At 37.7% G+C, this 72089-nt stretch overlaps 2 protein-coding genes and 1 pseudogene across 4 annotated transcripts; 2 read left to right on the forward strand and 1 right to left on the reverse strand.

The window, feature by feature from the left end:
- Window positions 1-1795: 1795 nt before the first annotated feature.
- LOC117402836 (heat shock protein HSP 90-beta) lies at window positions 1796-22929 on the forward strand. Its single transcript, XM_059024310.1, has 12 exons — window positions 1796-1949; window positions 3377-3520; window positions 3679-3885; window positions 4071-4230; window positions 17821-17954; window positions 18055-18366; window positions 18524-18689; window positions 19003-19193; window positions 20508-20655; window positions 20872-21140; window positions 21750-22083; window positions 22300-22929. The coding sequence occupies exons 2-12, from the start codon at window positions 3377-3379 to the stop codon at window positions 22410-22412; spliced, it is 2178 nt and encodes a 725-aa protein (XP_058880293.1). The 5' UTR covers window positions 1796-1949; the 3' UTR covers window positions 22413-22929.
- A 7473-nt stretch (window positions 22930-30402) lies between these two features.
- LOC117403148 (piggyBac transposable element-derived protein 4-like) lies at window positions 30403-33810 on the forward strand (annotated as a pseudogene).
- A 17667-nt stretch (window positions 33811-51477) lies between these two features.
- Window positions 51478-68573, reverse strand: LOC117402273 (adenosine 3'-phospho 5'-phosphosulfate transporter 1-like). 3 transcript variants are annotated; one of them, XM_059024312.1, is made up of 4 exons: window positions 68314-68573; window positions 56927-57117; window positions 56148-56314; window positions 51478-55492 (listed from the first exon to the last, which is right to left on the reverse strand). In XM_059024312.1, the coding sequence occupies exons 1-4, from the start codon at window positions 68565-68567 to the stop codon at window positions 54554-54556; spliced, it is 1551 nt and encodes a 516-aa protein (XP_058880295.1). In that variant the 5' UTR covers window positions 68568-68573; the 3' UTR covers window positions 51478-54553. The 3 variants fall into 3 exon arrangements, with proteins under 3 accessions (XP_058880295.1, XP_058880296.1, XP_033859140.3); XM_059024313.1 differs by lacking the exon at window positions 68314-68573 and adding an exon at window positions 62923-63145; XM_034003249.3 differs by lacking the exon at window positions 68314-68573 and adding an exon at window positions 62752-63143.
- Window positions 68574-72089: the final 3516 nt, after the last annotated feature.

A 72089-nucleotide genomic window follows, 5' to 3' on the forward strand; every position in this document is an offset into this window, starting at 1 on the left:
TCAGCGCAATAATTTATATTTAAAATACATCAAGAACTGTAAATGTATGTGTGTGCGATTTTATTGTATTGTTTTTAAACCTGACACCTCCTTATGTCGGACAAACATGTCCGGTTTAGCGAGGAGCTCCTGAGTGATTATGAAAAGCTTTTTGAGGGTGAAGGTTGGGGCCCCACTATAGAATCTGATTAGACTAAACTGCCTTTCATTTATATATATATATTATAAAACAGTATTAAAATAGGTAAAATGAAGACGGAACAGAATGCATTGTACAGATGACGTTTACGTTTAACAAAAAACAATGTTATTTTGATTCTTGCACCCTTGCATGTATAGACGTTATGCTTTGGACACACTCTCCTGCAGCAAACCACAACACAACTGCCGCTATTTTATTTGAAAAACATGTCACACAACTCTCGCTACAGATCTCGCTAAGATGACGCAAATAATATTGAAATTAGTAGGCCTATATTGCGGTTCTTCATTAACATATTTTTCCTTACTACATACGACAAATTGTGCACTTTGCGAATTGTCGTAACGAAAATACAAACTGCGGTATGTTTGCACTGCCACTGGCCCATCTTAGTACATCCCCCCCTAAATATCACAAAATTACGATGGATACTTATCATAAACTGCTTATCCGAAATAATTTACCTTCTACCATAATAAATAAATAAATAAATAATAAGAAATTGCTATCTTATATAATAATGCATATCAGATACACATTTTTTTTGTAGGATGCAAGTGGATCCTGCCTAGATCATGTAAAATGAAACGTAATGAAAACTGATTACAATAGAATAATTAAGCACAGAAAAAAAATGCTTCTGGTATTACATCTACAGAGGTCAAAACAATATTTACAATATTTACAAATGCACGGCATACATTTTAAAATGGTATTCAGTTTGTTAGTATCGCCGTTGCTTTACCATGCTGTTGCCATGGTATTTTGGCAGCTCTTCTAACTAATGTTGACAGCTTGGTAACTGTAGGGCTACATTGACAGGCAGGTGATGTCACAAAATAGGCGGGGTTTCCATGGAAGGTGCTGGAAAAGCCTTAGCACACCCACGTATGCAGTCATCGTATCCATCCGATGCAGTAAATAGTCCCAATCTAATATATATATATATATATATATATATATATATATATATATATATATTTTATATATACACATATATATATATACATATATAGTCGTCTTATTCATTGGGGGGTGGGGGTGTTTACAAAGTATTTAAATGCATTATTCAGTGGCTCACTAAGGATGGGAAATGTATATGACTATGGCTTTGACAGGGTAACAGCATCAACTTGGGTAAACACCGTTATTAAATTAAAGATAAACATTGTACAAATATTTGTGAAAAAATGCAAACAATGCTTTTTCTAACATACAAAAAAAACTGTTAATATATTGCTATTTTGTATGATATACAACTTGTCAATAGTTACATTTTGATTCTACCCTTACAAAAAATATATCCCTATTGAGTTTATTATATGCAGTATTTATTCGTAACATCAAACGCCCGATCACAGGTAACAAGTGTAACTATTACTACATTGCAGTGGAAACTATTTTGTAAGTGTTTTATCACCATTATTATTATTACTATTGCAATATCCCCTGCTATCTTTCTGCAATGCTTTTGTTAATTTGGTTATATTGCGGAACCAATGTTTAAGACAGCGCTTTATAACAATGACTATGAATGAAAGCAGTATAGGTGGTACTACTAACTTGAACAAACTGAAATGCGTGCTGGTTCCTTTAAGCGAAGGGATACAACCGCTCGTGAAGCGACTATAAAGACTACCTCGATTTAAAAGGAAATCCCTTTCAATTTTCTAGCGTTAGAGGGCTAAGGGATAGCAGAGAAAGCTGTCAACGATTGTTCTAAGAAACCATCAAGAAATCAGACAAGGTATGTTTATTTTTCAATGTAATCGTATTTAAGAATATAGGTAGATGTATATTGGCGTAGAATCAAATTAAGAATCAAAGCGCTTAGAATTGAAAAAACGAGCGTGAAAAAAGCCGGTATCTGAGTATCACGCGGTAGAAATACCGACTTATTTATCAAACAAAGAAATTATATATATATATATATATATATATATATATATATATATATATATATATATATATATATATATAAATAAAAATACATTTTCAATATATCTGTTAAGTCTCAATGTAATATTTTTCTACATTGTAATCTAAAAGGCTTTAGTCCTAAAAGCATCGTGATTTTTAAGTCTATGTTAGAATTTCAGAAGGCCCCCCTTTTGTTAAATGTTGCTGCGGTTAGTGACAAGATATATTTTTATAGCCGATTGTTACCTTTTATCCGTATTGCGATTCTCCCCATTGTCTTGCGACAGTTCTGTGCTTTAGTATTATGTAATACTGTCCCTCCTCCTCATCACCACATCTCTTGGGCCTTGGTTTTGGTCATGGATATTCCATTCAAAACGGTGCTTGAATATCAAGATTTGTTTGGGGAACATATCTGCGCTTGCAGTTGAGATTTTTTTTTGTTTGTTTTTGTTAAAGGTGACATTGATTTCGGTTTTAATATGCTCATGCCTATGTTTCTATTTTTGGAAACTGCGTAACCTTGGCAAAGTCAGATTTGTGATCGATTGTGTTTGTTTTTTATTTTGATTTTTTTGTTTAGTTTTAAAATACTGCGTTACTTCTTTTCGTATTTCTTTAATCACGATTTTGTTGCGGCCCGACTAATCTTACCCACGTGTTGACCGTTAAAGTGCTTTGTGTGCGTCGCCATATTCCGCACTGACGTAACTTCCTGCAGTAGAAAAGTCAAGATGGCCAGAATGATTCTGCAGAAAGGGAACAAAATGGAGTTTTTGCTTGTGTACTTAAATGTGTTAGTTTTATATTGAGATACTTTTTATAACAATTATAATACGATTTTTAGTTTGAAAGCTGAGGTTTAGATTTTTTAGGACCCTGGAAGTGGGTAAAACAATGCGACATTCAGTTTGTCATCGTTTTGATAGTCAACATATCAGTCGTCGATATCTAGCACACCTGTGCATATTTGAAGCCAAACCAAAACGTAGCTTGTTTTGTAATCCGTATTACAGGCCGCCCCCCCCCCCCCCCCCACCTTTTTGAGGATAAGTTTCATTATCTGTAAGGCATGTGGTATTTGTTACGGTAAAATTAACTACAAGTTTTATATTTAGTTTAAAAATGTTACATTGATTATTTAAAGTTTACGCATGCCTAACGTAACTAAATCACCCCCCCCCCAACTTGAAGGGAGTAAGCTGTTGCGCTGAAACCAAGTACTGTTAATTGTAGCATTTCTTTTCCTTTTAGATGCCAGAAGACGTGCGTCAAGATGAGGAGGTGGAGACTTTCGCCTTCCAGGCTGAAATTGCTCAGCTTATGTCTCTAATCATCAATACCTTTTATTCCAACAAGGAAATTTTCCTCAGGGAGATTATTTCTAATGCCTCTGACGTGAGTACCTTTTGTGTCTAATTAGTTGTTGTAGATGTTTAAATGTATGAAGAGAATTGGGAAATGCAACTTGTGCCCAATGAAGAGAAATTTTATATAATTCTTTTTGCAGGATTAATTTAATTCTCACCCCCCCCCCCCCCCCCCCATGTCTTTAGGCTCTGGACAAAATCAGATATGAAAGCTTGACAGACCCTACCAAGATGGACAGCGGAAAGGAGCTGAAGATTGACATAATTCCCAACAAGCATGAGCGTACCCTCACTCTTATGGACACTGGAATTGGTATGACCAAGGCTGACCTCATCAACAACTTGGGAACCATCGCCAAGTCTGGCACCAAGGCTTTTATGGAGGCCCTGCAGGTATCCTATTACTCAAAGTATTCCAGTACATCATTGCAACTCTTAATTCGGTACTTCTTTTTTTATTATTGTTTTTGTTCACTTGGCTGACCGCTACTTCCAGATCCTTATGAGAGAATGCAGTCATTATGTAACATCAGTTATATTGGATTCGTGTTTTAATCTGTAATGACTTGTTTTTTCAGGCTGGTGCTGACATATCTATGATTGGTCAGTTTGGTGTTGGTTTCTACTCTGCCTACTTGGTTGCAGAGAAGGTTGTGGTTGTCACCAAGCATAACGATGATGAACAATACATCTGGGAGTCCTCTGCTGGAGGTTCTTTCACTGTTAAAGTTGACACTGGTAAGTAATATAGAAGAGAAGTTTTATAACAGAAGCTGCTAAATAGCATGTCAGGTCTTTGATGGAAGGATTTCTGACTGGATAGCTTTCTTGTATGCTGCATAGTGATCCCAATACCTTTTTTATATATATATATATATATATATATATATATATATATATATATATATATATATATATATATATATATATATATATATATATATATATATATATATATATATAAAAAATAAATGTGCGTATGTAAGGTGGTTAAGATTAGAAGGGCATCTGGATTTAATGTTAAGATGGCATGCCATTTCTATTTTAAAGCTATTTTTACCAAAGTAAGAACTTGTATGTTTATAGATATTTAGATCTGGTGTAGTTCCTTTACAGTATTGCAGGACCCGAGTGGCTAATGGATGTAAAAATCCACTGACCCCGACATACATCCTGCTCGCCTAGTATGAACTTTGTTGATTGTTCACCTAAAATGCAGTTTGTGATGTGTGCTTAATATTAAAGGGAAACGGCAACAAGCAACTGTCATAACATGTGAATTGCATTAATTGTGACCATTGAACAGGCCATAGTTAGAAGAAAAAACAAACAAACTGTAAAACCAATAGATATTGCAAAGACTTTTAAGAACAATAGTGGGTTGTCATAGTTGTGTCATCACAGCACATTTGCAGTTCCATCTGTGTACATAAGGATACTTATATGAATTAGTGTACAAATCAACAAACACATTTAAAATTGTGCTTGTCGCTACATAAAGCTGTCAGACACTTGCTAAAGAGTGTTACTACTGGATTATGTGATGGTTACATATTAACATTGATTGCTTCAGTTCATGTGTTGATTTAAAACCTGTTTAAATTAGCAACAGTTGCAGTACAAGTATGTGCTTAAGTGAATCCCACTAGTGTTAAAATATGGCATGTATATTGATGGACTGTATTGACAGAAGTTACAATATTCTTTACTTGGGTTGTTTCAAATGTGGTGCTGGATGCTACAGACCGTTCATGTTTTGTAATCTGACTATTGAGCACAGTTCTCACAATGAAACCAGATGTTGAGATGTTTGGTAAGTAAACTGTCTTGCTGAGTAGTGCTTGGTGCTGATAGGTTGAAACAATAAACACCTGCCCTCGCATGGCAATGCTTAGTGCTTAATTGGTAGGGGTGAGACGATTCATTGTGTATCGATGCATCGCGATACTTCAATGCGGTACAATACACCTTCATGTATCGTGATACAAGCGTGAATGAAATGAGTAGCTAATGCCACATTTATTAAACTGTAAATCATGAAAGAAAGCCTTGGTTGTTTGAATGTAAATTCCACTTGATCCCAGACATATCCCATTGTGCAATGAGCCAGCCAGACGCTTCTGGAATTAAGTGGGAGTAGAGGAAACAATGTTTCTTTTTCTGTATTCCATTGCTAGCAACTAAAGGCTTCGAACAGGCTGCTGAAGTGCTGCCTGGCCAAAGGGAGTTGAGACCGCTATGATTCTGGCCAGTGGGAGTGTAGAGGAGGCGGAGATGGCCTGTCTTGTTTGTGGACAGAGGAACGAGGAAGCGCAGTGTCTGTAAAAGCTTGCTGCTATGGCTAATTTTACTAAAGTTACTAGTGTCACGTTTTCACTTTTCACGTTCTCTTTTATTATATTATTTGCTCTGCACACACTCTTAACTCAGGGGAGACGTTAAGGAGGACAGAGATGTTTAAAACTCCTAGTGGTTTATGTTCGAGCACTGGACGAGCGGTGTGTCCTTAAAACCTTTTTATTTAATCAAGAAAATCACTCAGACTCATTTATTCAAAGTTTTACGAATCAGAGCAACATCAGCGCTCCTTCGTTTTATTAAAATGCCTTTAATATTGGTTTAGTAGTTTGCGCATACTACCAAAACCCGAAAACATGTAACAATAATTAGCAATCCTAAGTTTATTACAAGCTTCAGCATTTAATACTTCAATAACATAATACAATTATATGTATTCAGTGCAGCCCTCAGGCTGGTTAAGCACAAAGCCTACAAGCACCCACTGCTATTTTTTAGCACATTCAATATAACACTCTTAATACTAAAACATTGTTTCAAAACCTCATAGCAATATAACCAATAAATGCGAGATAACAATATTACCATTAATATGCTTACCTCCCATTATAAGGAAGAGTAGCGTGAACAAAAGAGAAGGACTGTTCTGTAGAGATCTGCAAAGGATGGACCACACATAGCTCTGCCAAGCTTGATTGTGGTGCCCTAGTGTGATCAGCCCAGGGTTTTTATACAATTTTCGTCCCATTGAAAGCAATGGGAGGCCCCAATTAGCTCCAATCATCAATCTATATTGACAGTCCTTATCTCTTGGCAAACAGTAATCTCTAAAGAAGTTAACCAACTCTTCAGACTCAATTGGAGTCATATGCCAACAAATCAACACTAGCCCATGTTCTCATCCACTCATTCTTGGCCCCCCTCCTTTCATCTGAAAAGTTAGGTGAAGCAGAGTTCACAAAATCCCTGCTACCTTGATTCACTACTTAATATGGGTGCATTGTAAAAAGGAGTGGTGTTTTAAATATATGCAACACCAATATAAGAAAAGTGGTGTTTTTTGAATATATGCAACACCAATAGTTATATCATAATATAGCAGTTATAGTTATAATGATTATAATTGATTACATGAACTTGGCTTTCAAAAATATATTCCCTCATGTCATCTCACTCTCAAATTAATTTCATTCTTTCCTTACAGGTGTGTGTTTAGCAGGTATTATAGGGAACTTCTATCTTATATCTTTTTAATGTAGAGTTTTCTCCTTATGGAAAACCTAACTATTTTACTGAGCTGTAAAGCTGTAATGTTTTTCTCCTATGGGCCCCTGGTAGCTTGAACTTAATTGACATCCAGATGACCCTGTATTTTTCAGCTATACACATACTGGCTAAAACCAGCTTGCTGAAGACACCTCTTTTCTTGCCAAGTTTAATAGTGATTAATGTTCCCTAGAACTTTCCTTACACCTGTATCTTACATGCTTGTTCCGCCCGGCAACTAACTATCTTAGGTGCTAAGACCATCCGTCCTAACTCCCTATTTTTGCAGTCCGGCCCGATACTATAAGCCTTCTGATAAAAAAATTCCGGCTTCTTCCCACCAAAGAGGCCTTCCAGCAGCTAATATTAATTTCTCCAAGGGCAGGCTGATAGAGAGTTCAAGAAGACAGGTCACATAGAGTTTACTCTCCTAAAACCGATCTCCTGCTTTTATTCTTCATTATTTATTCAATCCTTTTATTTTGTATTTTAAACACAACATCTTTTTATGCTGCGTCTTTTAACTTCAGAGTCAAACTAGTACATTACTTCTTATAGCGTATGGCTGCTAACCTTATTACTTTCTGCTAGCAGCAGTATATCCGCAATATTACAATAGGATTTTATTCAATTTTTCTGCTCTCTAGTTGTGGTGTATCTTCTGACAATGCTTATTTTTCTTAAGTTATAGTCTGCTTTTACTCTAGGTTGTTCTTACTCACCTACTTATTTTAAAACTGAATTACAAGCAGAAACCTACTCAAAGCGAGGTCTTTTAATCCTTTTCTGTTTTTCTCTTTCCCTTAAGAATACTCCTAACTCCTTTTCCCTTTATATTCAGAAGTTATAATTCTTGAATGTAAGCACACAGTAATTCTTTTCATTGAATTAGGACTCAGTTTTTAACTATGCTCATCTTGATAGAAAACAGCTTCAGGTATGCTATCATATTAAGCAAAGTGAATCATATGATCTTATACATAAAAATTGTTCATAGTATTTCATACTAACAATAATTATCACTACCTATGATTATATGTTACCACAACAATCTATACCTTTTAAAACAAGCATATTAACATACATTTATTAGTACAGCATTACTCTGTAGTCAAGCTGAAAAGTCTTAACAGAGATTTCAGCACTAAATTCTGGGAATCGTGCCAATTTTAATAAGAGACTGCTCAAGGCCGGCCAGTGTATCAAGTTGTACCAGATTCTGTTATACGGTCTTACAGAGAGAGCACTTTACAGTATTTGTTACAGACTAAAGATTATTCAAACATTACAAATGGTTACAGCACATATCATCTCATTAATACATTTCATTTTTAAATCATCCAGTCCGTGTCCAATGTTTCAGCTCGTTCCCAGCAGGACTCCACTTCTGTCTTGGGTTCAGCTCGGGTCGGCTCTGCAAACACCACAATACCTATTTTGCTCTACATTATTAGTGGGCAGACTTAATACAACTGAATCTGAATCAATCGAGGAGCCCTGAACTCTAGCCACTGAAATTCTCCATGCAAAGGAATCCAATTTCTTACTACACATAATAACTGGTTCGGGGTCAGCCGTGACAGATCCCCCTTCAGGTTCCTCGAGAGACTCAGATTCAAACACCGGCTCCTGCTCCTCATAAAGAACACGAACAGAGGAAAGCCAAGGTGCAGTATAACAACATTGTTCACATGTTTTTTTTTTATTCTCATTATTCTTGTTATATTAAATATTTCAAACAGTTTCCAGAATCCCTGCTGCTTTATGAAATGGATGTTTGTCATTCCCTGCTCATAAATATATGTCTGTCTATACAGTAGGGTCTGCTGGAAAAGTATTTAAATATCATCCTATGTAAATGAATCCCTATAAATCACCGGGTCATAAGGAACCTGTTCAGCAATTTCCAATGCTTATGCTATGGGTTCTTGCTTATTTATTTTATTTTATATTATAATTTTTAAATGTATTTTTATTATTATTATTATTCTCTTGGAAATCAGCTCGTAACAGAGAAAAAAGTGCTTGCTTCTCCTTCAATGACCTGTTTCATCGTTTGATTATTTATTCACAAGGTCTCTATTGAAATATGAGTGCAAGTTTTTCTTTGTCTTATTACAAGCAGATATATCTGTTAAAATGAATATATCGCCGAGACTTAAAGAATAAACTTCCACATTTCTTGATGTTATTTTATCAATTGATGTTACAAAAACCCATAGTTGTTAATCAATTATATATAATCACTAAAACCAAGACAGGCTAAAAGTTATTTTTTCAAACGTATAACATTTCATTGCTTGCAATAGCATACCTATTAACTTCTTCCACTATACCTGCACCTAAAGAGTTAAAGTGGCTCTCAGCTGACTTGTTTATCAGTGTTGTCATGGTTTCCAAGCAAGGTTCACTCCTTTCAGTTCTGGTTACAGACTTACAAAAGTTAGTATATATTTAAGACACAAAGACCAAGCTTCTTATCTTTTCCATTTGTCAAAAACACCCAGAGTACATCAAAACTGAATTTAAGAAAGTGTTAAAAGAAAAAAATATTCATTGTACTTTTTTTTTCAATAGTTCTGCAATACAAAAGCTGCGTTCTGTGTTTCAAAAGCAAAGTGTATATTAACACACTTTCTCAATAAACAGTCATAAGCATTTTGTACTTTCCAAACTGCTCTCTTAAATCCCTATCATTCTCATTGCATGGTTTTGCTTTACCTGTCAAGTCAAGACAACAATTCTGTTACATTCCTTTTGCAAAAACAAAACACAAAAGCTTTAGTTTTATTTTAACGATGTAACCAGTAAAATAATCACATTTATAATATAAAAGTTTTTACTTTCATTACTGTTCAAATGTATTATTACTAATTATTTTTAAGTTTTATTCTTATTTTTGTTTTTCCAATTCATGTAATAAAATAAGATGAAACCATGCTAGGCTTTACTTATAACCATTACAGAATTACTAGTAAACTGCAATAACATTTTTCTTTTTAAATTGTTATAAACAGAATTACATTTATTTAATGTATACTCTAGAGTTAAATAGTATACTGTATATTTTCTTTTCCTTAATCATTGTCAAATGAATAAAGTCTTTGATTTTTCATGCAGTCTGTAATTCAAATATGTATTTGATTCTTAAAAACTCATTCATGAAAATATTTAATGAAATATTTCCAGGTGCAATTCTTACTTTGTTCCTTTTGGTTTCTGAATGTGTTGTAGGCAGGGCAAACATCTTCTGCAGATCTCCACAGTTTCAGCATGCAGTTCAGTCCACCATTAATCTCGCAACTGATGCAAAGTTCCCTTAAGTGCACTATGCAAGGCACCTGCTCCTTGATGAGCTGCCAGTACTATGGCTTGTCAGCTTGCTTTAGGGGGTACTATCCTTTTGCTTGTTTTAAACAGTCGGTATAGAATTCCCTGTTCCAGCTGGTATCTGTCCTCGTCCGGGGGGGAACTCAGACAACAGCTGGCTATCAGCTAGCAAATTGATCAGTTTTGCTGCTGATGCTCAAAAGGTCAAACTTTAATGACCCTGTACTGCTCCTTGCGCCAATTCATCAGAGCGATTATTTCCCACTATAGTTACTTCTTTCCCCTTCTGGTGACCTGCTATATGCTGAACACTGATCCTATTGCTCCTCAATGTTTCAATCTCTTTCCATATATTGGCATGCGCTATGGGCTTACCCTTATGGTCAGAGTAACCATTCTCTTTCCATGTTAGAGAGTGAATATTGAATGCTTGGGTGCAGTAACTTGAGTCTGTAATCAATAATATGGTCTCACTGGGCGTCCCCAAACTTTGAGCCATTTGTAATCCCTTCAATAGGGCTTTAGCTTCTGCTACTTAAGCGGATCGACCTGATACCACTTCAGAGTGGTGTTACGTTTCCTCATGAATTCCATTCCGATTTCTTCCGACGGATATCCCTATTCCACAAACTGGAATGGATCCATCTGAGAAGATTAACCAGTCAGGCACAAACGGCTGTCCTGCTGGGGCAGTTCATTCCTCCCATTTTTCAAACGGGGGAAGGTGAAGGAATTTACTTCTGAGGTTAGAGGCTAGCTCGGAGACGGTAGTGAAGATTATTCTAGGGTCTGCTAGCAAAGTGACCCATCTATCCCACCGTAATTTAAGCGCTTTCGTGTTTATCAGTGATCCCTTTGTTAGGGTAGCTAGACCTGGGGTATCACTGAAAACTTCAATAAGATCATCCTGAGCTAGGTTGAATAAGGACGGTGCTACTCTAGCAAGAGCGGTTAGCATCCTTTTTTCATAACAAAACTGCTGTTCTGTGAGGTGAAATTGAAACCCCAATTCTTTATTGGCATTTCATCCCCTTTATTTTTCACCCCTACTGCAGCTTGTTCACCAATATGGAAGTAGGCTTCCAAGGACTTACCACTGACTCGAGTGGTAATATCCTGCGCTTCTTGTATTAACGTCTTAAGCTGCGTTAGCCTAAGTTCGTCTTCTTCTATCCACGAGACCCCTTTCCCTCAGCGTTACCGTGGGAAATCTTTCGATACAACGGGGCTGCCAGGACTGAGTATCCTGTTACAGTGTTTCTCGCATAATTAAACAACCCCATCACGGCTTGGAGTTGCTTTATTGTTTTTGGGGAAGAAATACTGCTAACTTTTTCTTTAAAGGCTGTACTCAGCTTCATACCCTGATGCTTAATCTAATTTAATTTAATTCTAATTTATTTATTTATTTATTTATTTTATTTAAATGTATTAAATTATTTAATGTAATATAATTATTTGTTTCTGTATCATTATCTTTATTTATTCCAATATTTCAAATAATCTTCCACCTTCTCTATCATAATCTCAACTGCTTCTGCTGCTAATGGGTTAAAAATCAAACGTCTGCTATGTCTTTCACTCTATGTTATTTTAGGTCTGCTCTCTGTGCATTCCCGATCTCTGGGCTCTCCAAGACCCCCTCCTTATACTCACAAGCTGGTGCAGTCTGTGAGCTCTCTCTCTCTCTCCCTGCAGGTTACCGCACCTCTGGGTGAACTAAACATTCCTCACTTGCATTACAAGCAGAGGCTGTATCAAGGCTGCTAACACTGCTTCACTTAATTTTTTAACTGAATTCAGCATTCCTTCTCTAGGACTACATGAATCATAACAAATGCGGGTAACATATCAATTGCAGTTACATCACTTCTAAATTTACCTTTTTTTTTTTTTTTTTAAATCCAATCGTAACTTTCTTCCTGAATTATTAAACCGCTTGCATCAGACAGGGCTCTAACCACACCTCCTCCATGTAAGAGGTTTTCATTATTATTTATTTCTTGGCAGACATTAGCTGTAACAGCCAATAAATTATACATTGGTTGTCTAACGTATTCAGCGCTCTAAGTTTTTCAGAGTTTGTTACTTTCTGTGCTCGTATCCCTTTAGGACCTGATGATCGCAAGTCACATGAATTAGTGGGTGGAGCCGGTGCTCTCTCCTCTCTGCTAGTTGCAGCTTCCCAAGGCAGATTTACTGAGTTTTCTCTTGCAGTTTTTTTTTTCATCAGATTTATTCCTTTGCTTGCTTAACTTATTTTTCTTTCTTTCTTTGGACACATTAAGGCAAGTAACAGCTTACTTTCACATACTCGTTTTTTGTTAGCAGTTTCTTCCCCCATTTCTGACTCAGAGGAGGAAAGTTGAGACTCCATCTCATCCTGTTCCCCCCTATCCGAAGCGCTTTCCAGATTTCCATCAATATTCATTTCTCTGTCTATAGTCTGAGACAATCTGTTTATAACTGCATAAACCCTTTCTTCCACAAAATTATTTCAAGGAGTTTTTCTATGAATCTCCCTGCAGATGCCATTTAGAGTAGCCCGTTTTTCTATTTATAATAGCCCGTTCAACGCCCTCTTTTGCTAGACTTTATTTTACCGGAAGATTTGTGCACGAGTGAGGTTGCCGCATCTGGGGTTGCGTCACAACGTCGGGTTTCCGGAGTTTAAATGCCCATACGCAATTTACCTTACAAAATTACGTGATGGAATTAAAATGTTTAAACTATTTTAGTAACGCGTTTCAAAATGTTAAACAATTTTAATTTTTATTGGTCGATCGTATTTATTAGTGTTTTCTAGATTAGGTTTATTTTGTGGACCGTTTATTTCGCTCGCCCCACGTTTAGGGCGCCAACTGTCACGTTTTCACTTTTCACGTTCTCTTTTATTATATTTGCTCTGCACACACTCTTAACTCAGGGGAGACGTTAAGGAGGACAGAGATGTTTAAAACTCCTAGTGGTTTATGTTCGAGCACTGGACGAGCGGTGTGTCCTTAAAACCTTTTTATTTAATCAAGAAAATCACTCAGACTCATTTATTCAAAGTTTTACGAATCAGAGCAACATCAGCGCTCCTTCGTTTTATTAAAATGCCTTTAATATTGGTTTAGTAGTTTGCGCATACTACCAAAACCCGAAAACATGTAACAATAATTAGCAATCCTAAGTTTATTACAAGCTTCAGCATTTAATACTTCAATAACATAATACAATTATATGTATTCAGTGCAGCCCTCAGGCTGGTTAAGCACAAAGCCTACAAGCACCCACTGCTATTTTTTAGCACATTCAATATAACACTCTTAATACTAAAACATTGTTTCAAAACCTCATAGCAATATAACCAATAAATGCGAGATAACAATATTACCATTAATATGCTTACCTCCCATTATAAGGAAGAGTAGCGTGAACAAAAGAGAAGGACTGTTCTGTAGAGATCTGCAAAGGATGGACCACACATAGCTCTGCCAAGCTTGATTGTGGTGCCCTAGTGTGATCAGCCCAGGGTTTTTATACAATTTTCGTCCCATTGAAAGCAATGGGAGGCCCCAATTAGCTCCAATCATCAATCTATATTGACAGTCCTTATCTCTTGGCAAACAGTAATCTCTAAAGAAGTTAACCAACTCTTCAGACTCAATTGGAGTCATATGCCAACAAATCAACACTAGCCCATGTTCTCATCCACTCATTCTTGGCCCCCCTCCTTTCATCTGAAAAGTTAGGTGAAGCAGAGTTCACAAAATCCCTGCTACCTTGATTCACTACTTAATATGGGTGCATTGTAAAAAGGAGTGGTGTTTTAAATATATGCAACACCAATATAAGAAAAGTGGTGTTTTTTGAATATATGCAACACCAATAGTTATATCATAATATAGCAGTTATAGTTATAATGATTATAATTGATTACATGAACTTGGCTTTCAAAAATATATTCCCTCATGTCATCTCACTCTCAAATTAATTTCATTCTTTCCTTACAGGTGTGTGTTTAGCAGGTATTATAGGGAACTTCTATCTTATATCTTTTTAATGTAGAGTTTTCTCCTTATGGAAAACCTAACTATTTTACTGAGCTGTAAAGCTGTAATGTTTTTCTCCTATGGGCCCCTGGTAGCTTGAACTTAATTGACATCCAGATGACCCTGTATTTTTCAGCTATACACATACTGGCTAAAACCAGCTTGCTGAAGACACCTCTTTTCTTGCCAAGTTTAATAGTGATTAATGTTCCCTAGAACTTTCCTTACACCTGTATCTTACATGCTTGTTCCGCCCGGCAACTAACTATCTTAGGTGCTAAGACCATCCGTCCTAACTCCCTATTTTTGCAGTCCGGCCCGATACTATAAGCCTTCTGATAAAAAAATTCCGGCTTCTTCCCACCAAAGAGGCCTTCCAGCAGCTAATATTAATTTCTCCAAGGGCAGGCTGATAGAGAGTTCAAGAAGACAGGTCACATAGAGTTTACTCTCCTAAAACCGATCTCCTGCTTTTATTCTTCATTATTTATTCAATCCTTTTATTTTGTATTTTAAACACAACATCTTTTTATGCTGCGTCTTTTAACTTCAGAGTCAAACTAGTACATTACTTCTTATAGCGTATGGCTGCTAACCTTATTACTTTCTGCTAGCAGCAGTATATCCGCAATATTACAATAGGATTTTATTCAATTTTTCTGCTCTCTAGTTGTGGTGTATCTTCTGACAATGCTTATTTTTCTTAAGTTATAGTCTGCTTTTACTCTAGGTTGTTCTTACTCACCTACTTATTTTAAAACTGAATTACAAGCAGAAACCTACTCAAAGCGAGGTCTTTTAATCCTTTTCTGTTTTTCTCTTTCCCTTAAGAATACTCCTAACTCCTTTTCCCTTTATATTCAGAAGTTATAATTCTTGAATGTAAGCACACAGTAATTCTTTTCATTGAATTAGGACTCAGTTTTTAACTATGCTCATCTTGATAGAAAACAGCTTCAGGTATGCTATCATATTAAGCAAAGTGAATCATATGATCTTATACATAAAAATTGTTCATAGTATTTCATACTAACAATAATTATCACTACCTATGATTATATGTTACCACAACAATCTATACCTTTTAAAACAAGCATATTAACATACATTTATTAGTACAGCATTACTCTGTAGTCAAGCTGAAAAGTCTTAACAGAGATTTCAGCACTAAATTCTGGGAATCGTGCCAATTTTAATAAGAGACTGCTCAAGGCCGGCCAGTGTATCAAGTTGTACCAGATTCTGTTATACGGTCTTACAGAGAGAGCACTTTACAGTATTTGTTACAGACTAAAGATTATTCAAACATTACAAATGGTTACAGCACATATCATCTCATTAATACATTTCATTTTTAAATCATCCAGTCCGTGTCCAATGTTTCAGCTCGTTCCCAGCAGGACTCCACTTCTGTCTTGGGTTCAGCTCGGGTCGGCTCTGCAAACACCACAATACCTATTTTGCTCTACATTATTAGTGGGCAGACTTAATACAACTGAATCTGAATCAATCGAGGAGCCCTGAACTCTAGCCACTGAAATTCTCCATGCAAAGGAATCCAATTTCTTACTACACATAATAACTGGTTCGGGGTCAGCCGTGACACTAGTTTTTGTATTCAAGCGCTATATATTTGTCTTGAGCATTTTATTTTGTATAAACAGATAACTGTTCTTTTTTTGTTTTATAAGTTAATGTATTGCTCTCCTTTTGAATGTTTCTGTATTATAATCCGGTGTAAATGATTCTCTCTCTCTCTCTCTCTCGATTTTTAGATATAGATGAGATGTCATTTGTGAGGGAGGATAGGCTATAAGAATTCAGGGTTCGACATTAACCATGGCCTGGCGGCCCAGGGCCGGTAGAGATCGCAGTTTGGCCTGTAGTTATAAAGCACCACAGACCCGACTGGGCCGGTTACATTTAACTAGTATAATAGAGATAGATAGATAGATATAGTGCACATGGCTTCTGTTTCATGAATCCAGGAAAATGAGCCAGTGTGCCAAAAAGCTGAAAACTAATTTACAAACCATTTTTAAACATAACTACAAACTAATCCTAACTTTTCCGCTGCACGTCATATTTGTTGTACAGTCAGAATCCGACTACATACCGAAGTGCTGTGTTGGCGGTACTTCGTTCCCGCGACATGGCAAATCCTTTTAATCTGCTTTTCTACAAAGCAACCAATAAGCCAAAAGGAAAGTGCTGAAATCAATAAATCATGAAGAAAGTAATTATGAAAAAAAATGAGACTAACATTTAGAGTGGACGCTTCATCTGGCTTCATTATGAAAGTGAAAGTGTCACGGTCTGCCTTGCTTGGCGTCAGTTTCCCAGACTTGCAGATAAAACAGCTTTATTTTCATTTACATCCTATCCAGTCTCGCAGTAAGATGTCCCGATCGACACACAGATATGTGATCGAATTGTCTAACTTTTTGATTTGGGATCCAATGTGTTCAGGTCAAAAATGCCATTCACGATCTTTCCAGGACTCCTTGGTATCACTCGGCAAGACTGGCTTTGACTTGGGAGAGGCTACACAATCATTAATTTAAATTTATTTCTAACCACATTTAAAAAATGCATAGAATAGTATATAAAATGTATATACTCAACCCTAACTTGAAAAATATAAATACTTGGTGATTTAAAATGTATGGTATAATAATCATTTATTGAGTTAGTTAAGTGATGCAATCAAAGACTTTATCTTTAGATATTTCTAAAACACGTGAACAAAGTTTGTACTTTAATAGTTATCAAACACCTTGCTTAATATTTCCTTTTTCAAATGTGGTAAGGAGATTTGGTTAAGTTAAATCTGATATGCCAGGAACTCTAGCTGACATACTGCTTTGTCTTTAAACTCAAACAAGTGCTATACTACTTAGTGGTAAATGTGTATAATTGATTTTCAATTGAATATGTTTATAGATCTGAAATAAGTCCATCAAGCAGAGATGAGTTTTTCATAAGTATCGTGATGCAGATCGTATCGTGATACATATTGTATCGTGACCTTGGTGTATCGTCTCACCCCTACTAATTGGTTAAAACATTAAGTGCCAGACCCCACATGGCAATGCTAATTGGTTGAAACCATTGATTCATGACATTGCAGGCAGAATAGATCTATTCTGCTCATACATACAGGTTAACAAGAAGAATTGAGAGGGAGTGCTGGAGGTGCAATCCCAGATGCTGAGTGGGGTGGTGCTGCAACTCCAGCGCCCCCTTTTCCTGTGTCCTTGAGCACCAATAAAACTGAAATTAAAATGGCTGCGCCACTGTATGTGGAATGTACCTGCTCCAGACCAAATTAACCTGCATTTGGTGGGTGCTAATTTTGAACCTTGGTATTGGTATAGTAATGTTATTTTGCCTGCAGGTGAGCCCATTGGTCGAGGTACTAAGGTCATCTTGCACTTGAAGGAAGACCAGACAGAATACATTGAGGACAAGCGGGTCAAGGAGGTTGTCAAGAAACACTCTCAGTTTATTGGATACCCCATCACCTTATATGTAAGTATTTAACAAACTCTAGATGCATGTTCTGGGATGTACCCATATTGCAGCTGTGTATTTCTAGATCACCAACAAGTAATTTTACTTGAATCCATAGGTGGAAAAAGAGCGTGAAAAGGAAATCAGCGATGATGAAGCAGAAGAGGAAAAGACCGAGAAGGAAGAAAAGAAAGAGGATGAAGAGGGAGATGAAGAGAAGCCAAAAATTGAGGATGTTGGCTCTGATGATGAGGAGGACTCTAAGGACAAGAAGAAGAAGAAGAAAATCAAGGAGAAGTACATTGACCAAGAGGAGCTGAACAAGACCAAGCCCATCTGGACCAGAAATCCTGATGACATCACAACAGAGGAATACGGAGAGTTCTACAAGAGCCTCACCAATGACTGGGAGGACCATCTTGCGGTTAAGGTTAGTTCTTTGGCTGGCTGGTGAAATTATTAAACGCCAGTATTTATTTTGAAATCCAAGCATGGTGCATTTGAAAAGGAATTTAAACCAACTCTTGAAGCTTTGTATATTTCATCAAAAATCTAAACTCGGATTAATTGGTCTCTTGCTTTCCCAGCATTTTTCTGTTGAGGGTCAGCTGGAGTTCCGTGCCCTGCTTTTCATTCCACGACGTGCTCCCTTTGACCTTTTCGAGAACAAGAAAAAGAAGAATAACATCAAGCTATACGTAAGGAGGGTTTTCATAATGGACAGCTGTGAAGAGCTCATCCCAGAATACCTGAGTAAGAATAATTGTATAGATGGTCTTGATCTGTTTGTCAGTCACATTCACCTACTCTTATAGTTGGCTTAACTAGCCATTTATCGATGTAACACTTGCTTCATCCACAATTTCTTAAATTAAATGCATTTTAATGACTACTAGAATTGTCACTTTTATACTAAAATCCACAAGTTATTGTGATTTGCACACTATTTCAGATAGTACTGTCAATTGCTCAGTGCACAACAACAAATTAAACGTTATTCCTAGTCAACATCTGGTGTGCCACAAGTGCAGAAACTGACTTCTTCATTTTAAATGTTTTCTCCTAGACTTTGTTCGTGGTGTTGTCGATTCTGAAGACTTGCCCTTGAACATCTCCAGAGAAATGCTGCAACAGAGCAAAATCCTGAAGGTTATTCGCAAGAATATAGTTAAGAAATGCATGGAACTCTTTGTTGAGCTGGCTGAGGACAAAGAAAACTACAAGAAGTTATATGATGGCTTCTCCAAGAACCTGAAGGTATTTGATCTTAACTTGGATAACAAGTGTACTAGTGTGGTTGTAGATGGTTTAGTTTCATAATGTGTTAAATATAGTAATTAGTTGTATGAACTTTTGTAGCTATGACATTTGTGTTCCGCATTTTCCATTTTTTTTGTATACAGTCAAACCCATTTACAGCGTACCTGGGATATAACGTACACACTGATATAAAGAACCAGTATAATGGAACTGAATAAATCGTATTAAATCCTGTTTAAATTCTCCTTTTAGTACATACTCTGATGGTGCATACTTCCTGTTACGCACGCACCGCGATGGCACGCAGTGGTCTGTGCTGTGCATATTGTGTACTTGTAGGCCTGCTTGCTGTTTTGAACTTGACCTTGCTCTCTAACTTATGCAGTATTATCAGGGCCAGCGCTAAACGATCGTCTTAAGGAGAAACTACATTATTGGAGAAATCATAAAGGGACGAAAGTCGTCAATGTTGTCAAAGAGCTCAAGTTTAAAAAGCAGTTGTTGTCCTGAGGCTTTGTCCACAACATAAGCAAAAAAATCAACAACCAAGTTCAAAACCGATTTACCTGAACTCTAGCCCAACAGTTGGAGCGTCCAGATTGCCGTAATGAAACCGAGGTTTGTTGGATGACTGTCCCAGAAACCACTGTCATGTATACACATTCTTTCTTTTTTTCCCCTCGTAAATGTTGTTCATTTTCATTGAACACGGGAGCAGAACGGAGGAGTTACGAGAAAGTGCTTAAGTAATCGCAAGGGGAATAATTCATACGGAGGAAAATATGCTCACGCCATAGTAAATAAATTAGATGGTCATTTGCACAAAGGGAAAATCTGGGGCGGATGGGGATAAATTCAGTATTAATTGAAACATCTGGAAATCCGGTAAAGTATACACACTTTACATGTGGACTACAATGCGTAGCGGTTCTGGTTTCTGGTTAAGTTTAATGACCCAGGCATGTGTGATGAAGCAGATTCTGCAAGTCAAGGCCGCATTTTCCCCAAGTTTACTGGTACTTTGCTAACATTTGGACAATCACTGTGCTGATGGAATACATGACACAAAACAAGCCTGGTTTAGTTGCCTTTAGTCGTAAAAAGAATTGACAGAACTGGACGGTCCAAGCCAGGAAACGCGTCAAATCACACTGGACATTTTCATCAGTGCGTTCCATAAGTTTTCACCAACTAAAGCATTGCTATTTTCTGTCTTTTTTATTTTTTTTATAAATCCTGTTTGGTAAAATTTGGAATAAACCAGAATGCAGAACGTTACTGATTGCACTTTTTTTTTCTTCCTTCTCCTAGCTTGGTATCCATGAAGATTCCCAGAACCGCAGGAAGCTGTCGGAGCTGTTGAGGTACCACAGCTCTCAGTCTGGGGATGAGATGACCTCTCTGACGGAGTACATCTCCCGCATGAAGGAGAACCAGAAATGCATCTACTACATCACTGGTAAGGGAGTGTTTTGAATAGAACAGTCAACATTCTTTTGGTGACCTGAGTGGTGCATGTTCAAATTCACTTGCAATAGGCTTACTGAGTGTATACCATGCTCTAAATTTAAACGAAGATGTAGATAGTTTAGGTGTACATATCAAGCAGCTACTCTCCTGAACAAGTTGCATTTCTGACCCGAGCTCGCTTGCGCTCTCTCTCTCTCTCTCTCAGGTGAGAGCAAGGACCAAGTTGCGAACTCTGCATTTGTTGAGCGTGTGCGCAAGCGTGGCTTTGAGGTGATCTACATGACGGAACCCATTGATGAGTATTGTGTACAGCAGCTGAAGGAGTTTGATGGGAAGACTTTAGTCTCTGTCACCAAGGAGGGACTGGAACTTCCAGAGGATGAAGAGGAGAAGAAAAAAATGGAGGAAGACAAGACTAGATTTGAGAACCTCTGCAAACTCATGAAGGAGATCCTGGACAAAAAAGTTGAAAAAGTAAGGGTTTTGTGGTTTCCTAAATAACTTTTGTATATATATATATATATATATATATATATATATATTTTTATATATATATATATATATTTTTATTCTTATATATGGTTCTAAAGAGAGAATTGTGTATCCTTCTGTCTCGCATCATAGTGACACAACTGAAGATTCTTTGCAAAGGTACTGAAGTATCGGTGTGATACTGGTTCAGTTTTTCGTTTTTTTTTTTCGTTTTTTTTTTTTTTTTCTTTGAAGGTATTTTTGTTTTCACCAGAGTGCCAGCTTGTGATCCTTGCAAAAATAGGATCTTGAGGTTGCTGTGTTAAATGGCTGTATACAGTAGAACAGATGGGTGTTTTTTTTTGGATGGGTTAAGTCTCTGCTATAACTAATGGAATGAGTGTTCCTGGTTGTACTGTCCATGGGTGTGGCGCATCCTGTGTTTATGCTATGCCAACAGATTTGATCAGAGCTATATGAATGTATTGCTGATCTAATTTCTGAGCATCTTGTTTTAACGTAAAATACTGTGCATGTTGTGGATGGTTTAACTTGAAAGCCTTTTTAATGGCAGGAAATTACCAAGTTAACCTAAACTTGTTTCCTTTCCAGGTCACAGTGTCCAACCGCTTGGTCTCCTCTCCCTGCTGCATTGTCACCAGCACTTATGGCTGGACAGCAAACATGGAGAGAATCATGAAGGCTCAAGCACTTAGGGATAACTCTACCATGGGCTACATGATGGCCAAGAAGCACTTGGAGATCAATCCTGACCACCCAATTGTTGAAACCCTGAGGCAGAAGGCTGAAGCAGACAAAAATGACAAGGCTGTGAAGGACCTGGTCATCCTCCTGTTTGAGACTGCTCTGCTGTCCTCTGGCTTCTCGCTTGAAGATCCTCAGACTCACTCAAATCGTATCTACAGGATGATCAAACTCGGTCTTGGTAAGTTAACAAGATGGTAATTCCAGGGCCTAATTTTCATCTGTTGCTTATCTTTTTATGATTGCTTGACTAACTGGTATAACAAATTAATGAGTGGTTCTTGTAAATTTTAAAAGCCCAGTAATTTTGTTCAAACTGCGTTCTAAATATAGGGCACTTAAATGACACCTGCATTGTAGCTGTTGAACATGGTTTTTATATGCCTTGCTTTTTCAGGCATTGATGATGATGAAGTGACGACAGAAGAACCAACCACTGCACCCATTCCTGATGAGATTCCACCTCTTGAAGGGGAGGACGATGCTTCCCGCATGGAGGAAGTAGACTAAAGACTTCAAAGCTAGCCTTTACCTCAATGTTGACTTTTTTATTTTATTTTAATTTTTGAAGAAATGCTGTTCTTGCAAATGTTTTTAAAGGGGCAGTAATCTGGCTAACACCTGGGAGTCCTGAAAAAATGCTGTACATTTTTTTAAACAGTGATGCTGTAAAGATTACAACCCAGTGTTGCCGTCCTGTATGCATTGTCTTTAAACTCCAAGTTAAATGCCATTGAGGTGCAGATTTAGCAGTTGGCATGCTGTGTTAAATTTTATCCTCTTGCGTTATTGAATGTTTAAAGGGACTGTTTGTAAAATTGGTGTGGCTCTCTTTCTGGATTCCTGGTGTTGCTTGATAGGGGAATTTAAATATTCAGTGCATCATGTACTGCTTGCATGGGGGAATAACCCCTTGGAATATCAGTGCTGTCTCTTAAATCATGCCCCAGAAGTAAGAAATGCCTGTGCTCAATCTGTTTTGTCCTTTCTGTTTTTTCAAAGAAATAAAGAAACCCTTTTAAACTCATCTTGTGTGACTGGATTACTGTTGCCTATATATTTTCTTTAGCCATTTCTTACATTTTAGTAGATAACACTGCAATGAAAACAGGTTTTTGATAGAATTGCAGGTCTGTAGCAACGAGGGATTTGAGTTTGATACTAAACCCTCAGATGTGCATTTTACTTGCCTTGCACATCTATATTGCAAGTCCACCTCCATTAAATTGTTGCCTTTTGTCAAAATAGAACCCAACTGGCTAATTTTGATTTTTAAAACTGCCAAAACCTTCAGCCATTTAAAATGCCATTTCATAAGTTCTGTAAGTTGTTTAAAATGAGAGGAGATAAATGTAGTTTCTTGCTTATCTGACACTGCTTATACACTGCAATACTATCATGTTTATACACTTTGTTTTAAAGCTCCTGGAATTCTGCATCAGTACTACATTCTTTAACAGTTTTGCCTTTACACTTCAGACCTTGGTTCCAGTTTATATTCCCCCAAAAGCAGTTATAGCTGCATGTTTCTTGAAACCAAATAGTTTATATACATCGGTGGTATTTTGACGCAATGGGTTAGGCTGAGAAGTTTACAGGAAGTACTTAAAACTTTCCTAATAATACATGATTAGGATTCTATAAGCTCATTTGATTCGTTCATGTTTTGTGATTTAATATGGAAACTTGCTGATGTAAAAGAGAACATAGCAACATATATATAGCAAGGATTATGACTAAGCATAATTCTTGTGGTATTTGAAGAAAATATTGGACTGCAGTACATAATACATGGGGGGGGGGGGGGTAATGGATAACAAAGCCAAGGGAGCAGGTTACCTACCTATGTCACTTAATGGGTGAAATGTCAAAATGGCTTCTACCCAACTCTGTTTCTATGAACTGTGTAGAAATGCCAAAACAAATCTGGGGTGGGGATATATTTTTTATAGTGGGGAAAAATAAAATGTTTTCACACGCGCTTGATTTTTGTGAATCGTTTGAGTTATCTTTTGTGGAAGAAACTTCGGTATGCTCAACTAGCCGCTGAAGCGGAACAGCGAGAATGGAGAGTCTGGGTTTACCCAATGGAGGTGGGTTGTCGAGGATTTGTGGCACACTCTACAACCCGGTTTCTCAGAGACGTCAGATTCGGTAGCCAAGAGTTGATTCGCACAGTGAAGAACTTATCTGAAGCAGCAACTGGCTGTGGTTGAGACGAAAAGATTCTGGTTGGGGATCTCAAGCACAATAGAAAGAAAGAAACGCTGATGTACAGGTAAGTAAGCTGGGTTGAGTTGAGTGGGGGATGGAGAATGCTGATTCTGGGATGCCAGAATCACCATCGAGCCCTCTTGAGGTGTCGTGGGTTGGTCGACGAAACACAGAGGATGGAACATGCCCACTTGAAGACCCCAGAGATGTACACTACTTAGCTCAATCCAGACAGTTGTCATGCTAATGCGCTGGGGAGACTGCGCTGTGGTTGATCACCGGAGCCAGCATTGCAGCCGTTGTGTGTGCTTATGTGCTGGGGAGGCAAAATAAGCTGATCCCTGGAACCAGCATTAAACTTCAGCCATCAACACCAGGCAGAAGGCTATCTACATCATCAGATGGAAGGAAATGCAAATGGATGGAGATGCAGATGGATCACATCAGTTTACTGTAAAGCTACGTTTTAGTTGGTGGTTATCTTGGCGAGAGCCGAGTTCAAATCAGCATGAAGTTTTAACATCTACTCTCATGTACTGGAAATCATATAAATATATATATGAATCATCCTTACCAATCTTCCTTTTTTGTTGGATTATTCTACATTTTAATTTATGTTCATTATTTAACTTTTCTCCAAGTGCAGCTCTCATAAATTTTTGCGGAACACCTGGGAATTTTCTCTGCACTGTTTCTACAAGGGGCACCAAATAAGGAAGAAAATTATTTTGACTAAGTAGTATATGTGCATGATACAAATGTAGGGTCACCGGTTATTAATTCTTATTTGCAAAGTTATCATTGTGTTAAAATAAATTTATTACATATATATTTTTTAAAACAAACAACAAAAAAGTCACATCACAAAAAGTAAAGTATCAACATAGAAAACCATCAATTGACAATGGCTGGGTTTACATGCACGTGAAAATCGACTCTACAGTCATGACTGTGTGACGTTGTCACGTGAATACATCGTGAAACAGCAAAAGAACATCCTTTGGTCAGCGCGACTTTAGGGGCAGGGTCAATCGCTTTCTCACAATAAAAATAGCTGTAAAAACCCATGTAAACCTGAGCAGGAATCGTGCTTGTGGCTCACGAGATTTCAGCAGTCAAGAGCCAGTTCTTCTGACTTAATCTCACGTAATCTTCAGTAGAAAGGCCGTACAAAACACACACACACACGCACACACACACACACACACAATGTACATTTACAGTATGGACTACTTTAACACTAGAACCACCGCGGTTATACCTACAACCGCTGATGTTTAAAACTGTACATTTTAAACATCATCAATATTAAAATGAAAGACAAACTATCGGATACAACTGAAAAGTTTGTGAGGAAAACTGTCATGACTTGTGCATGTAAATGCCGCCAGTGATTGCACCTGAAATGTTTATTTCAATATTCTCACCTAGAATCAACTTTATTTTCTCAGTATAAAGTATCAGTGTCAAAGCATTTGACAATACATTCTCCTGATTGAATTAACATAACTTGAGAAATAAGAATGTTTTTAGTTTCTTCCTGAAAGGGAGAATTTCAGCGTTAAGGCAGAGTTCAACAGGCAGGGCATTCCAAATCTGTGGACCCAGGACCAAAAAAGCACGAGCTCCGAAACATTTGTGTTTAAAACGTGGCTGACACAGGGACATGGTGTGCGAGGACCTCAGACTCCTAATAGGATTATAAACCTGCAGTTTTTCAGTCAGATAGTGAGGAAGTTGCTGATAAAGTGCTTTGTGAATTAAGCACCATAATTTGAATTGTGCACAAAGCTCAATTGGGAGCCAATGTAAATCCAGTAGAATTTGGGAAGTTGGGTCCCAAGCTGAGGCATTCCGAATGCCCTGGAGCAGTCTGGTTCGACACCGAGGCAGACCCACATACACAGCGCTGCCACAGTCGAGATGATGTTACGAGGGCATTCAGAACAGTAGCACAGTCTCTGTCAGAGAGAAATGGTTTGATCTTTTGATTGTCCTTAGATGGAACATGCAAGTTTTTCTACTTGTTTTATCTGAGGCAGAAATGAAACAGAATTGTCCAGCACAAGACCTAGACTCTTAGTCCTATTCACTAATAGGGGAAAAGTTCCATTGACAGTTAATGACGATGCCATATGCCTCTGACCCAACCACCAAGTATTCTGTTTTGTCGGGTTAAGTTTCAACCAATTGCCAGACATCCAGCTATTAATGTCAGACAGATAAACAGACAAAGTATTAAAGTCCTGCTCATCCTGAATTTCAAGATACAGCTGAGTATCATCGGCATACTGGTGGAAAGAAAGGCCATGTGCCCTGATCAGTTCACCCAGTGGCTTAACAGATATTAAACAGTATGGGAGATAATCCGGACCCCTGTGGGACTCCACACGTGACTGGCCTTGCTGAAGAGGAATAGGGACCCATCGTTATTTTTTGGGAGCGGTCAGTCAGAAACTACCTGATCCAGTCGAGTGCGGTCCTGCAGATGCTCATATCCTGCTCCACCCTCTACAATAAAAGACCGTGGCCTATTGTGTCAAAGGCCGCTGAGAGGTCTAACAGGATTAAGATGGCCAAACCCCCTTTATCTAGCACGCTAAGTAACTCATCAACAACACACAAGGTAGCTGTCTCAGTATAATGGAAGGGTCGGACTCCAGACTGATTACACCGTGTAACAAATTATTATTATTTTTTTTTGGTTCCTGGGTAGTAAGTGTTATTTCCTAATTGCTTATGCCTCAAAAGTATAGAAAATGGCTATTATTCCCCACAAACTTTGCTTTTGTGACCAGGACAGTGATATTTTGAAATTTACCTATTTTCCAGAACATTCCAGATAGATTCAGTGCTGAGTAAACTTGGAGTAACTTCTAGAACTTCCAGTAATATAAATAGTAGTATAAATACAGGGGCCTTAAGCCCACCAGTTCAGTTTAGTTCCAGCTGCCTAAGTGGATACATATCTGCATTTTTCTGAGATGGCATCAAGGTCATAGGAGACTTCAAAATGGTGGCATTCCTGATGGGTCTCCAAGGCAGTATTACCAAGTTTCCCTGCTATCTTTGCCTTTGGGACAGCAGGGACACCAAGGCGCACTACCACAGGTGGGACTGGCCACAGCGGACCGAGTTCTCTGTGGGGAGGAACAACGTCAAGTGGGAGCCACTGGTGGACCCCCGGAAGGTGCTGATGCCACCACTGCACATCAAATTGGGCCTTATGAAACAATTTGTCAGAGCTCTAGATAAGGAGTCGGCAGCCTTCAAGTACCTTCAAGACTTCTGCCCTAAGCTGTCTGAGGCAATGGTCAAAGCCGGTGTCTTCGTCGGACCACAGATAAAGAAGATCCTGGAGTGCAATGAATTCTCCAAGAAGCTCACTAGTAAGGAGAAAGCGGCTTGGAACAGCTTTGTTGCAGTGGTTCGGGGCTTCCTGGGCAATCACAAGGCCAAAAACTATGTGGAGCTGGTTGAGACTCTGGTGAAGAACTACGGCACACTGGGCTGTAGGATGTCCCTCAAAGTCCATATCCTTGATGCTCATCTTGATAAATTCAAGGAGAACATGGGAGCGTACTCGGAGGAGCAAGGCGAGCGCTTCCACCAGGATATACTGGACTTTGAACGCCGCTACCAAGGACAGTATAACGAGAACATGATGGGAGACTACATTTGGGAGCTGATTCGTGAAAGTGATTTACAGTATAATCGTAAATCTTGAAAAACTACTCACTTCTAAATCTTTTGTAGTCATTTTTGTATTACTTTAGTATAAATACATGTTAATTTGGATTCATATGTTGTTGTTTTCTGACTTTATGTGAACGAAAAGACACAAATTCGCCCGTTTTCTCATTGGAAATAGGTACATTTCAAAATATCACTGTCCTGGTCACAAAAGCAAAGTTTGTGGGGAATAATAGCCATTTTCTATACTTTTGAGGCATAAGCAATTAGGAAATAACACTTACTACCCAGGAACAAAAATTGTGTTACATAGTGTTAGTGTCAAGGAGTCCACAGGAGGACAAATGTTCTTGCAACTGCTGAGCAGCGTGTTTTTCAATGAGTTTGCCTAAAAATGGAAGATTTGATATGGGTCAATAATTATTAAACGCATTATGGTCCAGATGAACTTTCTTTAACAATGGGGAAACTGATGCAAGTTTCAAGTTCTAAGGAAAGGAGCCCTGAGAAAATGACTGATTAATATTTTTTTTGCAGAATAGGCCCAAGAATTGAACAGCTCTGTTTGACCAGTACTGAAGGACATGGGTTGCTGTCACAGAAAGTGACTGACTTCATCTTAGTAAGGTTTGCTATGAGCTCAGACAGAGTAACTTGTCTGAAGTCGTGCAGAAAATGAGACTGTGGAGCTCTCTCCTGAAAACCAGAGGGGGCTTGAATAGAGGTGTTGGAAATGCCAGTCTAAGATCTTGTATTTTATTGTCAATGAAAGAAAGGCATGACAAGTTACCTCTGAGGTAGTGAGAACCTGCTTGGTGGATTGAGGGTAGGACAATTGACCAATAACCCTGAATAATTCCCCAGGCCGATTCCTAGCAGTTTCAATCCTAGTCGCTAGATAGGATTTCTTAGCCTCATAGATTGCTTGGTGATATTGTTTCCTGTTCAATTTGAGAGCGATTTCTTCAGCTAATAGATTTGTTTTATGCCAATGGCCCTCAGCCGAGCGTACTTGTCTTCTAAAAATAATCAGGTTTTGCCTGAACCAGGGTTTAGGGGGCAGACGCTTGGGAATGATATCCAAAATAGAGACCGGGATTTGTGCTGAAAAGATTAAATCCAGGTTATGTCCGGCTGTATGAGTTAGGCAATCAACAGATTGATTGTAGTCTAGACTAAGCATATTATCCATGAACTGAGAGGCTAATTTATCATTAGGGGAGTCAGCCCAGACATTGAAGTCCCCCAATATCAAAGAAAAAGGGGACTCCAATGTCAGGGTCCAGCATTTTGTCCAACCAATTGGAATCCGAACCAGGGGGTCGATAAACAATGGACAGATTAAAGGAATACAAAGAATACCTGTAATATGGTTTCTTCATTGGATGATGAACTCTGCACAACATGAACTTCCGGTCTCCATGTCGCTTGGGTCAGGAGAAAGAACCAGATCTCTTTCCCAGAGATCCTTTTTATAATCCTCATTGGCGCTAAATACATGCTCCTCCTCCATAAAACCCCCACCTCGTATCCAAGTCAGGTTGTCCAAATTTCACCAAAATAAACCAAACAACAAGAAAAAATAGTAATGCAAAGAAAAGGGGGACAGGAGAGTATATAGGTGTGGGGAGTTCATCATCCAATGAAGAAACCATATTGCAGGTAATCTTCGTATTCTTACCTTGTCTGATGAACTCCACACAACGTGAACCATACCAAAATATGTAGACTGAAGGGTGGTAGGTTAGATGCTAGTAGAAGAAACCACAGATAAAGCCGAACGAGCAAAGTTAGGTTGAGAGCAAGACACATTGCAGTTATAGTGTTTGATAAAAGTATCGAAAGATGCCCAAGTGGCGGCATTGCAGATGTCCTAAATGGAAACAGATTTTAATTTTGCCCAAGTAGTAGCCACTCCCCTTACTGAGTGGGCTTTGATGGGTTTTGGAACTGTTTTGCTGTCAAGCCTGTAACAGAACACAATGTTTGATGTTATCGAGCACAAAAGGACTGAAAATATGACGTGTCAATAACCAGTGCTTGGAGCTCGCTTACCCTTCTTGCCGACATCACTGCCATCAAGAATGCCATTTCCCATGTCAGATACTTCATGTCACAAGTTGCCATAGGCTCAAATGGTGGTCCTAAGAGCTTATTAAGTACCAGACTGAGGCTCCATTGTGGAATAAGATGTTAGCTCAGGCATTTTAGATTCACTCCCTTAACCCTTTGAACAGTACGAACATAACAGTAGGTTCACTGCCCTCTGGTCCCCAGGGAGTATGAACGTACCGGTACATTCTGCAACTTTAAACGTGAATTACTGAGCCTACAAAACCCCTGATCACATAATATTGTAACACTAGGTTTCTGTAACACCTTTTATTAGTCTCTTGCGCCCTCTGCCAGATATTGACTGAATTACATACAAGCTCAGGGAACCTGGAATCCTGGGGACTTCACACCGAAGAAATTCAGGTTTGATTCGTCACAGTCTGGCCTGAACAAAGATTATTCTCTGCCTGCTGACTCAAGCGATGCGGATTGCTTCAAATTGTTCTTTGAAGAAACTGTGTCATATATTATAGACGAGATGAATAAGTTTGCCAGGAAACTGAGAGAGAACACTCAGCTGGGTGTCAAGTCAAAGCTCCGTAAGTGGGTGGACACAACAATGTCTGACATGTACATCTTTCTGGCTACCATTCTGCTCATGGGCTTGAACCGAAAAAAAACCCTGAAAGAGTACTGGTCCACTGATCCTGTTATGGCAACTCCTTTCTTCTCTACCCTTTTCTCTCTCGATCGCTTCCTTCTGCTCCTAAGGGCTCTTCATTTCTCTGATAACAACACAGCACAGATCGTAGAACCCCTGAACAAAATCAGAAAAATTGTAACTGCCCTCCAAGAAAAGTTTACTTGAGTTTTCTACCCTTTCCAAGATGTGTGCATTGATGAGTCGCTTATGCTGTGGAAGGGAAGACTCTCATTCAAGCAGTACATTCCCTCAAAGCGACATCGTTTCGGCATCAAACTGTTCATCATCTGCGATGTGAAGACCGGGTACATTTTGAGTTTTATTGTTTATACTGGTGGCACTACTGATATTCTTCATGACACAGATCTTGGTGTGTCCGGCTCTGTTGTCCGTAGTCTCATGAAGCCTTACCTGCGCAAAGGCCACATCGTCTACACAGATAATTGGTATAACAGCTCAGCCCTATTTGAGTGTCTGCACAGCCAAGACACAGGTGCGTGCGGCACCATGCGATCCAACAGAAAAAGAATGCCCTAGTTCAAAACAAAATTAGAAAAAGGCGAAGTCCAGTTTTTACACACAGACAGGTTGCTGGCTGCGAAGTGGCATGACAAAAGAGATGTGCATATCCTCACCTCTGTGTATAGGCCTGTGATGAAAGTGACCGACAAAGTCGATCATGCCACTGGGGATAACAAGGTGGAACCAGAGTGTGTGCTGGAGTACAACCAGAAAATGGGCTCGGTGGACAAATCAGACATGCAAATTAGTTTTGTCGATTGTGCAAGGAAGTCTCTCAAGTGGTACAAAAAGTTATTCTTCCATTAGCTTGACATGGCCGTGTTGAACACCTTCATCCTTCACAAAACTGCATCCAAAAAATCAGTTACTTTCAGCAAGTTCAGACACAACCTCATCTCGCATCTGGTAGAAAAATACCACACACTGTGGAAGTCATCCAGTGGAGGATGCCCAAGCTCAGACAACCCCACAAGGCTCACCGACCGACATTTTCCACATCCCGTACCCCAAACGGCAAAGGGCAGTCGTACACAGCGCATGTGTCAAGTCTGTAACCACACCACTCGTAGGCCCAGGCAGAGGAAAGACACGCGATTTATGTTCATAGAGTGCAACACAGCTCTGTGCGTTGCTCCATGCTTCAAGGAGTATCATACGCTGAAGCATTATTGGCACTCCCTCCGCCCCCACCACCCGTTTACCCGGATATGATTTATTCATGTCTCTCTCTCTCTCTCGCTGTTAGGAGGTGTTGTTTATTGTTTTTGTTTATTGCCTTCCTGTTGTTTTTTTTAGTAAAAACCTTTCCTATGACAAAATCAAATTAATATTTATTTGTTTTATTTATTTACAGTAAAAAATATTTGTTCACATCTTTTCATAGCAATGTAAATAAACTGCTAATAAGCCTACTAACAAAATGTATCGAGATCTGTCTATGTGATGTGTGTAAATAGTTATTTATTTAATTGTAATCAATACATTTCTCTTTTGTCTGTATTTCGTCAGCATTCATTACATACATACTGAACAAATATATACCTTTCAGCTTGTTTGTACTCTGTACAATCAAGCACGTGCAGAAGACAGAAAAAAAAACTCACTCCTGTAGGGCCGGCAGGGCATTTTAGAACTCACTACTCAAAGGGTTAATAAATTTGGTAACTAACGGATGGGATCCCAACTGGTGATTATCCCAGCCAGGTAAAATGCTGGAGATTGCAGCAACATGTACCTTAATAGAGGACATGGAGAGACCCTTACTGAATAAGTGACTGAGGTAAGATAGAAATTCCGAGATGGTAATGTTTGACTGGTGTAAGGATTTTGATTTGCACCTGGAAACAAACTCCCTCCATTTACCTGTATAGGTTTGAAATGTGGATGGCTTTCTTGAAGCGAGTAAAATGTTTACCACTTGTTCAGATAGCCCCCTATCCTTCAATTGTTGCCCTTATAGTCATGTGTTCTGCACCAGTTCCAGATGTTCATGGCTAGAGTGCAGAGGTCCCATGGTCTTGTGCCTCCCTGGTTTATGTACTTTACTGCTGTGGTGTTGTCTGTGAGGATCAGTACTGTTTTTTTGTTTCAATATGGGGGTGAAGTGCTTTAGTGCCAGGGAGATTGCTAAGAGCTCCAAATAACTGATGTGGCAAGATTTCTGATTGGGTGACCACATGCCTTGGACCTGAGCGTCTGCTAGGTGTGCTCCCCACCCCAACAGGGAAACGTCTGTATATAGACGGAGAGTAGGTGGATATGGAGATAGCTGCATCCCCATGCATACCCGAGGTGAAAGCTGCCACCTTCTGTGGTTGCCCCTGGGGAGACCTTGATGCGCTGGGGGTCTGGCAGGGTGTGGTTCCAAGAAGAAAGGAGGCACCTTTGCGTGTGTCTCATATGTAAAGCCGCGTCTCTTACTAGGAAGACTGATGCTGCCATGTGCCCCAGAAACTGCTGATAGGAATGTGCTGTTCTGGCTCCTATTTTGATGCGTCGGATTGCAACAGCTCTTTTCTCTGTGAGGTAAACTCTTCCCGAGATTGTATTGAACTGTGCTCCCAGGAAGATTAGAGACTTTGTTGGGGTGAGAGATGACTTCTCTTTGTTGACCAGTAAGCCCAAGTCCTGAAAAAGGCGGAGTACCTTGTATTTGTGTTCCAAAGCCTTTTCTCTGGAAGGAGCTCTTACCAGCCAGTCGTCTATGTATGGATAGACGTGGATGTCCATGCCCTGGAGATGTGCAGTTACCACATCCATTACCTTGGTAAATACCCTGGGGGCTGTGGAGATCCCAAAAGAAAGTACTTTGAACTGGAACTGGCGGTTCTTGATGGAGAATCTGAGATATTTTCTGTATTCCTTTGGTATAGGAAGATGGAAGTAGGCATCTTTGAGATCTATAGAAATCAACCAGTCCCCTGGTTGAACTGCCTTGATGATAATTGCTATTGATACCATCTTGAATTTTTCTGAAAGAATAAAACTGTTCAGGTTCCTGAGGTCTAGAATAGGCCTGAATTTTTTTTTTTCTTTTGTATCAGAAAGTATCTTGAGTAATGGCCCTGCATCTGTGAAGATAAGGGGACCTCTTCTATGGCATGGGAATGCAGCATATTTGTTATTTCCTCTTGCAGGCAGATGCCCCTTGGCCTTCACCAGTCCAAAACTGTCTGGATGATTCCCGATGATGGTGGTAAAACCTGGAACGCAATCCGGTAACCCTGTTGAATAAGCCTCAGGACACAGGGATCTGATGTAATTTTTTCCCAGCTGGTAGAAAATGGGACACCGTTCCTCCCATTGGCAGTGGATGGGGTTGGGGGGTGGGTAGAGAAAATGTCAGGAGGAGGTAGAGGGTGTACCTCCCTATTTATAATAGCCACATCCTGTTCTACGTGGTCTGAACTCCTGACCACGTTGAAAGCAGCCCTGCCTGTTGAACCAAGGTTGAGGTGGCTGGTTTCTGAATGACCTTTGTCTATTGAAAAAAAAACCCTGTTGCATGGTGCACCTCTCCCTGTAGTAGAGCAAGATCTAATCACCTGTCTAGCCTCCTTCATGTCAGACTGGGAATCCTTCAGGCTGGTGCCAAATAAAAGATTACCCTGAAAGGGTATCTCCAATATTTTTGTCTGGGTGTCCGCAGACAGAGAAGATGTTTTCATTTGGACGTTTCATGGTGTCACATGCTGCTTGCAGTTGAAGTTTTACAGTGTTTTTCCCTTCTGCCAGCTACATGGCCACCTCTAGATTTTCAGGTGTAGGTGACTGTAAAATGGTTCCACACCATATGCTGGTATTTTGCTGCATAGATCTGATAATTGTTGATTCGCATGCTGCATGTGGAGGCAGAATAATCTTTTTTTTTAAGAAATTATCATTTTTTTTATCAGATCCATTCAAAGAAGCAGATCTCGAGGACATACCTGCAGTTGGTGTAGCCATGATGGTATCCAGTTTAGGCTGTTTGAAAAGGTGGTTTTTATGATCCACTGGTACCCTGTAGAATTCTCTGGGCAAGCTTGGTGCAGAAGTAGCAGATCTTTGCCTAGCCTCAACAGGCCTCCAGACCGCCTCATGGAAGGGGAACCCTTCAAAGGCTTTTTTATCCCTTGCACCCAAGATGCTAACGAAGCCATCCTGATCTGCACAGGTCTGGGTTTGTACCTTGAGAGAGGATGAAACCCTACTCAGTGCGGCATCTGCATCTGTGTATATGGGAGAGGGGCCATCTGTGTACTCAAAAACGTCCTCCTCGGGGGCAGAGTCAATGACGTGGTGGCACCTGGAAAGTATTGCTCCTGTGTACTTTCCGGGTGCAACGGTACCAGAACTTGCTGTATGAGCTACAGGCTGTCAAGGTTGGGCCTGCTTTGATTGCTCATGTTCCTTTAGCCATTGAAAAATCTTTAGGCATTGGTAGCTGCGAAGGGGATGTTTGAGCCCTGGCTGCTAGAGCCTCTGTAATGGCGGTCGATTTCGCTGATACATCTCTCTCCCTGCTGCTGCGGGAGTGTGTAGATTTTCTCGTTCTTTTCCTGGTAGGAGTGACTGACATGTCTACACACATAAACATAAATTTGTGTTAGAAGATGGAGAAAATAGGGAACCACATTTAAAACAGATGGAAGGCATAGAAGCAGAAAATGGAGAAAAAAGGGAAGAGAGAAAAAAAAACTCTAAACCTATACTTTTTTTTCGAACAAAAATAACAAAGTGCAACACACGTTAGTCCTTACCCAAGCAACGCAGGAGAAATTTAGACAACCTGACTTGGATACGAGGTGGTGGTTTTATGGAGGAGGAGCATGTATTTGGCACCAATGAGGATTATTAAAAGGATCTCTGCGAAAGAGATCTGGTTCTTTCTCCTGACCCAAGCGATATGGAGACCGGAAGTTCACATTGTGTGGAGTTCATCAGACGAGGTAAGAATAGTTGTTTTTAAAAGAACAACGAACAGATAAATATTCTATAGATTTAAAGGAGATGGGAGGCTTACATGTGGAATGCAGGTGGTCCTGGAAAATAAGGGCTACACCACCATCGCGTTTTGAAGTTTTTGTTCTCCTCTTGCAAGGAATTTCCAAGTGCTTGGCTCCATCTCCTGCTCGCCTGCCTATCTCTATAGACATTCTTGGCAACTTGATTACTATTCTCCGCCAAGGCTGCTTTTCTCCATCTGACGATTTAACTATGGAAACCATACGCCTAACTTTTTGGGATGCTCCGAATATACAGTTCCTTCTGTTTCCAGCTTTCCTACTCTAGGTATCCGCTGCAGTGACTTGAACCTCATTACGATTCCTATTTCATCCTATTCCTTCGGATTTCAAAAACGGATCAGCTGCGGCAAGGACAATGTATTCAGCTTTCAAAAATCAACTCTCCTCTGTGCCCCTACACTTCCATTCTGAAGTACATCACAGAACACAAGGCCATTTAATCCTCTGACCCTTTGTTCATCAATTCAAGCCAGTCCATTGTATCAAGGCATTGGTTTTTTTCACATCTCTCCACTTTGGTGTCCAGAGCAGGTCTTCCCTCGCAATTCTACACTCCTCATTCATTCAGAATAAGGGCAGCCACATCAGCAGTGTGAAGATTATATTCGTTCTTCATCATCTGAAATGTCCTCTGCCCATCAGTCCATTGATAGTATGTCCGGAGTGGGGATGACCTTTCCGCCAGGGCCACCAAAGATTTCCTCCTAAAAAGAAACGTTTTTTTTCTTTCCACCATGCGGAGGGTCTTCACATAGTTACTAGGATACAGTTTACTAACCCCTTTGTCACATTAAGTGTTTTCTTTTCTTTTGTGTTAAATATTTTCTCTCTTCTTTTCTATATGCATTGGCGGTTCCTCTTTTTCTTCTTATAGGTGTCTTCAGTGGGGAGCCGGGGGTCCATTCTTTGGGGGGTTAGTGATTCCACTTTAGTTCATTTTGCAACTTAGTTCTAACTAGAAAAAAAAAGGTTATCTCTAAACAGGGCACTGATCCTTTGTGACAGTGTTGCTTTGTGTCATTGATATTACTGCAAAAGCAGACTATATGTTGTACACTTGACAGATTTGAGCCACAGTGCATCACATAGTAATTTTACACATACAAATGATAAAGTAGACATATGTCACTGTAGGATTCCAATTAGTAAGAAGGTTATAATGCTTTTATTTTTTAAATAAAGCAGAATTTCCAGTTTTTCTTGCAAACTTACAGACAGTCCATAATTTGCCAGTAGGTGGCACTGCTTAATAAATATTTAGAAGGTGCATAACTGCTTAGCATGTGTATTGATTATTTGTCCTATGTTAAAATGCTTTGCATGATCCTGTGTTGTTAGAGTTAGAATAAGGGATTGTCATATCCATTGAAGAGCTGACACTTGCATGACCTACCGGTAGTTTATTTTAATACTGGTAAAAATAAATAAAAAATAAAAAAAGGATGTATTTATGAACAATAGTTATTCAGTTGATCCATAATTGTTTACAGTGGACAGAAATTAATTTAGTGTTAAGACAAGTTATTTCAAATCACCACCTTAGAAATTGCTGTACCCAAGTGTCAAAATAATGTTTTGATGCCATTTTCAACTTTTTTAGCGGCCATTTTTAAAAGCGCTTTTAAACTTTAAAAACAAGAGTAAAAAGTTGTCAGGATATTAATAATGAAAATAAAGATTACAGGTACATTATTTAAACAGTTGTAGCAACAGGTGAGGACGTATAGTGCTATATTTTTTCGGAACCCCGCTACTTATTCTTTAAGTTAGCTATATTGGTATATAGTGATTAAAAAGAAGACACAATGGCTGGGTTTAGATGCACGTGAAAATAGACTCTACAGTCATTCACGTTGTCACGCGAATACCTCATGAAACAGCAAAAGAACATCCTTTGGTCAGCGCGACTTTAAGGGCAGGGTCAATCGCTTTCTCACAATAAAAATAGCGGTAAAAACCCATGTTAACCTGAACAGGAATCGTGCTTGTGTCTCAAGAGATTTCAGCAGTCAAGATCCCGTTTAACTGGCAGAATCTCATGTTATTCCTCAGCAAAGCCGTACCAAACCACACACACAGACAAGAAAGAATGCAAAAAACGCTGCAAATGTAAACCTCTCGTATAGCCTATTGTTAATGTTTGTATAAATGCATGTTGTTAAGCACAACTAACCAAACATTTAGCCTCATATTATTATTATTAGTAGTAGTAGTAGTCTTTGTAGTAGTCGTAGTATTTTTTTAAAGGTACCGTTAATGATAGTAATAGTCGTAGTCATAGTAGTCCTATTTTCTTTCTATAATTCTTTTGAGATGTCACAGGAACAACAGAGCTCCACCTCCTCCTCTACCACACTGAACTGGAATGAATTGTTAGCATCAACTGGCACGTTCTGCAATAAGTAATGGATATAGTTAACAAACAACATAAATGTACCGTATCGCTTTAAATAACTTTTGTTTTAATATTTATAATATTAAAGGACAACTTTTTTTCCTAAATCAGAACAGCATAGCAACGCATTTCCTGAAAAGTGCGGCAAAAACATCATGAGGAACACCGTCAATGTTGATACCTTTTATTGGACCAACATACACAGCAGGTGGACCAACAGGTGAAAGTGGATTTCTGAAGAAATTGTGTACCTATTTACGACACTATTTCTTCTCAAACCACTTATCTTATGAGGGGACCTGTGTGGTTATTAAAGCAGGTATACTTTCAACTTCTATTTAGGTACAATAAAATACATTAACTTCAACATTGCATCATCTTTTGTATCACAATAAAAACACTTCTTTGTTTTACATTGAAAATATAAAGTCATTTTAATGTTTTAGTTTGTTTTACCTCGGGCAAAGGCAGGAGATGTCTGTATCCTGTCACTATAAGGTGCAGAAAGGTTAAGGCTGTCTTTCTTCCTCTTACTTCTTGTAAGTCACATGATAGTTACTAAAGTAAATACACACACATTGAAGAAAAGGGGACAGAACATGAGTAACTGATACCAGATACTACGAGATGTGAGAAAAATAAAATAGATTTGTGTGGGTGATTATTCGCCACCCCCACGATAACTCCATCATAGAGTTAAATATGCCTTATATATAAGCATGGTTGTTGAAGCAATGCTAACACATAAACTTTAAGTAAGTGTGTCACACCAGCCCAAACAAAAAACTGTATACTGAAAGAACAACGCATCTCATTTTGATGAAAACTGTTTGAAGATCAATCATATCTATGTAGGTTATTGTACTATATGTTCACACATAAAGGTTTGTCCTGACAATGTCTTTTCTTACTTCTAATTTGTCTAATGGGACTGGGAAATAGTCACAGCTGTTGCACTATCAGTTTCCAGATCAAGTCCTCCATTCTTCTGCTGTATGCAGCTGAAAATAAAAACAATTCCAGCTTTCTTTGAATTGCTGAACGGAGAAACATACTGTTCCCATATCCCTCTAATAAATATACTTTTGAGCTGGGAATTAGAATTTCTGAAATGCTTTGTAAATATAATAACAATAATAGTAAAATGGCAATATGGTCAACATGCTAATACAGCATGCATTAAGTAATATATACAGGAAATAAACAGTAAAACCTTAATTGAGTATTTTTTTTTAATTAAATCCATACCAATCAATATTCTTAATATGAGATACGGGGCTATGACACAAAGGAAAAAGTACAATATGTAGTAACACTTTATGTTTACATGGACTACCTTTTCTATGACTGATTAATGTTTTAGGCAAATGGCATCTCTAACATATACTATGTAGAAAGCTGCATCTCCCTGTAAGAACCCTCCAGACCAATCATGTTGAAGTCACTGGCCATTGTGGCCTTAAAACATAGTGGTATGGCAAGTGATTGCCTAAAAAAGCAATATTATAACAAGGTCAATTGTACATTTAAAAGAGGGATAAACAATGCTGTAAAATCTATTTACTTACCTATTATTAGTACTGGAAACTATCTTTGGCTATAGTCACATTATTCAAGTGTCATGCTGTTGCTTTGTTAAATAAAACTACTGGGGATGGTGGACTGTGAATTTCTGCTGTTACAGGACACCTCTGTGAACAGGATGTGGCATCTCCTCATGCTGTTCTATATAAATATTTGATGACTATCATACAAGAAACCTTTACAGTATGTGGATGAATGTGTGCTGCTTATACCGTCTCACTACTGCAGGGCACAAAAGGCACGGTGAACCTGCAGTGGGGTCACACAGAGTGAGTCAACGGTTGAGTTTAGTGATATGCAGGCAAAATTGGTATGCTAAGTTCAATGCCATTATTAACCTTAGCACTGTTTGGAAAAATTACCACTATTTATGTCAAGCTCCTGATAAGTGTGTTTGTATTGTCTCCAGTAGCTAAAATGTGGTCAATTATTGTGCACAGTCAATTATATTTATAGGAGCAATAACACACAATATGATCCAATATTCACAGACCTAGGGGTGTTGTACTGCACGAGGCGAAGGCAGGTGTTGTTAAACAGCCTAGGCCTGTGGATTTTGAACCATATTTGAACACCATGGAGTTTGCTATTGTACTTATAAAATGGCACCCGCTCCCAATTGCTCCCGCTATTCTGGCCATTTTATAATGGTATCCCAATGGGATTTTTCATAAGTCCCTGCACCCCATCCTGAAAAAAAAAACTTATAGATACGCCCAGAAGGTGACGGAAAGTATTTTTATTGGTACTGTGTAAAAATCTTTTCTACCTAATAAATCTAGAAATGTATTAACATTGTATTCATTTAGCTAATTCGTGCCATATTTCTCCCTAAAATATAGTATGAAACCACAGTAAGGGGAGGGTTGGCATTTTGCAGCAAACTATCTGCAGCCGTCTTACTTTTTACCATTTTAAAATAGGTTACCCTGTTTGGCCTTGCATACAAATGTTACATTGCTTTCATAGGTATGAAGGCTCCAAAGAGCGTACTAAGTTCTATAAAGGAAGAATAATATGGAAGGAGTTACAATTGTTTGTTTCCACAGGATATCACATGTTGACTGAACCAAAACCACAGTCCCAAACACTGACTGCCAATACCAAAAGGTTTGGTTTTGAGCTCTGGCATACATTGAGACAAAGATGCTTTTGTCTTCAAATGTTAGATGGCAAATATGATAATGAGAACTAAATACTGACACTGTTTAACTAATTAAAAAGGTAATGGTCTCTTTAATGTATTTGTGTCTGTGTAAAATTCCAAGTAGGGTCTATTTTAACTAGAAAAGTGAGTCTTTTTGAACAAAATCAAAGGATCCATGCCTACATAATCTAAGGGGTACGTCATACTACATTGAATGGTTTGTAAACACAGAAATGTGAAAAAGACTATCATTGACATATCCAGAGGTTCAAAACAATGTGGACACAACCTGTAATAGTACTTTATTGAGAGAATCACAGAATAGAACTTGTAAGAATACAACTGTCTAAAAGCAAGTCTGCATGAGTAATATGGTCAGACATTAAACTAATGTGGCACTGAAACAGTTAATGCTCCCTGGACAATACCAGTAACAACTGTGTAAAAACTATAAAGACTATGAAGACCTGGAGCTGGTGGTGGCAGCAGCAGCAGCGTCTTTACATACTAGCTCAACTCAATCAACACAGAAATTGACAGTAAAAAGCAAAAACTATTTTACATGGAAAATTATTCTAAATGGTATTATAACATATAGTAATAACGACTATGAAAATGAAATACTCTAATAATGCGTATACACAAAATTAGCATAATTCATTATTTATTTATAATTATATGGTATATAGAGTAGCAACACAAATTATGGAAACAATCAATGATTTACAGAACACTGAGGGTGGAGATTGTATTGCCCATTTCTCCTCACCAAGAACACTTACTTGGTATCCCTGAATTGATAATTGTCTCTCTTTAAAAATATGAAAAATATTTCAATGAGCAAGACAATTCACATGTAAAATGGTACCCCGAAAAATGTTCTCCTTTTTCTAGGGAAGCTGTACAACTGGGGATGGGGAGTTTGTTGCCAGATAACCTCCCTCAGAATACTTCCTCACTAAATATATTGGTATCCCTGAACAGAAATATAAAAATATGCTATGGATTTTAATAAGCAATCCATCTCATAAGGTCAGTGATACCCTAAATATGATCCATTTACTGTCAATATGTAAGTATTGTCGCCTTGGATAAAGGTGTCTGCTAAATAAACAAATAAAAATATATATATATATATATTGAATGACTGGGTAGAGTATTTGTTCTCTGTTTTACACAAACAAACAAATAAAATCGTCAATGGTGACTGCAAAGACTGGTGCAACATTCATAGTCCGTACCAGAAACCTATTTCTGATGATAAAAAGAAGAGAAAATGTCATACCCAGTTATTCCCCATTGGTAGCTAGTGGATCATATTTGGGGTACCACTGCACTTGTGAGATAGACTACTCATTAAAATCCTTTGCATGTGAGTATCTATTTGGGATACCAAGCTATTTAGTGAGCAAGTAGGCTGAGGGAGGTTATCTGACAACAAACTGCTCGTCCCTAGTTTTACTGCTTTCCTAGAAAAATGAGAACATTTGGGGTACCATTATACTTGTGATATAAATTGCCAATAAAAATACTTTGCATATTTTTAAATAGGAGCTGATTATCTATACCAAGATATTTAGTAAGTAAAGGGTCCGTGTGAGGTAAAATAAGCAATCAAATCCCCTGTAAATCATTTGTTGTTTGCATAATCTGTGTTCGTACTGAATAGACATATAAAAGCACATCATAAAACATGTTTTGTGCATAATGGTGTGTAAATAAAATGTTAGTCATTAAGGGACAAGTGAAAATCATGTATTTTATCAGTTTTGCTGTCTGTAAGTGTTTCTTTTTTCCTTATTATGAGAAACAGGAAGAAAAAGCTATTACCAAACAGGACATTGTTTTTTGTTTTGAACTTCCCAAATACAAGGAAAAGAGAAGTGAATTTCCAAAATGTAAACATCTTGAACTCGGATGAGGTTTCTTCACTGTGTGTGATACATCAGCTTTAACCAAAGTGACGTGAGAGGACTGTTCTGCTTTACAGTATACAGCTATACAACTGTCATTGTTTTAGCATGGCATAAGATAAAGGAATCCCATTTTAACATACAATTTGGGCCTAATCTTGTATAGTTCTGCTTGTGCCAAGTCTTAAAGCTAAGTGGTTGGAATACAGTAATAAAATGGTTGTTTGATTGGAACCCATCACACAAACAGTAGTTGTCACTTCTAACCACTAGGCTGCAGTGCCTTCCTATGCTGACATCTGTATGGCTATATGTATATAAAACTTGACGTAACTACTGGGGAAATAGTAGGAACACATACATATGGAACTGCTTTTTTATCAATGTGCAATTTGCACAATTTTTAATAAAAGGAACGTAAAATTCACAGATTAGGTAACCCAGAAAGTTAACTATTTAGGTCATAAGGGTGTGCTAGTTTTGTATTAAGAATAACATTACAAAATTCACCAAAAAATGAAATGATGCAAACTGCACTTTGATGTAAAGATTAATATTGCACAAAAAGCATGACAGAGGTTTTCCAGAGGATCCCCAGAATGTAGAGCTATGTGAAGTTTCAGACAGGAAAATCTAAATAAGATAATTAGATTGACAGGGCAATCCTTGGAACCACCAACAAAAGTCAAGCCGACACTGGACTAACAGGGTAACTCGCACATTCGTGTCAATCTTCAATCAGTGGCAGGTTCCAGTAGTATTCAAGCCAGGTACATTTAAACCTGTCTCAGCAATCAGCGTCGTGCTATGAGTTTATCCTCTCCTCCTTACAGTATCGCTGTCTCATTTTTGGTCTTGGAAGCTCTGGCAACACCAAGACATTTTCACTGCAGTACAGTAATTCTTTGTTTCTTTCTAAAATGGGTCCCCTCAAACAAAACAAATCCAACAACCTTTGATCCAGCACATACTGTAGAGCATCAATGATATTTTGGTGGAAGGTTTATTTTAATTTATTACAACAACCATGATTAACATTTTTTTTTTTTTAATCTGGCTATTAAAAGCCAATGTTCCACAAGTTATAGTGTTCTGTAACTAACCAACAGGTGAAATATTTGAAATAGCTTTGTATGAAAATACAATACAGTTACATTATATTTCCTTTTATTACTGTTTAGGAACTATATATCTCTTAAAAACTGTAAAGGCTTCCCCTACCTACTGGCCTATACAAAGGTACTAACTAGAAATGTGAGTGTTTCAGGAACCATTTTACTATTATAGGAAATCATTGTTTCAGGATCTGATTTAAAGTAAATTTGAATTCACACTTGCTGTCATGAGCAATCTGTAAAAGAAACTGGGCATCTAAAATAGCCTACTGCTCTCCTCAGTTATTTACGATCCTCAAGTTTATTTTACCTTTTTTTAAGAAATGTAAAAACAAAATGCACATGTCCTAGGAAGTTGTACGCTGAATCTGCAGTCTGTGAGGAGCTTTCCTTATAAACCACCTTTACAGAAAATATACCACAGGTATGCATTAACCTAAAAAACCCTTGCAGAACACAACAATGGACTACACAATACATTGGGAACAAATACACACTGGGACATAAGGTTCCGTAGTACTGCAAAGCATTTGACCTAATTCATCTAATCAGCACTCTGTAGTACCATGCTACCAATGGCTCATACCATTGTACATGACCTCTGCATTGCTATTAGAGATCATTTGGTACTGTATGTGTTTGTTCACACTACAGTTTACTATGCCTTTTACCAAATCCTCTTTTTAAACAGAGGCTTCCCTACCATTCTAGCCTCATACAAATTTACCAGATTTTCTCAAAGGGGTCCCCCTTTCCCATTATTTTATTTTGTAGCTTCATTCAAAACTTTCAATTCCACTGCTGCGAATTTAGTCACACCTTTTAATGCAAATAATGTTAAACCAAGAAACACCTGCCTATCTAAAGAAGGGCAGTAGTCTGGCCTCCCTGCAGTTTCAATGTGCAGCTTCCTGTGGAAATCTTTTCAGCCTTCATAATCTTGCATTTGCGGTGCTTTTTTTAACCTTTACGCCCACAGTTAGTCACAATGAAAGCGTGGTGGGGAAGTAAAGCTAAAACCCAACCGGCTGAAGGCCTTGTTACTTACAAAGAAATATAGTGAAATTATAGTTACCTGTTCTGCAACCAATCCATTTTTTTTAAAATTCATAATGCATTCCTTTTTTTTGTCGTCTTTGAGTTATTATTATTATTTATTTCTTAGCAGACGCCTTTATCCAGGGTGAATTGTTACAAAATATCACATTATTTTTACATACAATTATCCATTTATACAGTTGGGTTTTTACTGGAGCAATCTAGGTAAAGTACCTTGCTTAAGGGTACAGCAGCAGTGTCCCCCACCTGGGATTGAACCCACGACCCTCCTGTCAAGAGTCCAGAGCCCTAACCACTACTCCACACTGCTCCCCACGGAGTTCTTTGTCATTTCCTTAAAATCTAAATGGAATTTACTGGAAGTGTCCACTAATCAGACTAAGTTTTGATTCAAGCTAATTTTACATATACTTCTGGGGCATTTTAATAGGACCTGTCTACTTGATTGGATTTGGCATAGTTTCTTACACTGGAAAGTCAAACAAATTATGTAATTAAGCATTATTCTGGATTGTACCCCGAAGCTAATGCACCCATCTACTGTGCCAGAATTGTGCTTGAACAGTCTTCATGCATCTTCCACAGCCACCACAATCCCTAGATCTCAATCCAATTGAGCATGTGTGGGAGGAACCTGCATGACGCATTCATGTGAAGACACCTTCCAGTGCCTTGTGGAGTTTATCATATTAGGTACAGACTCCAATAAAGTGGTCAGACAGTGTACTTCACTTTTCTGCATTCTAAAATATGTTTTAAGTAGTCAAATCTGTTGCTGCCCAAAGGAAATGACTTCTTAAAAACAAATAATTATACTTTCATATTGTATTGGCGTGTTGTTGACTAATTATCAGACCTCTTCAGAAATGTTATTGAATTGTTTTCTTTAATTTGACTGTCAAACAATTATCTTAAATAGAAAAAATGAAGGGTTGTAGTAGCCTAGTACAGTGGCTCTCAAAAGTATTCACCCCCCTTGGACTTTTCCACATTTTATTGTTTTACAACATGGAATCAAAATGGATTTAATTAGGAGTTTTTGCCACTGATCAACACAAAAAAAGTCCATAATGTCAAAGTGAAAAATAAAATCTACAAAATGTTCTAAATTAATTACAAATATAAAACAGAAAATAATTGATTGCATAAGTATTCAACCCCTTTGCTATGACACACCTAAATAAGCTCTGGTGAAACCAATTGTCTTTAGAAGTCACATAATTAGTTGAATGGAGTTCACCTGTATATAATTAAGGTGTTTCACATGATTTCAGGTTAAATACACCTGTCTCTAGGAGGTCGCACAGTTGGTTAGTACATTTCCTAACAAAAACTACATCTTGAAGGCGAAGGAACATTCAAAGCAAATCCAGAATAAGGTTCTTCAAAAGCACCAATCAGGGGTAGGATATAAGAACATTTCCAAGGCACTGAATATCCCCCGGAGCACAGTAAAGTCCATTATTAAGAAATGGAGAGAATATGGCACAACTGTGAATCTGTCTAGAACAGACTGTCCTCAAAAACTGAGTATCCGGGCGAGAAGGGCACTAGTCAGGGAGGCCACCAAGAGGCCTATGGCAACTCTAAAGGATTTACAGTCTTCCACGGCTGAGCTGGGAGACACTGTGCATACGGCAACAATAGCCCGGGTGCTTCACAAAACTAGCCTTTATGGGAAAGTGGCAAAAAGAAACCCATTGTTGAAAAAAACTCACATCAAATCTCGGCTAGAGTTTGCCAGAAGGCATGTGGAAGACTCTGAGACCAAGTGGAAGAAGATTCTATGGTCTGATGAGACCAAAATAGAGCTTTTTGGCCTGGACGCTAAGCGCTATGTTTGGCGCAAACCTAACACCGCACATCATCCTGAGAACACCATCCCTACCATGAAGCATGGTGGTGGCAGCATCATGCTATGGGGATGCTTCTCTGTGTCAGGGCCTGGAAAGCGCGTGAAGATAGAGGGCAAAATGGATGCAGCAAAGTAGAGAGAAATCCTGGAGGAAAACCTGCTGAAGTCTGCAAGAGACCTGGGACTTGAGAGAAGATTCATCTTCCAGCAGGACAATGACCCCAAACATACAGCCAAAGCCACACTGGAGTGGCTTAAAAACAAAAAGGTCAATGTCCTGGAGTGGCCCAGTCAAAGCCCGGACCTCAATCCAATTGAGAATATGTGGAAAGAGTTGAAAATTGCTGTTCACCAAAAGTCCCCATCCAACTTGGCGGAGTTTGAGCAATTCTGCAAAGAAGAATGGGCAAAAATGGCAGTGTCCAGATGTGCAAAGCTGGTAGAGACTTATCCAAATAGACTCATGGCTGTAATTGCTGTCAAAGGTGCCTCTACCAAATATTGACTCAAGGGGGTGAATACTTATGCAATCAATTATTTTCTGTTTTGTATTTGTAATTAATTTAGAACAATTTGTAGATTGTATTTTTCACTTTGACATTATGGACTTTTTTGTGTTGATCAGTGGCAAAAACTCCTAATTAAATCCATTTTGATTCCATGCTGTAACACAATAAAATGTGGAAAAGTCCAAGGGGGGTGAATACTTTTGAGAGCCACTGTATATAGTACTGTTGATCCTCTTTACAATCATTTGAAGCATGTGTTATATACAGTTGTTTTCACTCCCTGTCTTTGTGGGGACCCACAAAGGTTTTTAAAGGTTAGTGAAATTATGATTCTGATCAGTGTTATTATTCAACAATGGGACTTGGCTACTAGTTCACTTACGTCTGAGTGGGCTTAGGCCAATCTGCTTTTTAGTTGATTTGAATGGTACATGTAAAAATAATTCTAATTTATAACAGCACAAGTGATCAAAAGATTCAGTGTTCATGTTCCAGTTACCATATCCTGCATTGACTGAAATGTTTCTAATGGTAAAGTCAACAACTACTTATTTTGCGATGGAGTTAAGGGGGCCTGTCCATGAGAGAGGTTTAGGAAGAAATTCTTCTTGTCCATCTAATTTTTAAAACTGGTGAAAAGGTGCAGTCTGTCAATTTCAGACAACCGTCAACTGACAACGAACCAGGGACACCAAACTAAAATGAATTCCAAAAAATAATGGTTTTACCAAAAGGTTTCCTCCAAAATTGATGGAGCTATATTATGACATGCCAATAGAAGGTAGAAAAAAAAGAGGTGTGACTAGGGGGAGATTCACCCTAAAGATTAACATAGTGGTCATGGTTTTTTTTCAGCTAGGCGCACATTATAAAATTGAAAATTAAAAATGGATATAAGGTTTCGGTGTATGCTGCGGTCTAGTCACAATGAAACCCAGATTTTTACATGGATTCTCAGAAACACATGTGACTAATTAAACATTGCATTGCAACATAGCCTCAGTAACTTCTAATGCTTAGTATTACTGAAAAGCTGAAGGGAAAAAATGACATGCCACTACCAGCAAAGCAGCAAAGGGTGTAGCAGTGCAAGAGGAAACACTCAATTGGAGGAGGGGAAGTTTTTATAATTGAAAAAAAATCGACCACAGAATATCTTTAACCCTTGCTAAAATGCTGAAAAAAAATAAAAAAATAAAGAGAGTCCCCTCTGTGGTTGCCAGCAGCTTCCATCTTGACTTTTACCTGACATTGTTGAATTACATCACTAATGAGTGCTACATATATGCTGTAAGCAAAGCTGATACTGTTTTGGATTAAAACTTTACCAACATAGAATACAGGTGGAATACATTTGGTCTGGTCAAATTTAAGAGTAGAAGCTTCAAATAAAAATTTATATCAGTTGTATTTCCTGTCATCTTACCTTTTAAGATGCTTGGACTATGAATTTTGGATTGTCTCTTCACTTCTAGTTATACGTAACATAGGCTTGATGAGACTAGTCTCTATAGAATTACATGCCAGCACCATCTAGAGAACTGACATTTTTTCACATTGTATTGCTGGAAATACACAGCTGAGCACTGCCAGAACTTACACTTATGATAAAAAGACTTTGGTCAATCTAGCCTACATAAAATATGTTGTAGTTAAAACACCTTAACACATTTGAGGACCAGAGCAGAGGTTGTCAATTCTATTTGTCGGGGGGCCCCTTTTTTTTTTTTTTTTAAACCTTTAACTGAAAAAGGACAAATCACAAAAAACGTAGCACAGTGAAAGTCGGTCTATGTGTAGGTATAATATCGGAGCCATTTCTATATTATAATAAGTGTACATTTAATTAGAATTAAATTCTGAGTACTAGTCAGAACAATTATGTAACTGCTCCATCCTGTAATTTTTTTTTTTTATTCCTCTCGATATTTGCTTTTGCTTTCAAAACAGGACACTAGGTGTATAGAAAAACTGCTGATTTTTGTTTTGTTTCTATGAAGCATATGTGTTAACATACATATTTTAGTGTAAAATATAAAGAAAAACATTTGTAGCATTAATTGAAGATGTTTTCCCTATTAAGCACTGTTGGGAAACAGCTGATCAGATGGTTTATCCATACCTTTAAATACTCCATTATAAAACTATAACAATGTTGGTTAATGCTTTTACCAATTAATGTTCGATTTACTACTTTTATTTTGTGAACTTAGTGCTCATGAAAGGTGGGTGCCACAGTTTAAGTATTTTAATCCTAACCTGAAGACCTACTGTCATTTAATTCCGAGGCTCTCTGAAGCAGAGACTGACAGTTATGCTGAATAGTGGTGTTGGTGTTGGGATATGTATTAATGTTCATTAGGGGCTGGATTGAGCTTTATTTGAATTTAGATATATCTAAAATATTGAAGTTTCATAAAGACAAACATTTGTAAAGTATTCATTGTGGTTGTTAGCAGACTCTTGTGATTTTAAAAATCATGTGCACAATTTTGTGCTAAAAAAACAATAATGTGCATCCCCATTTCAGCAGGGGAATATACACTTAATTAGCCACAAGAGGCTTTTCACCAAGCAAGGGGAATTCTACCACCCCCCCAGCATGCTCATGCTCTTTATTTAAAAATAAACATGTATCATCAACGTGTGTGTGTTTATAGCATGCAAGCGTTTCAGTCAATAATGTAACAGCATTTCTGTCCTGCACCCAAAACTGTATGGATCGTTTAACCCTTTAAGGTACAAGGGACAAATGTGTCCCACAAATACAAATGCTAACGTTCTTATTTTTACAATGAAGTGAATGAACATGCAACGTCAGTTTCTTTGTGATAATTGAGTCACTCTCAAATGTATTTGAACAACCGCTTAATTCCTTGTGTACCTTAAGGAGTTAATGGCACCCTACAGTAGTAAAACAAATCAACAATTGATGTATTGCAAAATGTATCAGTTTTAGCTTTTCTTTTCATTTTTGTCACTAAATAGTGAAGACACAATGTAATTGAAATGCAACAAATTAAATCATCTTAGTAAAATGTATGTTAGTGGTTAGTTTCTATAAAACAAAAAAAAGGTTTAATTTAAGCATTACAAGCATTTAAGAAATATATGATCAGTAGTCATCATACTGCAAGCAGCTGCCTTTTAAAATAAAAAGCAAAACAATGACTGTGTAAGATTAACATTTACTTGTGCCATCTGGCAATGGGCAGAAGAGCGATAAAGGTACTGTGGCCGGGCGTGTTATTGATATTATCAATTGTTATGAAACTATGGGTTGCAATTATTTTGTGGTTCACGGCTGTACCAAGTGATGTGACCTTTTTGAATAATTTTTTAATGAACTGTAATTGAACCTAACTGGCATCATTTCAAGCTTCATATTAGAATGTGGATTGTAAAAATGTTCTCTCCAATTCTTTTCTTTGTTGTTGCCCTTCCTTTTCATCTCTTCCTGTGAGTTTTACTTTTAAAAAGACAGTTTTAACGCAAAAGGGGGCCATTACAATTAGATTGTCAATATCTTAATGAAATTCATCAGTGCAAGCACTACATAAGGCCCATTTTGCTCAACTGAAAGCTTAATGTTCCGACAAACTGCAATTGTTAATAACTGTGTTCAAACTAGGCATAAATATGATGGGGTTTGATACTTTTACCCATTAACCCTAAATTCTTAGCCTATACAACTGAAGCTAATTACTTTTAATACTGTGATAAAGTTGAGCTAACATGCTAATACTCATGGTTCATTTCATATTCTGCGAAATGGTCGCAGACAAAAGCATTTAGTGAACATAAACCAAAATACACAATTTCTAGCAGTTTAACAAACAATCTTTGTAAATGTCTAATTGTTGCTATGAGGTACTGACCACCAGTTGAGTTTCTTAATCGGTGGTCAAAAGTTCAGAGGATTATAATAAACCTTTTCACACATTTTACTTTTCTAAAAAATTGAATATACAGTACATTGGTAACTTTTCAAAACTAAAAGCAGTTTATTTGACCTTGTATATTCTGTGATGCAAGTAGAAATGAGTCTAAATTCAGCAGAATCATCCGTTGGGTTGTCCTGTATAACTTATAACAATGAGTAACTAAGGTGCCAGAGCAAATGCAAACTGTCATTACTTGTTTTTGCTAAGCAAATCAAAGGTGTTTTTCAAAGCCAAGATTTAATTTTCTTTCAAAGCCAATTTAATTCCAACTACCATCTCCTTTCTGAGATAAGGAAACATGGTTTTCCATAAATTAGCAAATAAATTATGCATTGAACCGATAGTGTTCACACATTCAAAACATTTACAGGTGATTTATTTCAAAGTATAGGATCCAATCATTAAACCTCAGACTGCTACAAAAACACTATCCAAAAATAGATCAACAGCAAGCTCACAGTAAAACCATTGTATGTACATTTCTGACATGTTAAACAAACTGATGTTTAAAAAGGCAAAGATACATAAAATACACTACATGTTCAGTTAAAGCAGATTAGTATGACACAGAAACAGTCCCAGTAAAATAAAACTCAGTACCTACATGCATCGATAAAAATATTAACCAAATAATTACAGGAGTAGTTACATATACAAGTGCACAGGATTCAGGTTATTCTAAATACTGTACAAAAGTCAAAGATTACCTGTTAATGGTTTCTTCGTAATAAATTCCCAGTCTCCATGTTGCTTGGTCAGGAGAAACAAACCAATCTCTTACCCAGAGATCACTGATCTAAACCTTTTCTGCGCCAAAGCCAGTGTACCTCCTCCATAAAACCCGTCATATCCTAATCACTGTCCAAATTAAAAAAATAAGACAGTAAAGGAAAGAGGGGGAACGTGTGTGGAGTTTATCATCATATTATAGGTCATCTTGGTATTGTTACCTCGTATGATGAGCTTCGCTCACAAAGTGAACCATACCAAAGCATTAAGACAAGAGGGTGGTAGGTTAGATGTTAGCAGAGGAAGACAATGAGTAAAAGTAGGGTGAAAGCAAGACACGAATGTTAAATTTGACCTACTGCTGGGCTTCATTTGAGACCTTTATTAACATTATAACTTGCATATGTTAATAAATGGCTCGAATGAAGCCCAGGTAGTAGCGTGGCAGATGTCTTGTATTGGGCAGATTTTCGTTATGCCCCTAAAGTAGCCATACCCTACCACGTGAGCTTTGACGGTCCCTGAAGATGCTTTCTTTCCAAGGCTGCAATAGATTTGATGCAGGATGAGATCAAACTGGAAATGGTCTGTTTGGAGACCGGTTTGCCCTGGTTCTGTAAGCCTTCTTGCTAAGATCACAGGCACAAGAAATGCCTCCCACCCCCAATTAAGAATTTTACTTCACTAGCTAGGGTTTGAACAGTAGTACCCAAAGTTTGTTGAATACTAGGCTAAGGCTACAATAAGGGATGAAGTGTTTCCTTGGGCCTTACGTGGTTAACCCCTCTAATGACTCTAGATACCATAGGGTGGGATATGAATCTTGGTGAAAGGTAGGGAGGACTGTTGTAGAACAGGTGGCTGATGTATAAAAAGAAATTCGATAAAAGAGATATCCTAGAGGCAACTTATTTCACTTTCTCTGTACAGACCCGAGAAATGGAATGTCCCCGTCCCCCGTCCCCCATGATTCAGATAAAATGTGGGGTTTTATGGAGGAAGTACACTGGCTTTGCTGCCGAAAAGGATTAGATCAATGATCTCTGGGTAAGAGATCAGTTTGTTTCTTATGACCAAGCAACATGGAGACTGGGAGTTCACTTTGTGTGGTTTTCATCATACGAGGTAAGAATAATGTTTTTTTATTAAATCCATACTGTACTTTAAATTAATATGATTCCTAAATAATTGTCATCCTTAAAATGTATTAAATACTGAAAAGGACATTTATGAAGATGGCAAAACAGATTTAATGGATTAATTTTGCAATGAGTGGATAAAAAAAAAATCTAAAACAGGATAAAACCGTAATTTGCACAAAAATCAACCTCCTTTCAAAACAAGCTTGAATTTGCAACATTTAAAAAGCATTCATCTAAATATTTTTACAACCAGTAACAACTGAACATTCGTCCTACTTACCAGATGCCTTACATTGCTTAGAAAGATTATATATAAATAACCTCAGACTTATGATTTAAAATACAAAGAGGACCATAAATATTGTTGTCTATAAAAACATACCGTTTCTCATCACTCAGTATTATGAACTAGAAAGTCCTCAAAACCATCAGCTTCAGTTGTATTCCATCCAGTATAACTAATGCAAGGTTTAATATGAAGAAAATTAATAAAAATGTTCAAATATCACTGAGTTTGCAAGTATATAGCTAGGGGAGGGAAAAAAAAAAAAAAAGAGGCATTTTTTTTGTTAATGGACCGCCCAGTAGTAAATGAGTGTTCAGTAAATTAATTGAATAGGTACATTTAAGAAACTAAATCAAGTAGACAAATGTTTTCCCAAATGCCTTTATCAGTGTAATAGGAATGAACAGAAATCCATTAATAGGGAAAATATTGGAGTTACAGAACTTGCAGCAAATAATGCCCGGTATGGAGGGTATTGTTGATATTATGAACTAAAAATAGCAAAACTGCTGCATAGAAGGAACGTCAACATTCTGAACCTAGCTTGCATACCAGTGGCTTTATAATGAACATAATGGCTGAATCGGCTGCCACAACAGCTCTAGTTGTATTTTGAAGTTGTTTTACAGAAATGTTCTTTTCTGTGTAAACTAGTTATTTTACAATTAGTATCACAAGTGACATTTTAAAATTAACTCTATGTTTTGCGTTTACTAAAAAATAGTACTCCGAAAGGCAGTGCGAAACACCTTTCATAAAAACATTTGTGTTTCATAAGACACAAGAAGGCTTCTGACAGAAGTCATACCTGCTTAATTACTTTCTCCATCATAAAAGGATTCTAGTTGGCAGGGTTAAATTTGTTGGATTGCATAGGAAGAATGGCCTATACACCCATGAACAACTGCGATTGGCCACACTTTGAATATTTACTTTCAGTCTAGTAACAGCAAACAGCTGCCAGTAGTCAGCTTTTATGTTTCTTTTTGGTCAAATCATCAGAAATTGCAACTTTAGGAGCCATAGCTTGTCAGAGTCCTGCTGGTACCAAACAAAATCAAGAAGTCAGTTTATTTCGGGGATACAGATAAGGACAATGGAATTCAAATGCCTGTAGGATAACATTCTCAAACGTGTTCATTTACACAAGAAAAACAAAACAGTCCCTTCTTTACCTCCACTAGACTGTACAAACCAACCCGCACCTTTTCTTTTAATGCACTATCCCTTTTATTGAAAACTCTTTGTCCAAAATAGTGATCCTATTTTTTTCTATCCCTAAACCTTCTCCACTGGTGCTGGAATCAGGGTTGCCTTTTTGCTCCTCCTCTTCATCCGGCTGCGAGCGTAGACCCTCAGCAAGAGGGCCAGAAAGACCACAGCTATTCCCAGGCCACCCACTATGGTGACTGCGTGGCCATAGACGAAACAGGACAGCAAGATAGCGAAGGCCTGTCGCAGGGTCATGATGATGGTAAAGGCAGCGGCTCCGAACTGGCCGATGGTGTAGAAGATGAAGAGTTGACCGCAGGCCGAACAGACGGACAGGAGAACAGCGTGGAAGGCAAACTCTGAATGACGGCTCATGAACTTGAGGGACTCCAAAAAGGCACCCTGCTCCAGGAGTGAGCCCACAGTAAACAGGCAGGAAAAGAGGTTGACCCCGAACATCATCTGTACCGAGGACATTTTGTACTTAAAGAGATTGTCCTGCCAGTTGGATGTGAAGCTGTCAAACACAATGTAACCTGCTAAAATGACCACCCCGGAGAAGGTGGTGACTGTTGATGGGTGCTTGTTAGTGGTACTGGAGAGAAGGAACATGCTTACACCCACAGAGATGAGGACCGCTGTGAAGTACTCCCAGTATTCATAGCTCTTCCGGGAAACTATCTTCCCCATCAACATAACTGGAATAACCTTGGAGGCTTTAGCCAGCACTTGCGTTGGGAAGCTGATGAACTTAAGGGCCTCGTACTGGCACCAACTGCTCAGGATGTTTGAGAGGGAGGCAAAGGAGTACTTGTACATGGGGACTCCATGCCGAGGCTGCTTGGTGAGGGCGCAATATACCCCAGCTACCGTCAACGCCAAGATCCGGTTCATGAAAACCAGAAATTGGGAATCCTTGAATTTCTCACCCAGCTCTGTGTCTGCGGCCCCGTAGGTTTGAGTCATGACTCGCTCTTGTAGGACACCCCATGTGAGATACGAAGCCTGGAATGATAAATTTCACCTTTATTTTTAAGTAAACCAAGTACAAAATGGGAAAAAACTTATTTTTTTTTAGCACCATAGCTTCCAGATTGGATTATTTGATAAATTATGAGCACATTTTTATGACTTCTTTCTGTAGTATGTTTGGCACATTAGTTTAGAATGTGGGAAAAAGCAGCAGCTAAAAAAAGCGGAATCACTTTTAAGGAAAGTAGTTCATGTAAGATCTACAAAAGTACCATCAGAAGTATTAAAGAGAGTCCTTTCAGTTAGCAAAAACAGTGTTTATGGGGTGTAACATGCAGTATTATATATACACAAAATAAACACCACTTCTTGACCTAGAAACCTTGTTCTTACCTGTGAGGCTTTGATGGGCCTCTAAAAATGGCTTTCCACCTGATGCCAATACAGGGGTGGGAAGACTTGACACTTAAATTTTTGGTTAAAAATACAGTCTTGCATTTAAATGACTGAAATATCAGATTTAAAAAAAAAAAAAAAAAAGATTTTGCTCAAGTTATGGTAAAGTAAATTACACACATGCCAAAATATTTCTGTGGTGAATGGAAACATAAATAAGACTTTTAGTACTAATTTTAAGATATTTTACACCCATTTGTTAAGCGCATCTTCATTCTAGAATCCAAGTTACCTGTAATCCAAAAGCACAGACCAGTAGTTTTGCAAATTGCTTGGCTGAAGATGAAGATGCTACTGTTGCCTCATTTCTGGATGTTGTAGAAACTTCCTCCTGGAGACTGGACTTAGTCTCGCTCCCAAACACGCAGCTTTTTATGGCAGGGAAACAAATACCACGGCCTGAAAATCAAACAAGATGATGATGATGAATTATTAGATGAACCTGACTAAACAAATAAAAAAGTAGCAATACGAACCCCACTCAATTTTAACTACTGTCTTTTGTGGGATAAGATTCACAGTGCTTTACACACAGATACTGGGAACTTTTGCAGCGAAAATAACTTTTGTACGACAGGGCTGGTGTCAACACAAGGACCACCCTCTCTCTCAATTATGTGCCAATTGCGGCAAATTGCGTGGTGGTTTTTAGACGAACTGCTGACCTAGTTGAGACTACCAGACTCATTTCATTTGTGACACACGTTAGATTTTCCAAGGAAAGGCTAGTCATGTGTTATTTGGTTATTTTCAGATTTTGAAAAAGCTTTCGCTGATTTACAAAATTAACAGTTTCTGAATGCAAGGATTTACATTTCTTGTAACCAAACTGACACCACTAATTGAAACCATTTTAATTTAAGAAATAAAGCAATTACAGTTAACACATCTTTAAGCAATATTGCAGTATTTAATAGATCTAGCAGCCCAATTAAATGCACATACTGTACCTAGAATTGCTTTTACCAAATAAGAAACACCTACATGAACATGAACTTCGGAGTTCCTCACCTGTCTCCAAGTAGTTTTTCCTCTTGTAGTACTGGATGAGGAGATACCCTGGGATGATGATTGTGGCATATCCTGAGATATTAAGAAAAAAACGAAACAGCCAGAAATCATTCCACGATTCCTGCAGCAGGGACTCCTCTTCAGCAGCTTGTGCAAGTGGAAGCATGACCAGGATTACTGCCGGCCAAAACCTGCAGGAAATATGAAGAGACACTTTAAAGTACAGAAATATACATACCCCTTCATGTTATTGGAAATGTCATGAGGATACCAAAAATTGAATTGGGAAATACATTTCACTCAGGCTAATTTTTCAAGCCTGGAGCAACTCTGAAGTACCACATTTGGTTTAATCTGGAGGTGGTCAGGTTTTTAAACCCTGTCATCTGTAGGCAAGGTACCTATTATAAGAACAAGAGGGTATACATTAGATCCCATGTCATGGCTGTTAATTAAATATTAACCCTTTACGGTCCAATGTCGGACCCTATCCAACATCAAAGATGTAAAAAACAGGTCTCTAGTCGTTTGTTCTCCGGAAAAAGCCGAGAAAACCATTCAATGGCCGAGTGAGACTGATAGGAGCCGGAAAAAAGGGCATATCTCATGAATACAGATAGCCCCGGCACCACATAGATAACACAGACATAAGCAAACAAGATAGCTGCTTCTGCATCCAGCGCTCAAAGAATATCACAGACATTTGCAGAGCTTTTTTTAGATATTATAGTAATAAAATAATGACTTGGATCGCATTATTGAGGAGTTTGGTGATAAAACAAGTGATCAGGAGATGATTTACCGGTATGCACTACTATGAAGAGGTATATGAAAAATACAGTGAACAATGGGTGGGGCGGGGCTGGAGATGCAGTACTGAGTGTTCTGTTGATACGCAGTGTCTTTTAAACCTGTTTTACTGTGAAAAAAAAATACTTTTAAACAGCGCGTCTAAAATAAACTGCGACCTATGACCTATTTCTAAAATATATCTGCCCCTTTTTCTTGTGTTGAAGACCTTATGTTTTTTTAAGCCCGATAAAATGCAGTCCTGTGCAAATTGTCTGTGTCTTTTCACACCAGCCTTAACATAATATAATATTACAATTGATATAATCTGTCCTGAGATTGTACAGTAAAATGCTGCAATTGTGGCAATACAAAACGTGACGTTTAAAAAAATATGCATGGAAATACATATCACTCAAGGGACGAAACTGTTATTCAATGTGGTCAAGGTGCCAGTAGCCTTTGGAAAAGAAGACACAACTAAATTAATAGGTACTTAGTTGATACATTTCATTCTTCCTCCATCTTGCAGAAGTTATTTACATCCAGTTCATGGATTACAAATCACGCTCAAAAGCGCCCTCTCTGGCCACAACATCGCATTTCATTTAGAATGTTCCTGACTTTTCCTGAAGACTAGTCCACATCTGGGAGGTTACCATTCTCTGCTTTTGACCAACTCTGAAGACACCTGCTTTTTAGTCCTAGTTAGATTTATTTTGGAATATGCATTTTAACATTAGAACCACCATGCGGGTCAATTTGACCCATTTTGGATTTAAAATGCTACTTTTCCATTGTAAATCGTATGTGTATGTCCGTTTTTGACTCTTCCTAAATATATGAATTCAATATCATGATGGCGTTTGATAGACAGAATCGCAAAAATGATAAAGTTATAAACAGTTCTACCTAGAACCGCCATGTGGGTCAATCTGACCCATGTATTACAATACGTCTTTTTTTAATATAACATAGACATTCTATTTTTTTTGTAAATGCAGCAAACAAGACACGCCCCCTCATCCTAACACACGTTTTTTTTTTATTTCAAGCCTTTCTTTCTTTGTAGACCGACTACGAGACAGAGATTGCTATGATTGTGGATTTGTACAATTGCACCAAGATGCCAACTAAGTGAAGGCCTAGTTGCTTTATTTCTCAATGTACTTGGGAGACATCAATCCTTCGTTTTGTTCCAGAAATGCAACTGGGAATATATCAGAAGGAAATATTTAATCTTGAAAGTAGTCATTTTGATTGGAATACGGCAAGATGCACAGCAAACTGAAATAACAGGTAGGATAACAACTTATGTGCCAAATATAAAATGTATGTTTTATATATATATATATATATATATATATATATATATATATATATATATATATATATATATATTACTTTTAGGAAAAGAATATTTTGGTTTTACAGGTTTGTATGTACCAGTTTACACAATAGTGTTCAATGGAACTGCGTCTGTGTTTACAACAAAGCTCCTGGATGCAGGCACAGAGCCAGCAGGCAGATGCGTACGCTCCTCCATAGAGTACAATGCAGCCATCGTACCGGAAGTAGGGTTATATTTTCTTTTTATGTAGTATTAGAAACAATGATTTCGGTTTTATAGTTTTGTGTGTACATATACCTGTTTACATCTGTAAACAAGTATATGTACATATTCGTTTCCTTTGAAATGTATGTTATTACATTTTTTCACCGTTTGTAGTTGTGATATATGTGCTCATTTTGGAAATAAAGCCTTTTATATTTAATTTTCCATTTAAATACGGTGTTTCTGCGATGCATGTTCACGAATAACACTTTTGAGTTGTATCCGATAGCATGTCTTATTTTCATAACGAAGCAGTTTAAAATTGTATGGGTCAAAATGACCCATGTGGCGGTTCTAGTGTTAAAATACAACTGCTTCCCCAAGTCTAAATTACCTCCTGTGCTGTATCACTTACTTATTTATTTATTTTTTTAATCAAAATCTTACAGGTACCAGATTTTATTTCAGAGCTTTGGTAAACCAGTCCTTTAAGAATTATTCTAAAGAGGCCAAATGTGCAATGATATCTCCACAATAAACCTGTCTTCGGCAATGCGCATCTTGAATATGTAAATCGAAACTCACAGTTCTGTTTACTTATTAACTATTGTAATATAGTACAACACCAGGACATAGGCTGGCACTAGAAAACTGGCTCTACCTCCTCTACACTCCCCTGCCTCCAGAGCCGCTCCTTCTCCACCCTCGCCCTGCAGTGGTGGAATGACCTTCCTACAGGTGTCAGGTCTGCCCAGTCTCTGACCACCTTCCGGCACCTCCTCAAGACTCACCTCTTTAGACAGCACCTGTAGAACTCCTCTTTTTTTTTTTCCCTCTGGACACATCACTCTTTCTTGAATGCACTTTACATGCTCTTATCTGCCCCCTATTTAATCCTGTACTTTAGACTACTGTAATCTGTCAAGTGTTATTTAATCTGTAGTATTTTGTATTTAATTATATCCTGATGTAACTATCACTGACACTGTTATCTGCTCCGTTACTGAATTGTATTTTGTCATATACTTGTACTTGCTAGAACCAAAGTCATTGTATTTATCTTGCTCTTAATTGTATTATTACTTGTACTGTGATTCTTAATGTATTTTTGTTAACGACTGTAAATCGCCCTGGATAAGGGTGACTGCTAAGAAATAAATAATAATAGTAATAATTAATAATTGCATAGCAGAAGCACCCGGGGGATGGGAGTGGGCTGTTTTTTTTTTTTTTTAATTTGGAATCGCCAATTATTTTCTCATTTTCTTCCCAATTTGGAAAGCCCAATAATTTTATTTGACCCCGACTCACCGCTGCCACCCCCGCGCTGACTCAGGAGAGACAAAGACGGACACATGCGTCCTCCGAAACATGTGCTCCGAGCCGTCTGCTTCTTTTCACTCTGCAGCCACCTCAGAGCTATAGCATCGGAGGACCATGCAGCTCTGGGTAACTTACAGACAGGCCCACAGGCGCCCGGCCAGTCTAAAGGGGTTGCTGGTGCGCGGTGAGCCGAGGACACCCTGGACAACCCATTTTCCTTTTCTGGTGGCAAAGAAGCACACCACAGGAAAACATTGTTATTAGTTTGTTTGTGCAGGATTTTATTAATCTTTACAGCTGGGCACCTTGACCTTTAAGAAAACTAAAAAGAAAATAAAGAAAACCTAACTTTTGGGATTCTGTTCCAAATGTTAACTGGAGGTAATTCAACCCCCTTCACTTTCTCTGTATCCTAAGTGAATGGCAGAAGGCTACTTGTACTGTTTCAGCACTTTTCAGTCAAACAACTTTTAAAAAACAAATACAAATTAAGTTTTAAAGTTAAATTCTTAGTGTTTTTGCATTATCCCCGGTAAAAAATAACCAACCTTCGGTTAAGTTTTTTTGGCTTTTTGTAGATCCCTTTAAATAGAAATCAAATTCAGAGAGCTCAATCCCGCCCCCGCCATTAATTGACATATAGTACCAGTTACACAGATAACATCTACTTTGAAGTATTCTGCCCCAGTATACAGTATCTCATTTTAGGTAAATATCAATAAAACACCCCTGAAAGCAAAAAATGAAAGCAGTATTTATAAACCAGAGAACTTATTTTGTGTTTACTTCCCCTTTTCAAAATATTAATGTATTTTGTTACATTTGAGGTAAATAAACTGAAAAAAAAAAAAAAAAGGCACAATACTTTTTTGCACCAACATTACACTTATGACAGACTGCAGTTACCACCTATACACTAAATACCAAAATACTACTGCTAAGTTCTACACTCTGCATGCATTTTTAACTGAAAAAGCAATGGTCACATTGCGTAAAGGATCACACACCTGAAACAGTTGACACTTACCGAAGCAAGAAGGCTATCCTAGTAAAAAAACAGACTAGACCCAAAAAAACTCCAAAGGATGTGGAAAAAAGGCAGTATACTGTAGTACATCTAGTATTGCAGCCTACAGTGTGGCTGTAGTTACAAAAAGGTGTGTATTCTTTGTGAGGTTACACTGGCAACGTACCGAGGCGAACAGAGCCCCTCTTATGTTATTTGAATTCTGTGTGCAGGCCTACTCCCACAAGGCTAAACCTGTGCTCAGTCTGATTCCAACAGTACCTCTTTGTGTTCAAGGTAGGGTGAATAAGGGGATTACTGTAGTAGAACAGATACTAGTAGTGTAGGATGTGGATAAAAACAAGTTTTGCTGTAAAGGGTTTTAAAACACTAGCATCTTTAAAATAAAATGTATAAATGCATTTCAATTAATCTTGTTTTACTATTAAAAATGCTAAACCTGTAGAAGCCAAACTCTTCCAGCACTACTTACCCTAACCCATTAATAGTTTTAAATAGATAAAAAAAAACATCCATTGTAGTGCAATTACTGAGGAATTTTTTCCAAGTCATGTATAAAGGTCTGCAGTGTTGAAATAGATATGCAAATACAAAGAAGTAAATAAGAATTAATTTAAAAGTGATAATTCTGTTGAATACTGTCTCTGTTACAAAGTTCCAAATGAATGTGATACACACAGGCCACGTGGTACCCTGAAACAAAACAGACACTCAGCTGTACTGTATGCCCACAAAGAGAAATCGACTGGACAGTGTATCAGTAGCTGCCTTTGTAGGCTGCTCTGCAAAGCCAAGTCTTTGCAATTGAACATGTATTTGTCCACTGTCAGTTTCATTGCCAGGACTTGGTACATTGTCACAAGTAGAGACTACAAATTTTCGCAGTTTGACCAATTAATACAATCTCTAGTCTAAACAACCTGACATTTCATGTTAATATTAAGCTTCCAGACTACCACTACCAGGACACCTATGAGGCCCCCTCTCCCCACCCCCTCCCTCCCTCCCTCCCTCCCTCAAAAAACGTGTCAATAGAAGAACTAGGGGAAGCAGAAGTATTAAACCAAAACTATACATTTAGTTAAATACATATGGAATACCAATTCAAGTCAAATAAACTGTTACACGTACCTCCACAAAACAGATGCCATTTTACTTTTCTTAACTCTCTCAATTCTTTTGCAGCCTCCGACTTTCATGATTTCACTATGTCGTTTAATTTCTTGACATCTACACCAAATAACGACTAAATGACTTAAAACATAAATCGAAAAAAAAAAAAACATGCATCCAACTCCATACCGTTACTGCTATTCTAAATCCTGTATGTGTTCACTTTCCACAGCACAGCTCCGCCCCACGTCTCTCTTCAGCAGGAAACTCGGAAGATTTAAACACAATCATGTTTCTACATACCTCCATCTAAAGGCCTGGAGGCGAAAGTGCCATTTGTTAAAAGACGTTATAAAGGTCTTCTATAGACAAGATAGTCTCAACTCCGCCTTTCCGTCTGTCCCTGTCGAAGCGGTGCATCATGGGAATCCAAAGTTCCGGTAGTGACTTATCTCCTATCTGTATAATGTAAAATCTGCCTTATTTACTATTCCAAACCTTCTCTTTTTAAAACGATTGCATTTTTAAACACGATTTACCTAGATTTATTTAGAGACACCCCTCCTTAACACATTTATGTTATTATTTCTACGATCGATGTTTTCACCTGGCCTGACAAGAGCTTTTTATCGCCGAAGTGCTGTCAGAATTGTGACTGGTATACATATATTCATAAGCAGTCAAAACTGGGCGTGGTTTGGTTGTCAAGGATACACAACAACTATGACTCGAAGGTTGTGGCAATATTGAAAAAAATAGTAATATCTCCATTTTCATTTTTCCGCGGGATGATCTTTTGATCAAATATAACGTTTATAAGTAAAACATGCATAAAATACATTAAGAACTACTATTGTTAGAGTATTCAAAACTGTTCAGTCATGAATTACAACCATAACTGAGAACGGAGCTAAGAATATAAATACAAAATCATAATTTAAGAGACGTCAATTTACATTTTTTTTAAATGAAGCAGTTGCTTTAATTAATTAATTAATTAATTAATTAATAAATAATAATAATAATAATAATAATAATAATAATAATAATAATAATAATAATACAAAGTGTTTTAATAATACACACTATTTTCAATAATATACATTGTATTTTTAATAATAGACACTTTTTAATAATGTGTAAACAGTGGATCACACGTATAAGGAGAAAGGATATGAAACAGACTTCAACCTATGACAAACTTCTTAAAGGAATACATCTTTTTAAATGAAGCAGTTGCTACTGATACAATAAATAGACAATGCATTTTTAATAATGGACACTGCATTTTTAATAATAAGGCATACTTGCAACTTTAGTATCCATGTTAACTTTCATTTTATGTATTGTTCTATTTTGTCCGAAACAATTTATATTTATCACAATTCAAATCATCAGACGTGTCAATTCGTACAGATAAATATTAAAAACAGATATATAATTTATACAATAGATGCTGCTATAACTCTAATAAAGACAACTTTTGGTTATTAACATTTTTACAGGAACCAATCCTATCCTATGGTTTTTCGCTTATTAACAACTTTCAAATAAAGACAGCTTTTTGATGGCTACCAGCATTTACTGCATATAAATAAAGCGCCAAATTCAGGAGTTGTAAAACTTACAAAAGATCATCCCGCGGAAAACTGAAAAGGGAGATATTACTATATATATATATATATATATATATATATTTTTTTTTTTTACTGTGTTGCCACAAATGTGGAACACCTCCGAGGCATTAGTATTATTTGTAGTAGTGATCGCAATAATAATAATAATAATAATAATAATAATAATAATAATAATAATAGGCCTAATCTACCCGCTACCAAACCAAACCACACCCAGTCTGGTCATGATTATGCATAACAGTGGCAATTTCTATAAGCACATCGGCGATAAAGAGCTCTTGTCAGGCCAGGTGAAAACATTGATCGTAGAAATAATAACAAGTTGCTAACGGCAGTTGTGTGGAGTAGTGGTTAGGGCTCTGGACTCTTGACCGGAGGGTTGTGGGTTCAATCCCAGGTGGGGGACACTGCTGCTGTACCCTTGAGCAAGGTACTTTACCTACATTGCTCCAGTAAAAACCCAACTGTATAAATGGGTAATTGTATGTAAAAATAATGTATGAAAAATAATGTAATAAAAAAAATAATGTAATATCTTGTAACAATTGTAAGTTGCCCTGGATAAGAGCATCTGCTAATAAATAAATAATAATACTGGAACTGTTTGGATTCCCATGATGCACCGTTTAGGCATGGACGGAAGTTCCAATGTTAAATCAGTGGAGTTGACCATCTTGTTTAGATAGAACCTTTGACGTTATTGAAACTATCAATTTATATGGGATTAGCATGTGGAGCAATTTACACGTGAAATGGCGATGCACGTTTGGAAGAATTAATCGTGTAAATTAGGTTTGTGGACCAAAAAAAAAAGGCCAAAGATAGGGATAGGATAAATCTCATTTACTCGTGTAAATGACGAAACACACAGGAAAATCCACACCCAGTTCCGCATGGAAACTTGCATTTCACGTGTAAATGTTAATGAGCGTGTTTATCCTTAAGTGACATCACTATAAATATTGCAAGGGAGCAGGTCAGTTGTTACTGTGGATTCCAAGACGGCAGAAAGTAGTGGCTGATGGGCGGTTAATACAGAGAGAGAAACAAATCTAAAGCAGAAATCATCTTGTTAAGAAATAATGGTATACAGACCATTAACCCCTTGAGGTACACAAGGAGTTAAGCAGTTGTTTAAACATTCTTCTTAAAATACATTTGAGAGCGACTCAAGTATTGTGAGGAAACTGACAATTTGGATGACCAGATCCAACTCGTTAGTAAATTTTAAACCCTGTTCCGTGCACCTCACTCGTTTATCTTACAGAGTCGTAAGATAAACGAGTTGAAAACGGATTCAATACTAACGAAATGCCACCCCGCAAATTACATTTAAAAAACAATGTGGGCAAGAGCAGTAAAACACATTATTAACCAACCAGGCACAAGGCCTTATTGCTTTATTACAGCAGCTTAGATTCACTTGTGTTCTCTGCACATGGAAACCACATTTTCACAAAATTTCACTAGTAATCTTCAAAAACAGCAGAGTACTTTACGCATAGCTAATTTACATATCACCCCCACCTTTCCCCTTCATTTGCATGACGTCGGGTGAAAAGCCCGGTTTACTAAACTGAACGAATGGAAACCCAAAAAAGCATTTTACGCGAGACATTTTTCTCAAGCAAGTCTAAGCATTTTTAAAATACAGTAGTAAGTTTAAAAGCTGCATTGCCATGCAATTGGGTTTGTTTAACTATTCCTTACATTGATTATGATGTTTGCAATCATTTTTAATAGTTCAGACTCCTTAAATATTACGATAAAAAAACACAATTTGTAGACTATTGGCATTTGCCATGCTTCTTTTTTTATTATTGTTTTAATTCCAGGATTTTAAAATCATGTGATATTGTGACCTTTTAAGTATGTTGACTCCATACGCTTTGTAACTATCAGAATGTCAATGGCAGAATTATTCTGCCTGCCTTTCACTGGGACAAAAAATATATAGATCTCAATGGTTACTTCCTGAGTACAGATCCAAGACACACACAACCAAAAGGTATTCAAGAAACAGGTAGACTATTAGACAAATATTTAGACAAGAGGTTTTATAACTATAAACATCATTTTTTTTCCAACTGTTTTTAGATCAAAAAGTATTGACAAGCCTTTAAATGGGTACTGATGATTGTCTTTTTTTTTTTTTAAAACAGCTCAGTATATAGTACTGCTGCTACCAATTGTTAGAAGGAAGAAGGAGGGCAAGTTAAAAGAGGAAACCACATACAGCATTGCATCGCTTGGAAAATGTAAGAAAAAGACCCAACCACAGAGAATCAGGTGACCGGAAATACATTAGATGTTTGAGTGGAAACTTACAAAACAAGCTCAGGAATCTAAATTACAATGACAAAACAAGTCTCTGAGAATTGCCGTAACAGATAAGAAGTCCTTATCTGTTACATTTTCAGAGATTGTAAATTAAAACTTGGCTGTGGTTCTGACACATCTCCTCTTTCAATACATGTACTAACTAACACTTTATACTATATCTACCTGCAGAACTTACCTGTCTCTTGTTTCATGCAAGCTCCCCACATTCACCCTTACTGTAAGGGGAGCTGGAATGACTCTGCCTTCCTCCAGCCAATCAAGCTGATCTATGGCCGGAGCTTCAGCATAAGGGATACAAAGTCAAATCTTAAATCTGGCATCCCTATTTTTTATTTTGTATTCTACATTTCAATTGCCTGTATTTGATGGTGTCTAATTAAAACTTAAGCGAATTGCTTTCTCCCTGTGCTTCTTTGAGCTAAAAATGATTTCTAAACCTTATTTGGGGAAAAAGCAAGCTTTACAACAAATATAGCTTACAGCTTAATGAAAGGGGGCACACTAGAAATAATTTAAACTAGTCATGGGGATATGACGTTGGAATTACAGAAACTTAGCTTAGGAGAATAATTCCACATACAGGAGTATAAACTATTCTGAAAAGACTGGTTAGGAGAGGAGGTGTAGCTATATTTGGTATGGGCTAGAAGTAATAGCATTGCTTTATCTCAGACTGTTAACCAAAGAAATTCAATTTGGGTAGAGCTGATAGGTAAAAGCACTAAAGATTTTTGGGGGCTACTGGGGTATGGTACAGACTCCCAAATCAGAACAGAAATTATATATAATATAGTTAAGTTATTATATTTGGGTAGAGCTGATAGGTAAAAGCACTAAAGGTTTTTGGGGGCTACTGGGGTATGGTACAGACTCCCAAATCAGAACAGAAATTATATATAATATAGTTAAGTTATTATACAAAGAAATTAGAAATGCATGTAAGGACAGAAATACTGTAATCAGAAAGACTGTGCAGTACATGACTACTTCCTGACCCAATGTGTCAAAAACCCGACAAGGGACAGAGCAATTTTAGATCTGGTGTTCACAAACAACCAGGACATGCTGTGTAATACAGAAGTAGTAGAAACACTGAGGTCAGGTGATCAGTCCAATATTAAATTCAAAAGGCTACAATAATAATAATAATAATAATAATAATAATAATAATAATAATAATAATAAATACACAAACAGCACTATATAATTTCAGAAGGCCAACTTTGAAGGGATGAGACAGGAACTGAGAGAAATAGACTGGGCAGGGGAAATGGAAGGTATGGCATTTAAAGTTCAATGGAACAGATTTAAAGACATAATGCAAGACAAATAATAATAATAATAATATTACCAATATAATAACCAATACTTTCTTTCTTCAGCAGTGTGCCAGAGAGCTTTTAGGAATTTAAACCTTTAAGGTACAAGGGACATACAGGTAGTGCACAAAAAATGGAAACACCAATATAATGTCACTTAATAGGGCGTTGGGCCACTATGGTATCCCGCTCTGTGGAGTTCTCGGCAGACCGTTTTTGATGAAACTGGCTGCTCGCGCCCCAGGTTGAAATTTGCAGTCAATTGATCTGCAGTTGCTCACCTGTTTTGCCTTGTACTTCGAATTAATGCACGGATATCACGATCCTGGAATATGCGCTTCCGCCCACTGTTGCCCTTTGCCGATGATGTCTTTCCCTCGGAGTTCCATGCCGACATCACCTTAGACACCTTAGTTGCTCGTGAAACATCAGCAAGTTGAGCTGTTTTGGTCACTGAAGCCCCTGCCAAACGCGCCCCAACAATCACCCCTCTTTCAAAGTCACTGAGGTCTCTTCTTGCAGCCATGCTAACCATAATTATAGGCAACCAGGCCTGTCCAGCATTTTTATACATGACCCTAAGCATGCTGGGATGTTATTTGCTTAATTAACGCATAAGCCACACCTGTGTGGAAGCCCTTGCTTTCAATATACTTGATGTCCCTCATTTACCCAGGTGTTTCCATTTTTTTGTACACCCTTCATTTAAATATGCTTTATTTTGCTCTTATCTGCCCCCTATTTTACTGCATTTAATCCTGTACCTCAGAATATTGTAATCTGCCAAGTGTTTAATCTGTAGTATTTTGTACTTAATCATATCCTGATGTAACTATCACTATTTAATCATATCCAGATGTAACTTTCACTATTATCTGCTGTATTATTGAATTGTGATTTGTCACACTTGAGAATTATTGTATTTCTTGTTCTTATTGTATGACTTATATTGTAACACTTGTATTTGTATTTGCTTGCGATTGTAAGTCGCCCTGGATAAGGGCGTCTGCTAAGAAATAAATAATAATAAATAATAAAAATAAAAATGATGCTAACTTTATTATTTTTGCAATGAGGTGCACGGAACAGGGTTTAAAATTTACTAACGAGTTGGATCTGGTCATCCAAATTGTCAGTTTCCTCGCAATACTTGAGTCGCTCTCAAATGTATTTTAAGAAGAATGTTTAAACAACCGCTTAACTCCTCTTGTGTACCTGTCACACGGCTGGGTGAGTGGTGCTGTCAGATCCAGGAAATGAATAACACACAGGACAGATGAAATGAAATGAAGACGCTTGCTTGCGCCGGTTTATTATAAATAAAAAGGTTTTAACAAAACACAGGACACGGCACTTTACGCCAAAATAAATAGACAAACAAAACGGACTAACATTAACAAACTGTGGACGGACAGACACACAAACACGGTGAGTTTAAATAAACAAACAAGTATCGTGCTGGTAGCAATAGCAATTGTTATCTTTTTAGTTTCTTCTTCTCCACACTTGTTCTCCACTCACCGAACACACAACCCTGAGTGAGGGTAACGTGCATCTATATATACTGTTGTGCCGGGATTCAATTACTAATTAATTATTCACTTGAATCCCAGCACGTGAATTAATTATGTGCAACCTCGTGCTCACATATTACATACTTTAAATGCACGTGAAGTGATGTGCAATCCCGTGCCTAAATACAATTATACATTTTAAATCACACGTGAAACACAGACCCGTTTATGTCCCGTGTACCAATGCCTATACACTAACATTAACACACCACACACAACATACAACACAGAAATGCACACAGGGACGGGACACATTGCCACAGTACCAGGTTAATGGTCTGTATACCATTATTTCTTAACAAGATGATTTCTGCTATAGATTTTTTTCTCTCTTTGTATTAACAAACATACTGCATTTTAAAAAGATATTTGTAGATTGACAATTAAACTACAAAAGCAAAAACAAAAAAATCAACAAGCTTTCTGCCCATACAAAATCTATTTAAATTTAAATGTTATTCATGGGATTTTTTCAAGGTGTGAAGATTCAACAACAAATGGGATGTTTGTATTAGTGCAAGAAGGTGTGATTAAACAAAATGAATATTTATTATATTAATACTGTATAGTGAGTACTGTATGTTACATTGTTATAATACCTAACGTGAGGTCAGCACTATGTTGTAGTATATAACAACATGTAAGCCTATTACAGTAAAGATTTTTATTTTATTTTATTATTTTATTATTACAATAAAGACAATTACTTTTATTTTATTATAATTATCAAGTAGGTTTGCCTTAAGTAGCTCTATATACTTTAGAGCTGTATATACCTCAAATGAAAAAGATCAGGTTTAACAGGCTCACCATTTGTTTCACCAGATATATGGTTTACAAGTAAGAAGGAAGAGCAAGCAATTGGGAAGAATATAGTAGCATGCTTAAACAGGTTAAAAATGAAGTTAGAAAGAAAACATAGCCTGAGATGCAAATCAAAATCCTAAAAATGTCTTCCAAAAACTATGAAAGCAAAAGAAATGTGATTTATGAGGACTGCAAAATATTTGATGTATTAAACAAATATTTTTGGAATGTTTCCACCAGAGAGGATACAAAGAATGTGCCGCCAGTCCTGCCAGTTTTGCACATATAGTTCTTAATGATTTCAGCATCAGTAAAGCAGAAGTATTACAAAAGCTACAGGAGCTAAAAAATAACAAATCACCGGGCCCAGATGAGAATTATCCTATGGTGTTCAAGGAAACAAGGGTAGACTATGTAGAGCACTGGCTACTATTATGAATAATGCTATAGAAACAGGTGAGGTCCCTGAAGACTGGAAACTTGCAAATGTTGTGCCCAGCTCTCCAGATAAGGTTTTGGGTCTGGGAGCAACTTACCCTCTAATTCTGACACTGAGAGATTAAAATGTATTTTCAGGGGATAAAATGCAACATTACCTTGAAGTCATGAGTAATCATGAAAAGTACTGTAAAATCTGTAATGGTAATGGGTTAGGCATTAAAAAAGAGCCTTCCATTTTAACTGCAATGTTACTTTGAACTACTGTACAACCACACTTGTGTTCTACAAGGTTCTTCATCAGCTCAGCGCATTTTTTTCATTACTTATATTTTAACATTACATTCTTAAACTTGGTGAATATGTTAAAACTTCAGTATAAAGCCATACAGATTAATAAAATAAGGAAATGCATTAATAACTTAGAAAACAGTTTGTTTAATATTATAGGCACCTTTTGTTTAGTGGTTGCCTCTGACGATAGTTCCAGCTGGATTTGTATGCTTCAACCTGTGTAGCTTGCTGGTGAATTTCTTATTCTTACTGTGATTGGCTGCAAAGATAACTGGGCTAGCCAAAGATTGGTTAATGTTTGTTGGGTTGTGTACAGTTTTCTAGTAACTGAAGCCATTGTATTCTGGGAGATGTAGTTGTTAGTGGGTTTTAGGGGAGGCAGACAAGCTATGCAGCAAAATTGCTATGCACATTTGTACGCATTCAGTTGAAATTAAGTGAATATTTCTGATTTTTTAATGCACACAAACGGCAGGTATGCAGCTTATTTGGACTGCTGGTTGTGCCAATATTTAAAAATGGGGATATGACTGACCCAGACAATTATAGACCTATTAGTTTACTTCCATAACATGCAAAATGATGGAAGCAATATTAAGGTACGCTTGAAGACTATTTGTTCAGCAAAAATATTATAGCAAAGCCAGTATGGATTAACATGAGGGAGGACGTGCTTAACTAACCTACTTGACTTTTTGAGGATGTTATAGCTAATGTAGATGAAGGCATCGCTTGATATAATTTACCTTCATTTTCAAAAAGCCTTTGAGAAAGTCCCACACAAAAGATGCAGATAGTACCAAACTTGGTGGAGTGGTGGACTCCGAAGGGATCTGGACCTTCTCTGGAACTAGGCAGACTTGTGGTAAAATTTTAATAATAAGAAATGTAAAGTATTGCATATTGGGCGTAAAAATCTAGGTTATAAGTATAAAATGAATGGG

This window comes from Acipenser ruthenus, chromosome 5 (assembly GCF_902713425.1).
Source record: "Acipenser ruthenus chromosome 5, fAciRut3.2 maternal haplotype, whole genome shotgun sequence".
NCBI lineage: Eukaryota > Metazoa > Chordata > Actinopteri > Acipenseriformes > Acipenseridae > Acipenser > Acipenser ruthenus.

Coding starts and splice junctions, on each gene's coding strand:
- LOC117402836 (XM_059024310.1), top strand. CDS start 3,377: ATGCCAGAAGACGTGCGTCAAGATGAGGAGGTGGAGACTTTCGCCTTC. Junction 17,955..18,054: donor GATACCCCATCACCTTATAT/GTAAGTATTTAA, acceptor TTGAATCCATAG/GTGGAAAAAGAGCGTGAAAA. Junction 19,194..20,507: donor GCTTCTCCAAGAACCTGAAG/GTATTTGATCTT, acceptor TCCTTCTCCTAG/CTTGGTATCCATGAAGATTC.
- LOC117402273 (XM_059024312.1), bottom strand. CDS start 68,567: ATGGTTAGCATGGCTGCAAGAAGAGACCTCAGTGACTTTGAAAGAGGG. Junction 57,118..68,313: donor CGAAGTACAAGGCAAAACAG/GTGAGCAACTGC, acceptor TATTTCCTGCAG/GTTTTGGCCGGCAGTAATCC. Junction 55,493..56,147: donor TCTGTGCTTTTGGATTACAG/GTAACTTGGATT, acceptor TTATCATTCCAG/GCTTCGTATCTCACATGGGG.